Consider the following 60,403-nt stretch of genomic DNA (forward strand, 5'->3'; position numbering starts at 1 on the left):
CCGAAAATCAAATAATAAAAATAGGATTTTTGATTATTTTAAAAGATAAAACATTTTGCAATTAAAATCAAAAATCTATAATAAAGAAACTACTATAAATTACACAAATATTTTGTAAATTTCAACTTTTAATTAAGTATAAATACTTATGACTTTAACTTTAATTCAAAAAGATGAATTAACTTAAAATCAAATATTTATGCTTAATTAATTTTGAAAAATACAAAATAATTACAAATAATTAACTAAATGCTTAGAGAATATTACAGGGGAGTGTATGAGCACTTAGAAAATTACTTACAAATGTACAAGCAAGCATAATTACTTAGAATATTATCAGATAATATACAGGAAATCATATAAAATCTAATAATATAGATATAATTACACAGAAAATTCACAAAAAGTATACAAACACATATAATACATATGAAAAGTATATACAAGAGAACTATGCCATATTTAACATCCCTAACTCACAAACCAGCTTAGAGAAAGTGGATTCATCCAGTGGTTTCGTGAAGATGTCAGCAATTTGCTCAGTCGTGGGTACAAAATGTAACACCACTGTACCATTCATGACATGTTCTCGTATGAAATGATACCTGATATCAATGTGCTTGGTTCTTGAGTGTTGAACCGGATTGTTGGAAATGGCTATGGCACTTGTATTATCACAAAATATAGGAATTTTGTTTACTACAACACCATAATCATTCAGTTGATTCTTGATCCACAAGATCTGAGCACAGCAGCTACCAGCAGCTATATACTCAGCTTCAGCAGTAGAGGTAGACACTGAGTGCTGCTTCTTGCTATACCAGGAAACCAACCGACGTCCTAGAAATTGACAGCTTCCAGACGTACTCTTCCTATCAATCCTGCATCCTGCATAATCAGAATATGTATAGCCGGTTAAGTCAAAACCAGTATTCTTAGGGTACCAAATACCTAATCCAGGTGTACCCTTAAGATATCTAAAGATTCTTTTGACGGCTATAAGATGTGATTCTTTAGGATCAGCTTGGAACCTAGCACACAAACATGTTGCAAACATGATATCTGGTCTACTTGCAGTAAGATAAAGTAAAGAGCCAATCATACCACGATAGCTTGTGATATCAACTTTCTTACCAGATTTATCCTGGTCAAGTTTTGTGGCAGTGGCCATGGGTGTCTTTGCCGGTGAAGAGTCTTCTAGATTAAATTTTCGAAGAAGATCTCTGACATACTTGGATTGGCAAATGAATATTCCATCTTCCTTTTGGCTTACTTGAAGACCAAGGAAGTAGGACAGCTCACCCATCATACTCATCTCATAGTTACTCTGCATTAACTTAGCAAATCTCTTGCACAAGTTATCGTTAGTAGAACCAAATATAATATCATCAACATATATTTGTACAAATATCATATCCTTATCATGCAATTTGTAAAAGAGAATTTTGTCTATGACACCTCTAGTAAAGTTGTTTTCTATTAAAAACTCAGAGAGAGTGTCATACCATGTCCTTGGTGACTGCTTGAGTCCATAGACAGCTTTGAATAGGAAGTATACAAAATCAGCAAACTCTGGATTTTCAAAGCCAGGGGCTGTTCCAGATATACTTCTTCTTCTAGCTTTCCATTCAGAAATGCACTTTTCACATCCATTTGATATACCTTGAAGTTGGAGTGTGCAGCAAATGCAAGAAATATTCTGATGGCTTCAAGGCGAGCAACTGGAGCATAGGTTTCATCGTAATCAATTCCTTCTTCTTGTGAATAACCTTTTGCAACCAGTCTGGCTTTGTTTCTTACAACAATGCCATCACCATCTAACTTGTTACGGAAGACCCATCTAGCTCCAATGGTAGATTTTCCTTTTGGTCTTGGAACCAGGGCCCAGACTTCTTGTCTCTCAAATTGATTGAGTTCTTCTTGCATGGCAAGAACCCAATCAGGATCAGCAAGTGCTTCTTCTATTTTCTTTGGTTCTAGTTGAGATAGAAACCCAGAGAATAGGCATTCATTTGTCGTAGCACTTCTAGTCCTGACACCAACATCAGGATCACCAATTATTAAATCAAAGGGATGATCTCTGCTCCAAATCCTTTCCCTTGGAAGATGTGTCCTTGATGATTCAGCAGTATTATCATTAAGCTGAAATGTGTGACTAGTTGATCCATCAGCTCCCCCTGAGTTGTTGCCAGGTTGACTTGATGATCCACCACTGGCATCAGTGGAATCTCCAGCATTATTGCCATTTCCTCCACCATTGCCTGGATCATTATCATTGTTGTCATCACCTGTTGCAACCTCAGGTGGCACATCATCATCTGAATCAGAATCTGGATAGTTGTCAAACTTCAGAGATTCAGATGGATCAGCAGATTGTATACTTGGAAGTTTAGTGTCATCAAATGTAACATTGACACTAACTTTCACTGACAGAGTATCAATTATAAAAACTCTATAAGCATTATTTGTATAACCAACAAAAATTGCTTCATAAGCCTTTGGCTCAAACTTGTTCAAGTTCTCTTCACCATCCTTGAGAACATAACACTTGGCTCCAAAGACATGAAGATGTTTGACATAAGGTTTCTTGTTGTTATACAGATGAAATGGAGTTTTCATATGATCCTTGTTGATCAAAGTTCTATTCTGGGTATAGCAGGCAGTAGACACAGCTTCAGCCCAAAAGTACAGAGGAAGCTTTGCTTCAGCAATCATAGTCCTTGCAGCTTCGATCAGTGTACGATTCTTTCTTTCGACGACTCCATTCTGCTGAGGAGTTCTTGGTGCTGAATACTGCCTTCTAATTCCCTTTTCAAAGTAAAAGTTGATTAGAGTTTGATTTTTAAACTCAGTTCCATTGTCTGATCTTACAGCTTTTACAGGAACACCTTTTTCCAACTCAACCAACTTGATATGATCAATTACTGTCAGGGGAGTTTCATCCTTAGAAGACAGGAAGTAAACCCAAGTAAATTTCGAGAAGTCATCCACAATGACTAAGGCATATCTTCCTCCATCAATAGATGCAACATTCACGGGGCCAAACAAATCCATATGCAACAAATGAAGTGGATCTGTAATGGTATTGATGGTTTTGCCTTTGTGAGATGCTCTCTTCGCTTTTCCTTTCTGACAAGCTTCACAGAGATCATCAGATGAGAATTCCAGGGAAGGCAAACCTCTCACCAGATCTCTCTTGACTAGAGAGTTCATTGTTTTGAAGTTGAGGTGTGAGAGCTTCTTATGCCATAACCAACTATCTTCAGCTGACGCTTTGGCGTAGAAACAGTGAACTTCGTTTCCTGGTCCTGAAGACAAATCAGCTACGAATATATTGCCTTTCCTTATGCCACATAGTGAAGGACGCTTATCCTTGATATGTTTAATGATACATATCTCCTTTTCAAAATGAACATAATAACCTTTGTCACAGAATTGACTGACACTCAGGAGATTATGTTGAAGTCCTTCAACTATTGCAATATCTTCTATGATGATCCTTCCAATTTTGTACTTGCCATATCCCACAGTACGACCTTTGCTATTATCAGCAAAACTGACTGTAGGGCCAGCTCCTTCTCTTATGTCCTCCAGCAGGGATTTATTGCCAGTCATGTGCATTGACGCTCCACTGTCAAGCACCCAGGTAACACGAACAACTCCACTGGCACCCTGCAAAAGACAACTTGATTAGACAGTCTTTGGGACCCACACTTGATTGGGTCCGGCAGTCTTAAAGAACTGATTTCTATTAGGTAATACAACAGAGCCTCTTGGACTGATACTTGGTTCAGACTTGACTGAACTTACTTCCTTAACAACAGCCTTATAAACCTTAGTTTTAGGCTTTGGAACATAAGTCTCCTTCCTAACCTGAGTAGGACTAGCAGTCTTTGATCTAGCATGCTTTTTGTTTGTGTGTTGTCTAGGTGATGTGTTTTCATTTTTAGCATGCAAATTTTTAAAATAAGCAGACATCAAATTGAAAGCACAAGTCATACAATTATCAACACTACAAAATTTATGACATGCATCAAAAGCAGGAACAACAGGAGTATCAGTCACAATAATAGGAACATCAACAGATTCTACTCTACTATCGTTAACAGTTTTAAAATTCTCAGTAGAATGACATCTATTGTTTCTGTTCTTACTATTCACAAAGTTATTAGGCTTGTTGAACTTAGTTCTTTCAGAGTTGACACCTAAACCAGCTTTAGGCAACCTAACATTGCCTTTCACTTTAATTGGTTTCAGGTTTGTCAGAATCTCATCTCTCATCTCATTACTCTCTTTCATTTTAAGGTCTTCCTGTTTTAGTTCATATCTAATGACAACAGGAGTCTCTAAAAGAGGTTCAGCTTCTGAGGCTTTAAACAAAGGTTTAAGGGAATCTTTCAAAACAAAAGGAATCCCTCTCTCTTCAGCACTCTTCTTAAAAGGAGTAATGTTACTAGCCTTACCTACAGATTTGTTATAGTCAAAGCCTATTCCAACAGTTCTCTTGATCTCTTGTTTATCATTAAGTTCTTTGACTATCAAGGAGGCATCCTTAAAGGCTTTACATTTCACTTTCTCTTCGTCTAGCTGAAGTCTTAAAGCAATCTCACCTTTCTCTAGAACTTTGACTTTAGCACATTGTAATCCTAAGTCCATAGTCAATTGTTCTATTTTAGGTTTTAATACTTTCATCTCATTCATTTTATAAGCATGAATTTCTAAGACTAAAGTATCAATTTTAAGATTAGCAGCTTTCATCCTTTTAATAGCATCATCTCTTTCAAGTCCTAATTGCATAAACAGTTTAGGGCATGTAGGATCTACCTGAAAGCTTCCAGCAGGAGGAGGTGAAGATGATCCAGTAGTAGCCATGAAAGCAACATTCCCTAGCTGCTCCTCTTCATCACTATCTGTATCATCCCAGCTTTTGCCTTCTGCCAGATAAGATTTGCTTTTGAAACTTTGACTTTCAGAAGTACCATGATGCTTTCTAACCAGTGCATCATACTTCTGCTTCAGCTCATCATACGAATCTTTTCTTTTTCCTTGAACCTTGGGCTGTTTGCATTCAGTTGCAAAGTGTCCAGGTTCACCACAATTGAAGCATTTGAACTTGCTTCTGTCCACCATCCCAGTCTTGTATCCTCCTTTGCTTGTAGAAGATGAATAGCCTCCCTTCTGAAACTTACTAACAGTAGGTTTGTATTTATAGGAAGGGTTCTTCCGGAATCTCATGTTTCCAAACTTCTTGGCAAACAGTGATAGAGATTGATCTTCTAACTGTTCAAGCTCTTCCATTGTATAGAACTCTTCGTCACCACTGGTAGAAGCAGTCTGACCCATCTCAGGTACAACAAATTCCTGAGTAGTCTTAGAAGGAACAACAACATCCTTCTTCTTTTCTTCCAGTACAGGTGACTCAACAACTAGAGCTCTCGAATGATTCTGTGTTTTACCCCAGCCATATCTCTGTTTACTCTGAACTTGCTCCAGTTCATAAGTTTTCAAAACTCCGTAGAGTCTTTCCAGAGAAATCTCATTCAGATCTCTGCTTTCCCTGATGGCAGTGATTCTGTGTTCCAGATGTTCAGGAAGGGTTAAGAGAAACTTCATGTTGACCTCTTTCTTGTCGTAGAATTTCCCATTCAGATTTAAATTATTTATCAAATTATTAAGTCTGATAAATACTTCTGAAATTCCTTCACCGGGATGGGAACCAAACTGTTCATACTGAGCCATCAGTATCTCTTTCTTGTTTTCCCTAACTTCCTCTGAGCCTTCATTGATAATCTCTAATGTATCCCAGATTTGCTTGGCGTTCGTACAATTTACAACAGCATTGTACATCACTGGATTTAGAGATTCAACCAAGATTAGTTGAAGAGCATCATCTAAGTTCATCTGTTCACTCTCTTCATCTGTGTACTCAGAAAGTTCTTTCGGAATGACCTGATGAGGTATCAACACACCATCCTCTTCGTGTGCTAATATGACCTTCATCGGAGTAGTAACACCTTTGTCTAAAATCCCGATGTATTTTCTGTTCGCAGTTCGGAGGAATAGGAACATGTGCCTTTTCCATAGGCCAAAGTGTTCCTGGCTGAACGGTGGGATTTTAATGCTACTGATCTTTTGCGTACTCATTTTTTAGGAATTTAAAGTGAATAGTGTTTGGAGAGATTTAGATTTTTGAAAGAAAAATATTTTTAATCAAAATTAATTTTTGGAATAAAATTAATTCGAATAAAAAATATTTGGACGTTACAGAGTGTGTATAGGATCTGATACAGAAAAATGGTATCAACCGCTCTGATGCCAATTGTTAGGTCCAGATATGATTGTAGAAGGGGGGGGTTGAATACAATCAGTACCAAATCGTCGCGGAAGTGAATCTGATTGAATATGATTTTTTAATCAGATTATAATTAATTAATATAACAATGTTTGACGTCGTTATATAATTAAAATGGTTCAGTTTTAATGTCCACTAAAGTTCGTAGAATAAATTCGACAGGGTATATTCTAGATTTAGTGATTAAAACAACCGGGTTATCAAAGCACAGAAAACTGTGGATATAACGAACAAGCAAGTTACAAACAACTTGAAAGCTTTACAAATGCTTTGAATACAAAGTGAATGAACACTTGAAAATGAAGAATGGATGCCATATTTATAGGCAAAGCATTGTACATGCAAGACAATCACTAGACAAGACAATTACAAGCTAGCAAAGACAATTACAAGAAGGGTAAGACAATCTAGGCTTGGGCAAGACAAAAAGGGGCAAGGGAAGACAATCACAGATTGTCTACCAAGCTTTAACCAAGTCAGAAAGACAATCAAAGGGAAGGGAAGACAATTGCACTGCCAGTAAGACAATTGCAAGAATCGGCAAGACAATCCAGGATTGTCTTGCACACCATCCACTTGACTCGGCAAGACAAGACAAAGAGTTTGTCTTGCTGTCTTACTCAAACCTTCGGCAAGACAATTCACAAGAATTGTCTTGCACACCACTGAATCACTGAAATGAATCGGCAAGACAATTAGAAATTGTCTTGCTGATTCAACCAAGATCCTAGGCAGACAATGAAGAATTGTCTTGGAAGCAAAGTGAATCCACTCGGCAAGACAATCCAGAATTGTCTTGCTGAGGTGGTTTTTGTGATTAAATAAAGAAATAAAATAGTATATTAAAATAGAAAATTATTCACTTAATTAATTTAATCATATAAATTCATAAATTAAATTAATTCGAGAGTGAATTAATTTAATAAATAAATTACATAATTAATATAATTATTTGAGAAGTGAAATAATAGTCTATTAAAATATTTAATCACACACTCTTCAGTAGAACAGCTTCCGGTCTTCTTTAAACTTGAAAAATTTCTTCTTGATTTGTCGAACGAACGAACTACCACTTCTGCTTGACTTCAAATATTTAATTTGGATAACTGATACACAGATGTACTGTCTGGTTCATCTGTATCTAGTTAAATCAAATATTCTTCGTCAAATAAACAATAAGAATTTGGTTAGTTCGTCGAGTCTTCGTCTTGTACGTACATCTTCATTAAATGGAATCTTCTGATGAAATAAAGTATAGAAACTTTATGTCTTCTGAATTCCTGGACGTGCCACAAAAGATTATTTGTGCACTGAGGCTTGAACATATTAATGAACTTCTTTCAGTGGCGTGCAGCAGCATCCTGGAATTTATCTGACATATGATTTCTACAAATCACTTGACGTTCTTCGTACTGATTCCGATGACTTGCTATTTACTGAGCTTTCTGATCTGAGTTGAGTTGTACCTCTTTAAATACAAATAGGCTGAACATATGCCTTTCACAAAGCACATAGACATCGGTCAAAAACCGATGTCTATTAACCTTTTTCTTGTAGTGTCAATTGTGAACCTAGTAAAATCGCGATTGACTTTCACACATAAGTACCATCTGTAGCCCAATTTTCAGAATTATCAGTTACATCAACTGATAATGGAGTAACAAATGCTCCCAAAATATATATAATGTTTTGTTTGAAAGGTGAGCTCTTACGGTATTCACCACCGTCTCATATTTCATACGAGTCTTGCAGATCAGCAAAAATACCATATAAGTCCTTAGAAAATTTACTGAAACCCATAACAAGTCACACAAAAACATAAAAGCATAAAACAGAAACATCCCAAAAAATAGACACGACTAACAACCTTGATAACAATGTACTCAACGAGAACTCACCCAGAAAGGATCGGATTTTGATTTTATTAAAAAACTGATAAATATGAGAGAGGATGAGAGAACGAAGGGGGCTTAATGAGTGGATGAGATGAAGGTGTAAGAATGGAGAAGTGGTGGTTAGAAACGAAGCTTTGAAAGTCGACTCTCAAAACCGTAGTTTTGACAATTGCTTAAATATAAATAGAAAGAAACTACACCCTTTATATCAGGCATTCCCGTGTTACATAACACGTCTAGGACTCATGTTTTTTCTCACTCAATCGATCCTCAACTCACCAGAGCCTCCCCGAAATTATAGGTCTCGGATAATAAACAGTGTATTTGGTTTCCAAGAAACAGTTTATAATTATGGCTGCTACCATGTGTTTACAAATAGTACTATAATTGCGGGTAATAATATCGAACATTGACTGTGAGGACCCCTTGTGTGAGAACATTATTTGTTGCCTCGCTGGTACATGAAAACCTTTCAAAGTCTCTCCTTTTCTTTGTCTTTAATTTTATATAAACTATTCTGACTGAAGAATAGATCGTTCATTTGATTGAACTTTGTAACCTACAGTAGTTAGCTATTAGCCGGAAAGAAGTGGAACACCGTGCTGCCTATTCTGCCATGAACCATATTATCACACATACTCTCTCTTTGAATTCACCGGTTCTTTTTTCCACAATGATCAGTCAGGTTATTTATTAATGCGGTGTTAGGAATTTCGCATAAAAAGAATCTTCTGTGTACTAGTATTAATCACTGTGTGTAAAAGCTAAGATACACATACAGTTTTAGCTATCCTAACAAATCTTTGAGATGTCACCCCTTACATCACCCTCACAGTTCATCACATACTACTTTAAAACTGGTGCAGACAATGAAATGTGTCCTCTTAAATACTACAATTATGTCTCTTCAATGTCATTTTTTTCCAAATTTCTTCTATTTTCTTGGCACTAAAAATACTTGTAGGATGATATTTGGACAATTGTTGCTACTTGATGAGCAATCTGTGTGGTCAGTTATCGATATACAGACCGATCAGTACAGTAGGCATCTATACACAGGCGCCTGTATGATTCATTTTTCTCCTTTAGAACTCTCTCCATTTTCAAATAAATGACGTTTGACTTTTTGACACACAATTCCAAGAATGTTGATTCCAAATTTTAGATTATTATATATAGCTTTTTCATTTATAAAAGAAAAAATAAAAAAATAAATTCCGGAAGTAGACGGTCAATGCACCTAAAGTTACGTGCCCAAAGTCAACGGGGACATCTAATTTGGGATGAAGTAGTAATTCACAAAAAATAATCTAACTACGAGGTCATCAATGCACTTAATAAATTGTGCTAAAAATTCAAACACAGTTTATTTGAAAACACAGGGATAATACTGGGAGCTATTGCAATTTGGTACATGTTCTGAAGCTCTGCAGCTCCCAAAATTGTCATCGTTCAAATTGTACCACTGGAGTCTGCATGAAGGATGGTTTGTAGATTGTTTTGGACATATGTTGAAAAGTTTAGTATCCATCTATTCCAAGTTTTGTTCGAAGCAGCAATATTATAAATTAATTTTCCCGATGAAAAGTATTTGCCACGCATTACAACGCCAGAACTCTAAAATCTAGCCTGACGATTTACGGTATGATCCAAGGAGCACAAGCATATTAACTGCCAGCTGATCTCCTAATTTGTCGTCATCGATCAAGTATGCATCAATTATACTCGTTTCATCTATAGCAGAATTAATCTGTATGCTCCAAATCTATCTCTTTAACTCTTTTTGAAGAAAAATACGCAAGATGGTGACATGCAAGGAAGAAGCACAAAGCATGGGACAACTTATAGGCACGGAGTCTCCCAACGGTAAATCCAGTAGAGGTTCGATACTACCATGTCCACCTATTGTATCAAAGTTAGTAAGATTATATTAATTAGTTCTACTTGTGATTTGCATGAGAGTATAATCTAATGCAGTGCGATTTAATCTCTAACGCGTGTTTCGATCAAGTTTACATATCCGAAGGTTGATGTGTAATTAAGCATATTCACAAACATGTGACAAAAAAAAACATATTCTCAAACATGCAATCATGGACGGAGCTGCAAAGATGGTGGGGTATTTGTTCCCGCTGATTTCTATACATATACACATTTCTTCTTTAATTTTATAAATAATTAGGTGTTGCGTTCATTGTCAAATCTCTCCTATTTCTTGTCAGTTCTGTTAGTCTAAGTTTTTCCCAGTTCCACTTCTTTGATTCTTTCTACTTCTAGTTGGGTTGGACTGGGTTGCCTATGCTTTTGGTTTTATCGTGGCCCCAATCCCCCCTCTGAAATAAACATTCTACTATTTTCATCCATTTTTTTAGAAGGCTTTCCGCCAACATTCTAACCTAACAGGCTCTTTATTTAGGCTCTTTATTTAAGCTCTTAACTTGAAATTTGAGGAGGATGAAAAAAAAATTGCTCCAAAGTCTCTTAGTGACTCCTTAAATCACTAAGGTTGTGTTCACTTGGAGTGAATGGAATGGAAGGAGAATGGAATGAATTTTATACTCAAAAATGGTGTTGATCAAAGAAAATGTATACAATTTTCATTCCTTCAATCATTCCATTCCTACTATTTTAACTAGAAATCTATCACACATGTTTTGAAAGGAATGCTCATTCCATCTCTACATCATATATCTTTACAATCTTTATCACAAAAAAATTGAACTCATTCATATCTAATCACTATTAGCTCATACTTTCTTCTTTCTCCATAAAATTTCTATATAATTTTTCATTCCATTCTCCCCTCATTCCATTCCATCCAAGTGAACACAGCCTAAGAGCCTCTTATTTCTCTCTCCTCTCTCCTCAGAGTTAGAAGCCACCACATAGCTCTTAACTTAATTTTACACAATAAAAAATTCCTTCACTCCAATTCACCTCCACCTTTATCTCCCCTTTTTGTTTTATAGTAGAGCCCAATATATATAAAATATGAAATAGAGAAGAGATATAGAGAGTATTGTTGGAGTTTACACTCTTAAATTTGTACTAAATTGCTAAGAGCCACATTGTTTATATTATATTTAGGAGCCAACTAAGAGGCTCTTGAAGATGCTGTAACAATTATGTTTTTTGTGTTTCATAAGGCAACAAAACCTCTCAGCCAAAGTTAGTTATTACAGTAGAGCAAGTACACTAGCAGCGGATTGAATGAGATGTTTTGACTAGCTAATTGAAACAAAATATTTTGATACTAACGCATTCGAATTATCAGTTCTGTGTAAAATTGTTTGGTAAATAGCTGTTTCATTAGCTTTTTATGATACATCCCATAACCTCTAACTCAAAAAGCTCCTCAAAATAGCTTTTTGAAAATTATAGCTTTTTGAACTCATACCTCTATTTCAATCCGCTAACTATCAAACACTAATTAAAATGGTTAAACCTCTAAATCACTCAAACCTCTAATTTTTCCCCAAATTTCTAACTTCCAAACACGGCCAAAGAAAGAAGGAGGGAGATGATTATTTTATTCACAAATATTAAATAGATAATGGCTAGGGGTTACTTAAAAATAGGTAACGGCTAGGAGATTTGAGGTTGTGCTACTGATTTATGTAATTACAAGAATAGTGTTGGAGTGCCTCTTTTTGTGTCATCACCTAAATATGATTTTAGGAACTCATTTAAGTAACTTATTAGACTTGCTCTAACCCCTGCAAAATGCTTAACACACCAAAGTAATTAGAAGAACACTTTTTTGTTTGATTCTTTCTCACAAGTATAAAATGTATGGGATGGTAATTTTTTATTTTTCTAAACTTTTAATATAAAAGTGATATTTTTGTGTTGGTTGTGCAGGATTTTCGTTCACGTTGGAGTGCAGCTGATGAACTAGAACAATTATTTGTATTGTTACATCTCTGTTGTATAATGATTTTATTTGTGTAATTAGTGATTTTTATTAAATAGAATGAGTGATTTATTTTTTGTTTTATGGAAGTTGATATTATGATTTGTTTCTATTATATGAGAGTAATCTAAATTGTGCATTTGCATTTTGTCTATTTTTATTGTATTTATGAAAATATTAAAAATTTTACAAATAAAAATAAAATTTAGAAAAATTATAAAATTATTAATTCATTAATGCATCACTTTGCAAACGCTATTTTAAAATAACTTCAATAGCACTTCTAAAAATGTTATCTGAGTAATATTTTTAATACACATCCAACTTATATAGCGTTTATTGAAGTGCTATGTAAATGTTGTGTTGCACTCCTATATAGCCTTTATTGAAGTGCTATGTAAGTGTTTTGCACTTGGAAAACGCTTAATTTTATAACACCTGTGAGAACGCTACTGGGGTATGCTATTAATACAGCACTTACATAAGCGTTGTCTAAGTAAATTCTACTTGCATAGCGCTGGCTTAGATAGCGCTGTCACGGGTTTAGAGTTTCGACCCTTTCAAAACTCACTGTGCCGGCGTCTAGCACTTGTCGCCCACCTTGTCGGGGCGTGACAGCTGGCTTAGATAGCGCTTAAAAACGCTATGTAAGTTAAAAAATGACCGCTATGTAAGTTAAAATTTGTAGTAGTGCAACTTTGATTTCGTTACAACTAAAACAAAAGAGATTGTGACCAAAATAAATAAAGGAGATGTTTTGCTATATATGATAACTGTGTCTTTTGATTAATTTTAAATTATATATTTCATATTTCTACATTTGTAAAAATAATATATTATTAATATTGTATTGACTTCCTATTTGTCTCGTAATAGACGATGTTAGAGCTAAAAAGAGTTGCCCGATAGCTTGTGTTTGTCTTTAACGAAACATGTCAGAGTTTAGAATTAAAAGGAGTTACACGACAGCTCGTGTTTACTTTGAGTTTGTTTTTCTAAAATATAGAAAAACATTAACTCAGAAATTATCAAAAAAATGTGATTGAACTCTGCTATTCATATTATCCCTATATTTGCTTATTATAATATAATATTGATTATTTTTTAAATAGTACTTTGTTAAAATTATTTATATTTTTTATTTTTAATTATATAATTAAATAAGATATAATAAATTCGTATGATTTGATTCAAGTGATCATGGTTAGGTTTGGTTCAGGTCTGTAGTTAAACCGGAACTCACCCTCAATTAGATTATTCAAAATTTCAAATCAATCAACAACTCATAATGATTTGGATAGGGAATTTTGCGGTTCATAATGCTATTATAATTCAATGAACAAAATTTTATAAGAAAATTAATTTAGAATTTCATTCTTTTATTACTTATAATTAAGAGTAAAATTATTCATTCGTAAATATATTAAATTAGTACACTGAAAATTATTGATGAAGATTGTCTGATGATCGTAAAACGTTAGTTTATGTAAATGAAAAGATAATAATTTTTAATATTATTATAGAAATATATAAATATTGATACGTCTAGTTGATGATTTATTATAATGCTTTTAATATTATTTTATGACTTCGACTTCCCAATAAAATATTTTTTTTCTTTAGTTTTTTTGTATTAAAACTTTCAGGTCGATGAATTTTACCAAAATATATTCATGGGTTTTTTTATACATCAAAATTTTTTATCTAAGTAGAAGATATGCCGAGAGGTGCCACGAAAATTTTGATAAAAATCTTCATACTTGGAAAGAAAACTCGCCTAGCTAAGAAAATGTAAAATCTGCGGATCTAAAGGAATTAACAAGTTTCACTGGCTGGGAGCCAACATTTGATTATTGATCTATGAAAATTTGTAATTCCACCAGGAGCGATACTTCTAAACAAAAAACAGGACTTCAGGAAATTGGAACGGTACACTAGCACAGTCTTTGATGGCCAAACAGAAGTCCACTCCGGGAAAACAAAAGTTACTCATTTCTAAGTTCAATTTTTCTAGTATTATACTTCCTCCCTCTCAAATTAGATGAGCTGGTTGACTTTGGATACGCATTTTAAAATTCATTGACCGCATAGCTACATTACTTATTTTTACAATTTTATTTTTGCAAATAAAAATTCAAATATGAAATTTTCGTTTACAAAAAAAAGTTAAAAATAAATTTCGGAGCTAGTCAGTCAATGCATCTTAAGTTACGTGCCTAAAGTCAACTAGCTCATCTAATTTGGGATGGAGGGAGTAATTTGTGAAGGAATTTTACTAGTACTACTATAATTTGTGAAGGAATTTTGTATGGCCAAAATAACTAGAAAATGAAAATGATATATACGATATATGATATTAGTATTATATTTGATGGCGCATCTCTATGGGAATGCATCGAGATTTATTTTACTTAAACTATATCAAAGTAAATGTTGTAGATTAACTCCATATCTTTAGAGTTTAATACAGAGAGATAACGCATGGCTCCTAATGTAGTCGAAAGAAGAAGTAAGGATTACACTTTTGATATGCCAGTAAATAACTGGTTTTAAATAGAAAATATTTCTCGCACAAAATTGAGTATAAAATGTTGTGTTTATATCGATAACGGTGATTGTTCTTAAAAAAAATATTCAAAATGGTGATAGGATGTGACCCAAAACTTGTGAAAGAAACCAATTGCATGTGTAGTAATAGTACTCCTTCTCCAATATGACCTGAATTTTCAACATATTCATTCATACATAACACATACTTACTATAATATTAATATTGATAATGGGTATGATGTCAATTTCCAGTCCCCTCTCTTCTCTTCTCATCTGTTTTATCTAGAAAATTGTAAGACAAGATGAAAACATCAAACACAGACCCCTGACCTGACTCATCATTCTCCAAATCTTTCTTATTGACTAACACAACATACCATGCAATCTCTTCTTGTTTATAGATACTATACTACAAACAAGACTCTAAGCAACCTTCATTTCTTTTTACTTGGTCGTTCCCAGGTAACTGTCTTCCCCTGTTTTAGCTATCAAATCTTTTACTATCTCCTATAATTACTCTCTTTTATTACTTTTATTTTTTCTTCTTTTCAGGTGCAGAGTCCATTCTTCTTGTAAATATTCAAAGCAGCTATGAGTTTTATGATTTGCTTCTATCCTGCTCATTCTCCAGCTCTGTTTTCCTCTGTTTCTTGCTTCGAATCAAATTTACATTTCGAATAAACTAATGAGCGTCAGAAGGCTGTTTATTTCTTGTAGTTGTTTTAGTTCTCGAAACACAGGTTTGGTTAATGAGTGCTTGCATTACAAGATGAGTTCTTTCTTGGCCATTGGCTGGTTCTCCCTCTCCACTCTTTTGCTTCCTCTGTTTGGCATCGTGTTTTCGTATATTTTCAGGTATTTAAAGAGCTGTTCTTTTTTGAATTCTGCTTCTCGTGTTGATGCGTGCTTTTATGATGAATATGAACATTATATTGTTGTGTTTTACAGGTTAACAAGGAAGCATAGCTCTATGAATTATAGTTCTAGCTTTAATTATGTGAAAGAAGAGAATAATATTGATGATTCGGAAAATGATGGGCTTTTTAAGGATGGGAATTCTGATTTCTGTTTACGATTTAAATTCCCTACTTATGAAGAATTTAGTAGGAGTGAGTATGACAGCTGCAATCTTATAAGTTTTGAGGAGAAACCCTCTTTGAGTTCTCGTAAGTATGAATTTACGCCTACAGAAAGTGTTAGCGGTTTTGTTGATGAGATGGAGCCTAGTAGATATAAAGTTGAAAGGGTAAACGCAGAGATGAAAAGTTGTTCTTTTGGAAATGGTGAAGTGAAAGAAGATGAGTTATGGTTGGATAGGGTTATTAGTTCGCTTTATGTAGAAGCTGAGTCTGATCATAAAGAAGGATACAAGGTGAAAGGAGATGAGTTGCTGTTGGACAGGGTAATTAGTCCACTTCATGTAGAAGCAGATTCTGATGAAAAGGAAATACACAAGGGTTCAACTGATGGTTTGAGTGTGGAACATGTAATTAAGGATAATGATGCCCCGGAAGTCATGGGAGATGAGGAGAACCTGATTAGTGAAAAAGATAAGTCTGATGCATGTGATGAGGAGGAGGAACCTTCATCCATGGATAATGGGTTCTTGGAGGCATTTAGTTCGAATGATGTGCATACATTTAAAAGTCATTTAGTTGATTCGTGTAATAATGGTTTTTTATCTGATGGAGAATTTGGAGGAACTTTTGTACTTGATCATATGATGGACTTGGATGAGCACAAGGAAGAATCAGACATGAAAATGAAAGAGTTGGATAAAGAAAATCAAGAATCCGAGGATTTGGGTGAGGAAGATAGTGATATTGTTAAAGAGCTCAGAATTTTTGAAGAAGAAAGTTTGCAACCTTCACATAAGTTCAAATATAATTTTCTTTCTGAGAAACATTTTGGTGAACAACTGGAAAGTAGTGGCAGAAGAGATCATAACTACATCAAGGGCTCAGGTAAATTGGCTAGTCCTGGATTGAAGAATGACTCGGTTATGGATTCTGATCAGGATACCAATAAACTTGAAACATTGTGGGAACATCAAGATTTGATTGAGCAGTTGAAAATGGAGCTTAAAAAGGTGAGAGCTACAGGGCTTCCCACTATACTAGAAGAATCAGAATCACCAAAGATAATAGAGGATTTGAAGCCATGGAAATTCGATGACAAGTTCCACCATGACAATCCAATGGGGGAACTTCACAAATTCTACAAGAGCTTCAGAGAAAGGATGCGAAAATTTGATATCTTGAATTACCAGAAGATGTATGCAATAGGTCAGTCACTTGTCATCTTCCAACCATATGTTTAGTCTACATTTTGCTTTAAAAATTTATCTACTATTTCTTCATTTACTTTCAATAGCTATTTCTAATCTACAATGAACAACACATTCCACCATTCTTGATGTAGATGAAAAGGTAAGGACCCACTAAATCTGGTTAGTTGGGATCAGCATAAACACAACATACACATTCCTTGATCAGGTAGAAAACGTTTAGATGTTGAGATCATATAAGCACAAAACAACTGTGGCCTACTTCACTTTTAAAATCTCCGCTTTCATGCTCAACCATATTAGCAAGTAAAATCTTCACCTACCTGCTATTCGTTTTGTAGCGCTAAATTATTCAAAACAAAATTGTCTCGTGTGCCTGATAGTCAATGGTTCATCTTTGTGAACAATTAATAGTCTTTCATTTAGAAATAGTCGCTATCTTACTGAAAGGTACCTGTGATTTTAATCAGTGGTTAATTAGCTGTTAATTACCATCTCTGTTCATCTTCATTTGTTTAATTGTCGTCCCTTCATGCAAGCTGGCCACAGGTTTTTTGCAGCTTAAAGATCCACATCAATCAATTTCAGTGGAAAAAAGTTCCGCTGTGGACATTACAACGTCGCTTTGGGAAAATTTATACATGTACAAAAGCAAAAAACATGAAACTGACCCGACAAAGAAATTCATAAAAGAACTGCAGAGTGATTTGGAACTGGTTTATGTTGGCCAAATGTGTCTTTCATGGGAAATTCTACATTGGCAATATGAGGTGGCTTTGGATCTTTGGGAATCTGATCCTCGTGGTATACATCGCTACAATGAAGTGGCTGGAGAGTTTCAACAGTTCCAAGTGCTTATTCAACGGTTTTTAGAGGATGAATCCATTGAAGGATCGCGAGTCCAAAACTATGTTAAGCATCGCTGTGTTCTGCGTAACCTGCTTCAAGTTCCTATCATAAGAGGCAAGTGCAATCTTGACAACATAACAGTCTTATATATCTATACTCGAATATCATTCACATGAAATTCTCTTCTTAGTTGCAATTTTCTAACTCCTACATCTGGTTGGCACATTGACTTCTTTCATTTCGTTTTTTTTCTTTTTAAAAATAGGTATAGACCATTTTTCAAAGTTTTGATTCTTCTGTCAATAATGTAACTTATTTTCTTTGCAGAGGACATCTCAAAGGACAAAAAGAAATCAAGAACGAGCAAAAGAGATGAATATTCCATTACCAGTGATATGCTAGTGGAGATCGTTGAAGAATCAATACGAATCTATTGGCGTTTCATTCGTGCTGACAAGAACTGCAGTACTGCCATATTGAAAAGCCGGAAGGGACAGACTGAACTTCAAGACCCTGCAGACTCTCAAACATTCAGAGAGGTCCAAAAAGATTTCAAGAAGGTGCGCTCTTATAACATGATCATCATACTTTTGACAGTACTTGTCAATTTTATTAGTAAAATCATATGTAACTTTAAAATGTTCAATTTATAATTATTTTTGCTTGCAGAAAGATAGGATGCTAAAGGATCAGATTAGAAGCGGTAACTGCATACTAAAGAAATTAAAGAAATGTAGAGAAGATGATGCTGAAGATCAAGTACTCATTTTCTTCTCTCAAGTAGATATGAAGTTGGTGTCGAGGGTGTTAAACATGCAGAGACTAACAGCAGATCAACTGGCCTGGTGCAGAAATAAATTGAACACAATCAGTTTTGTAAATAGGAAGATACATGTAGAACCCTCATTTTGTCTTTTTCCATGTTAAGTTTGATAGATATGTATAAACATTATGAGTTGATCATAAAAGTTTGGAATAGTCTAAGAGGTACCATTGTTATTAACTCTGTGGAGGAAAAAAGAGGCTGAAACTGTGTTACAGACTTAAAAAAGCAGGTATGTGAGAAAAATGGAGGGCTGTTTAACGAACCGAGCGAGCGAACAAGTTCGGCTCGTTAAGAGCTCGTTCGGCTCGGCTCGTTAAGGTAACAAGCTCGAACTCGAACAAAAATAATTGTTCGTTAAGTAAACGAGGTCGAGCCGAGCTTTTAGTAAGTTCAGCTGGAGCTCGGCTCGAACTCGTTCGGCTTGTTAAAACTCGAAAAAATGTAATATTTTCGGTTTTTTTATAATTTATATATATGTTATTGAACTCAGAATTCAACATATAATATATAGATAGATAGATTTTAGTGATGTAACCAAAATTTCGGGAAATAATAATTTTATTTGGTTTGCTATTTTAACAGTCAAATAGAAGTTTGACTTGTACCGCTAAGGCGCTAACTAGTGTTTAATCCTAATTTAGTGTTTCGATATTTTAAAAAATATTTTTTACCGATCCAACCGTATGGATGTTAACATATATACATTTTAGTGAAATAACCAAAATTTCAAAAAAATAAATAAGTTATTTGCTATTTTAAGAGTCAACTAGCGGTTTGTCTTTATTTTTTTGGCTCGGCTCGGCTGGGCTTGTATTTGTTCGCGAACAAGCTCGTGTTCGGCTTGTTAGTTAACGAGCTCAAGCTTGAACATAATTTTTGTTCGATAAAAAAGCTCGGCTCGGCTCGGCTCGTCAGAAAAAAAAAATTATAGCTCGGCTCGGTTCGGTCAAAACTCGACTCGGCTCGGTTCATGAACAGCCCTAAAAATGGTATTCACTTGAATCACTTCGAGATATATTAGGGTCGCGGTGGTGAAAGTGGCTCAGCAGGGATAGGGTATATAACTTGCTCCCTCGGTCTCAATATACATGTCTTTTTTTAAAAAAATAAGTTTGTTAAACAAAAAGGTTAGCTAGATATGATTTTCACTCATGGATCATAAAAAATCATAATAAATATAAAAATAAATTTGTGTTAAAAAAAAGGCGTACATATAATTTAGGACAAATTATTTTCTAAAAAACATGTAAAAGGAATATGTATATTGAGACGGAAGGAGAATTGATTTATGCTTGTTGGATGAATATTCACTCACCCCATCTATCGCGCACCCGATATTCACCGAGGTCTGTTAAAACTTAAAACCTTACTATGGGGGTGGTATTGTATCATGATTTTTAATGACTTTTATTAATTTTAAAAATCTAGGTGTATTCAATTAAGATTTTTAAATACTCTTTAAAAGTAAAAGTAAGGAGGTATTGTATCATGATTTTTAAAAAGTCTTTCAAAATTTGGGGTATTGAATTACAACTTTTAAAGAGTTGTCAAAAGTCAGTGGTTATTCAATATATCAATGACTTTGATGGAAATATATAATTGATGACTTTTAATGACTTTTTATAGAAAATTGCATGTGTTTTTTTTCAGAAAATTGTCATGCCATTATTGATAAGATTTGACATGACTTTATCTCCCCAATTAACCGGTCGCTCAAAAATATTACACCCAAATCACAACTATAGCAACTCAAATCCTTACAACAATTAGTGCATGCCACATAACTACTTGTGCCTTCAGTACAACATAGCTATAGGAAAAAATGTAAATGAAAAACCGAGCAGAGGCAGGAGGGGACTACTTGTACCTTCAGTACAACATAGCTATAGGAAAAAATGTAAATGAAAAACCGAGCAGAGGCAGGAGGGGTTCCAAAGGCAGTTTATCCCTAAAGCCATGTTGCTTACTGGATACAAAAACCAAAAAATATCCTAATCAATTCGACAACATGTTTCTGCTATTGGGTATGCAAGCAGCCCAATAGCACAGGGTCTTAAAATTTTGAGGACCCCCGGTTTAAAAATTCCAGCATATAAAATTTCTTCATGACATAAAGACATAAAGAAAATCCATTTTGTTGATATTCAACACCCGCTCCAACTACATTACTCGTCTCTTATATTTCTGTTTTACTAGTAATAATTATTTAATATTTTTATTAGGTCAATACACTTAATTATTTAATTCTCAAATAAATTTTTTTACTTTTATTGCAATCAAGAATGTTATTATTATTATTATTTTTAGATTTTGGGTTCATTTTATTAATAGTTAAAGGAAATTATTGATTTTAGATTAGAGAGTTTATTTATGATTATAATAAAAGTCTATTAAAGTATTTGAAAGTTATGAATTTGTAATAAAAAAATCTGTTAAATTTTTTAAAAGTCATTGTCTAGGAGTCATGATTTTTTTTTTTGAAATTTTAAGAAGTCAACAAGAGTCATTAAAAGTCTATAAAATCCATTAAAGTCATCCACCCAAAATTTGTCATTAAAAGTCACGATACAATACCACCCCCTAAAACAGTGAAACTCCTGACAATTTTCAGAATGACTCTTGAACTTCAAGAGTTCATACTTAGACAACACCCACAGGTCACAACTAACAGCATCTTCAATGGTTGAATGGGATTGCTAACTAAAGTTGCTTAAATGACAAATCATCAAAAATATTATTATTTTATTTTCTCTCTCTTCATTTATATTATCGCAACTTTTACATAAAAATTTGCTCCAACGGTTGGCACTCCAAATTGCCACATGTTTGTATAAGTATAATTATAAGATAAGAAATTATATATTATATGTTGATATATACATTTTTTTTCTATTTAGAAGGATGCCAAAAGTTGGCTATTTACTTGGCACTCTTTTCACTCCAATGGAAAGCCAACAAAAATATCATACCACATTATATGTTAGCACTTATTTTTGCACCCCATTAGAATTGCTCTAACTAGACCCCTTCCCCTCCACTGGGATTCACTTCACTTAGATCTTAATAAGGCTCTTTCTCAGGACCATAAATCTTTATATACTTTTTTGAAGTTTTGGTTTGTATTTTAGTCCGTACCAAGGACTCTATATATATGCCACTATGTTGACATAGGAGATCTAATACTAACCCTACTTTTTAATATTAAAATTAAATCATAGTAACACAAATAATATTTCTATTTTAATTTTTACTCACCTCCGTATGATTTTATTCGATTTTCTCCAAAACCTTCCTTTCAAATAACAATAAAATATAAATAGAAAAGAAGTATAAACAACATGGTTGTCGTTCTTACGATACTTAATATATTAACTTCTTAGAAGTTTTCTTTGAAGATGCGTTAAATCTAGAAACTTAAAGTTATTTTTAATTTTAATTCAAAAGTATTATAAATCAGAAATTTACTTAAAATTAAAATTAAAATTTTTTCAGAAACTGATTTAAAATAAAAAAAATAGTAAGAATTACTTTTATGGACAATTTATTTTATTTTATAATTTTATATGATAAAAATTAATATCATCTTTCATGTAATATATCTACTTTATTATTATTATGACAGTTTTTAAGTCAATTATAATATAAACTTATCCAAATAAACATTATCATTTTTATTTTTTCCATCTTGTATTTTTTTTCCTTTTACTTTGTACAAGATGATATAAATTTCGAACTTGCTAATTGATAGATTTGAATTCCAACAAAAAATATTCATCAATGACATGGATGAGAGACATTCTTAGTTATTCCGTTTTAAGTGTGTTTTTTACGCGTAATTTGAGACGCTAAATTTACAGTATTATGTATTCCAGGTCTTGTTTCCGATTTTTCATTAATTACGTGGCACATAGATGACAAATTTTAGTTAGATGGTTAATATGGTTAATATGCATACGGGAGCCTGTTATTATTAATGTGAGTTAATGAATCACACATTGTCAATTAGATTTGGAAAAAAAATTGAAAACATATTTTGGGTACTTATCTCTTCTTCGTAATATTTTTTGCAAAATTTATATCAAAAAAATATTTTGAAATCTAAACTATAACTTAAATAAAATATAAATTTTTATGACCAGTAAAATAATAACCTTTTTAGGCCTTAGTATCAATATACCTATGAAAAAACATCCCGTTGTTGAAAAAGTTAGTTAAATCCGGACTGAACCGGGTATTTAAGTCATGACTAATAGAAATATGATAAATATTTATTTTGAAAATGTTTCTATTTAAGTTCAAGGATAAATAAGTGGTACTTAAAACCAGTGTTGCAGAAATCGAGAATCGGATCAAATTGATTTTGTTACCAATTCAAAATTAATTGAAAATCGGGGATTAATCAGAGTGAAAATCGGATGTATTTTAATATTAAAATATTATTTAATATTTAGTTATTATTAAAATATTTATTTATTAATAAATATATATATTTACTATATCACACGTTCTTTAATTGTTCATGGTTACAGTAATATAGTGTTTTAATTTTAATAAATTATCATATATACTTCGACTAAGATAAATTTATAAAAATTAATCGGATTTCAAAATTCAAATCGTCCAATCACATGATTGAAGATTAATTGGTTAAATCGGGAATTTTTAGAACTCTAGACGAACCAAGAGAACAGAGTAAGCAATTTATCTTATGAACAAAGAAAAAAATCAAGAAAAGGGAAAGAACTATGAATCACGTGTATAATTGGGTTAATCCCGTCCGTTAAAAAGAAAAATGAGAGTGAATAATATCCACAGGATGTAGGGTTTTAAACAGGAGAGGACATATATATAGACCTCGTAATAGCCTAAAAACACTCTTTTGCTTCGCTATCTCATCAGAGTCGCCGTTAGAGAGAAAAAGAAAAGATGGTTCAGCGTCTTACTTATCGCAAAAGGCACAGCTATGCCACCAAATCCAACCAGCACAGGGTTGTCAAAACCCCCGGTACTCTATCAAAACCCCCTTTTTCTTTTTCTATTTTATATATTGTTGATTATTAGTTATTGATTGTTTTGTATTAGATTAGTGAATGGATATTATGTTTGTTTTCTGATTCTTTAATTAATTGATTTTTTTAATAAGTTGCAAGTTTGTTTGATTAGATTTGGGAAATGTGATGGCTTGTGTAAATGTTATTGATTTCTATTCGGTTATTTGATGATTTTAGGAGGTAGGCTGGTTTACCAGACAACTAAGAAGAGAGCTAGTGGACCTAAGTGCCCTGTTACTGGAAAGCGAATCCAGGGGGTATGTTTTCGATGTTTCGGCTTTCTGATTATAGCTATTCGGGTTATATGATTGTTGTATTTTGACTTTGATTATCGAGATTGTAGGTTTGATGAATGTTTTAAGTTATGTGCTTAATCCTATGGGTTACTAGTTTTAAATTGTATGTTGTTCTTGGTTGTCTTCTATGAAGAGGATAAAATAATGGCATTGCCTAAATCTTGTGATTATTTTATGCTTTGAAGTTGATAGATTTTATAATTTATATCTAGAATCAATGCTAGTGTTTCAGTTCTTTGTATGTAAAACTAGAACACAAGTTCTGCTTGATCTATTAGTACTAAGGGCGATGTAGGTCATGTTTTGATTGTTGATGGGAATGGGATCAGGAATGATATGGAATCTCTACGAGTATGTAGGAAATGATTGGCCCATATAGAGGGAATGAAGTTCTCATTTCAAACAACCTAATAGTTAATCAGAACACTAACACATGAGATTGAGTTTATGATTCCCTTGTTCGCATAAACTGGATCCCTCATTGCATTAACTAGGTCCATTAACAATGAACCCAAGGCCCCTTAGTTTATTCTATTGTATGACTCTGTTCGAGTTTACCTGGTCTTAGTTTGGTTTCGAAGTCACTTCACATATCTCTTTGCAAAAGATAATGATTATAATTGCCCTGATCCATAGTTGTAAGTTCTTAACAAATCAATGTTCCTCCTTTGCTATTAGTAGACCTTGGTGGAAATGCTGTGATTGACAATATTGGGCTATTTAGTGTAATGATCTGGTCCATATACAGATAGATTGCAAGAAAAGTGTATAGCCTGTAAATTTCTATTATGTTGAATCTGTTGGGTACATATAAATCAACAAAGAACAACAGCGAAAAATTAAATTGGATACAGTGACATGTTGCAATTAACATTCATGATCGGCACTTCATTCCAACTCGATAACTGTTGCTTTTATTAGACGTAATAGAAATTTTCTTAGTACTAAAATGTAAAGGAAACCCAGTGTCCACATTGATTTGTATCATTTGTGGTCTTGCGGTGATGTAATGAACTGATGAGCTTTTGTGGCAGTAAATTTAAATAGTATCAAATAGTATAGACTGTAGCTTTTGTCTACAAGCAAATGTGGTAATTGTTGGGTATATTGCAGATTCCTCATTTGAGACCTGCTGAATACAAGAGATCTAGATTGTCTAGAAACCGAAGAACTGTCAACCGTGCATATGGTGGAGTGTTGTCCGGAGGTGCTGTCAGGGAGAGGTATGTGATATTGTAAAGCTATACATTACTTGCAAGATTCTGGACAATTTCTATTTCTGGAATTTTTTTATTTTGGGTAGATTCTGATATTACTATAATTTCTTCAATAGGATTATCCGAGCCTTTTTGGTCGAAGAGCAAAAGATTGTAAAGAAGGTTCTGAAGATTCAGAAGTTAAAGGAGAAAGTTACAAAGACTTAAACAAGGGAGGCAAAATATAATTCCTTACGAATGTTTACAAGCTTGAATCCAATTTTGATTTTGGTAATTACTTAGGAAGAGATATGGGAATGGTCATTTAGCTTACCTTCAATCGAAATGAATGTTTCTAGCTTAAATTGCTTAAGACTTCTTGGGTACTTTATCTTTGTCGACAAATCAACTTCTAGAATTTTAATTTGTATTATTGTGTGCTTTTGACATTGCAGTCCTGTCTGACGGTTGATATTTTGGTTGATGCTTTTTTCTTTTCCTATATAATATTGTACTTCTTTGTTAATTGTTTTGGCACAACTTGTTGCATTATAATTGAGATGTTGATTCATTTTACCAATTATTCATGAAAGATGTTAATAACGCATTGTTGTACATAACAGTGGGGGTTGAGGGTTCAGTTCTCCGAAGAAATGTTATGGTGGTCTGAGAGTGGTCCTGTGGGGTGTCAGTGTGGATGTGTAAAGGCTAAGACCTGCCTCTCTCGGAAATATGAAGTGGGGAATAATAACACGAGTCCATATACAACATTTTGTTGTCTGTAAACAATTTTTTTGCTAAATTATTATGGTACTTTGTGCCTAAATTGGCTCAATCTGCCTAACCTAACAGGTTATAATTGCCTGCCGTAGGTAATGAAAATCTTCTGTGAGCTGAAGTATCTTAGTATAGGGGTTTCTATATTGGTTAAGAAATAAATCACACCAAATGTACCAACTATACAAATTTAATAATTTATAACGTCGCTATTGATTTTGAATTATTAAGTCCGGAAAAACGAAAACTGGAACCAAAAGTGCGACAGAAAATAATAAGTCAGATTTAGATATCAATAATTGTGAACAAAATTAGTTAAAACAATCAGGGCGCAAGTCTAAACTTTTTTAAGGGTCTGGAATCCTCAGATCATTTTTGCCTGAATCTAACCGCGATTTTTTTTACCGTTAAATAACATGATGCTTGATTTTTTTTTATCTCTTTATGTAAATGAAAGGTTCTATATAACCTACTATGAATTAGACACGTATTTCAGGATTATTATTTTTTTTAATCTTTCCACTACTAGAACTTACAAAAAATTGTCAAACATCAAATATCAGGGATCATCTCCTACTTTTGGACGGGATAATTTGAATTTGGACAGGTCTACTCATGGGTAATCAGTACTGATCAGAGATTAGGAAAGGCACAAAGATAAATGTATATACACAGATAAAGCTATATGTACAATACACCAGAACAAGCTCACCTGCTATACACCTGTAAACCTTCTGGTAGATAATGTTTGTCAAGCCAGTTACACTTTGGTCTAGTTCAAAGCTAAGTAGAATCAATCCATATATAGGTACTGTTAAGTATAAATATAATGCTAATTTTCAGAATAGTTAGCTGACATTTCACTTGGACAAGTAGGAGAGTCCCATTGCAAATTACGCTTCCATGTATCAGCCAAGCTTGATGACAAACTGAAAGGAAATCCTATGGACTGCATGTTGTCACACTGATTGGCTTCGTGTGCTCGAATTAGATTTTTTGTTGAAGCGGCGTCAAGTGCACATGTGTTTGTGTTCCCCTGCATATCTTCTGGTGAACTTACTGAGAAGTTGTTGAACTGCTGTTGTGGTCCTCCAAAGTTTATACCTTCTGTGGTCTTATCAGGATCTGCAATTATAGTAGGGGACACGTCGAAAAACATGGAAGTAACGTCGACTGCAGATTGAGTGCTTGGAGGAGAGACATCAGGAGGTGAGAGTGCAAAGCCATTGTTATGGTCTCCGTGAGGAACTCCTGACGAATATGGTCTGTAAAAGCTGGCTGAGTTGAGTGGCCTGTATGAAGGGATGTCAAGGGCAGAGAAACCCGCGGTTGAATTCTGTTGCAGTTCATTGCATAATTGAATGACTGAGCCATTTTGAGTCATGCAAGACAGGTTCTCTGGACTGAACTGAGTAGAGTGTGAAAACATGTCTGATGTTGTAGTCCCAGGTAAAGGAGACACCCATGAGTGTGTAAGAGCTCGCTGTGCCATAGAGTTCGCCTTTTTGAAGATCCTGCATATTGCCCAAGAATCCTGCATGACAAAAATAAAATTGAATCTTCAACTTGAAGAATTATCTTGCACAAAGAACTTGATTTTTCAGAACATAGTCTAGTTCTTACATGTGGTGGAAGGCTTTTGTCAAGGAACTTCTTCGGTGCCCCTACCTCGGGTATAGGTGGTAACCTGAACTCATGCATCATCCAGTCAGTCTTTATACCTTTAGCAGCTCTGCCTCTGTAGAAGACTAGGGATTTCTTAAGACCAATACATTTACTGCTGCCATCAGAAGAGTATATTGGCCTGTCAGTACCAGTGGCTTTCCAAAATCCAGCTCCAGTGACACGGTTTGGGCGCGCACTATTCCTGTACTTCCGGTCCCTTGGACAGTAGAAATAGCTCTCTTTCTCCCCAGTAGATGCCAGACCTGGTAGTTATTGGTATTGTATACGTTAGTATAGAGCAAAAAGACCCCGAGAGTGTGTGTGACATATAAGTAAAATTTCTTACTTGGAAGATCCCATGGATCGTACTTGTAGATATCCACTTGCTTAATCAGCTCAATATGAAGCGGTCTCTGCTGAATCTTTCTCCTCAAATAAAACCCTACAAGCTCTTCATCAGTAGGATGAAACCGGAAACCAGGCAACATTACTTCATCAATCTTCGCACTCTCATTCTTGTCCTCCATCTGTCTTTGGCCTAATTACTAATTCAACGAGTTAACAAACGATATAAGGTATGAAGGTTTGAAGCAGTAGCTCTATCTAAACCTTAATAGAAACACTTAAAAGTACAGTTTGCAACTCAGCATAGTTCAAAGGTATCAAATGTTTCCTGAAATCGGTCTCCTTGCGAAACTTAAGCCGCCCTTCAAGGGTGATCAAAACAAGAAAGGTTGTTTTGTGGAATCAAGAACATTAAGTTAAGATACTCTGTCTTATACTCAACCAAGGAACCTGAGTCAAAGCCATAGATTTCTGGTGCAGCTCACTTGTCTCTATGAATCCCATTCCATCTCTACTCTCATATAAATGCAGGTTTATCATCTCAAGAGACTCCAAAATTAGCTCCATCTGGGGATATTAAACTCAACTTATTAGTGGTATTGATTATTATAATAAGCGTATTGCACTCGGTAATCAAGAGAAAATGACAAGTTAATCTTCTAAAATACTTAACGATTATTTGAATTGTTTTCTGTTAATTGGTATCCGATCACTTTAGCACTCCGAGGGAAGTATTATTTATTGTTTGAATTTCAGTAAGAGTTTCTATTCCATTCTTCTTAAACCTTCCATTCCCTCGTACTCCGGGCTAGATAACTTCCAAGCCGATATTTTTTACTGTTGTCCGAACACAGAGGAAAATTACTGATCTATTCATTAATATATTTTTTAATTAAAAAATATATAATATTGAAAAGAAAATCATAATAATATTATTATTATCATCTATAATTTTAGTTTTTAATCAATCTGGTGATATGTGCTATATTTGGTCATTTCCAGAAACTTAGAGTGAGATTTCACATAATCTATCATCATATTAATGTAATAATATATTCTATTTACAACTTAATATAATAACAATATATTAACAATATATTAATTTTAAAATACAATCAATTAATATAGTCAATCTCACTTGAGCATATATTACATGTTCAACAAATTTTAAATAATATTTTATAGTCGATCGATTTTAGAAAATTAAAATCGGATATGAATAAATTCTCTGATATTCGCAACAAGAGGTGGTGTAGCCTCCTTGTTTTGGCAATCAAAAGTCAATAATTAATTTAAATGAAAAATACGGAGAGCAAGTATCCAATTTGTGCAATTTAATTCAATAATAAGTGGAAAACTAAAATATTTTACATTGACCCGCGGCTTTTTTTTTTTCCAGGGGTAAATTTTAAATAGCATTCAAATCTGCTGATTTTGAAGTTTAAATGCAACTCATTTCACACCGGCGTCTCCCATATTTTGGCCTTTATATTTGGCTTTTAGATCACTGTTTAATTAATCTTTCACATAATGGAAAAGTTTTTACAGCTTCTACACTCGTTTAGCTTGGTTTTTTCTTTCCTTGTTTTTTACGGCGAGTCTGTACAAAATATAATCACGAAGTCACACTAAGCAATATTTTGCATTTTTTGTCGGTGATGGTTATACGCGCGTCTGTTTGGGATTGCTATTGAATACTGATGATGTTTCTGTGAGTAAATGAGAACTTGTTTCGGAAAAAATTCATATTTTCATATTTTTTAGTATTGAATATTCAATAATTAATTATATTAGATTATATTTAATAATCTAACAATGATGTATGAGCACACAAATTAAATACAATTATATTTATTCTATTTATTGAATTAATTAAATAGTTTATATAAAGATCGAATAAATCATATTATTTGGTAGAGCTATGTGATGTATAATACTCCCTCCGTCCCATTTTATGTGACCTCATTTACTTTTTGGGACGTCCCAAAAAGAATGAACCTACAATACTTACTATTTTTGAACACTACTTTTCACTATTACACCCACTACCTCTCTATTTTATACTCTCTTTTTATCAAATAAACACTATTACACCCACTACCTTCCTCCATTATCTCATTATTAAATATTGATGGGTCCCACCACTTTACCCACTTTTCAACTACATTTACTACCTTTTTCTTAATCTCCGTGAAAATCAAACCAAGTCACTTAAATTGGGACGGAGGGAGTACTTAACAACGTTAATGAGGTCGGATAGTGCTACTATATAAAAAATAATAATTTTTTTTTTGTTCCCACGACTATTTCAACCTCTATTTTTCTATTTTCATTAATTTGAGCGAGATAGAGACAAATTAAGTTTTCAGAAGATCAAATTCCATAATCAATCCGGGTGTAAGTGTATGATTATACTTCCACTAATTACCTAATATTATTATCATTGTGGTAAAATTGCAATGAAAAGATTTCTACGCTTCAAATCCTTCAATGTTAATGTCCATTGCTAGTTCAAAAATCAGACTAATTCGAATTTTCATCCACATTGTCATCAAAGATAAACTTCTCATTTTTCTCAGTGTCAGTGTCTAGACCAGTTGTTTGCATCTCGATGACAACTATTGTGGTGGTAGATAATGAAAGTGTATTTATCAAGTAAGAGCCTCATTCTCTTACATCAAAATGGAATTTTATTAATTAAGATTTGCTCTCTTTTTTATTTCAAAGGCAAATTCAAAATTGTTCGAGTCATGATTAACTCCAAATCTGTCATTTGCATCTCGATGATATTTGTTGTTATATAATGGAGTGATTAATATTTCATTTTCCTCATTCTCATGTCCAAATTGTTCATTTGCAACTCGAGGCCTTATTTTTCTCATTCTCAATAAATCGGACATTGTATCTCAACGACATTGTATCTCAACGACATGTGTTATAGTCGTTAGAAAGTGAAAGTGACGCAATAAATGGATAGAAAAATTTAAAGACTCTTGCATAATTGGAGAGGAAACAGATAATTCAAATATTGTTTGTTGTTTCACAATAATAATTTATAAACTCTTTTTTAGTTCAAATTAGAATTTGAGACGCGATTTTATGTAAGATCCAGGCATGCACGTGATTTTATTTAATTTATATGAAAAATTTTAAAAATAAAAAATAATTTCATGCGTGCTTGCGATAACTTATAATCTATTTTACATACTAATAGAAAATTTTAAGATATCAATTCATTATGTTCTGTTGTAAAGATTCTTTAAGGTGTAACGTAGTATTTGATTCATATGAAGATTCATTAAGGTGTTCTCAAATATAATTATTAAACTAATATTAATATAATAATTAACTAAGATTAATTACCTTAATAAAAAAATGTATAAGACTTTATATTGTTAACAAAACTCTTATTATAGTTTTAATAAACTCAGTAAATTCTATATTTTGTAATAAAAAATTATATCAAAAAACTTTTGCTAGACGTTGTAATTTGTTAGTTGGACCTTTCACTGATGTAATTTAGTTACAATAATGTATATATTATTAGGATTCTCTTAAGAATTTTATTAATTAAAATAAAATATTTTTTAATTGTCATTATGTAGAATCTTATCGAAGGTATCAATAAATTATTTTAAATTAAATTATACTTTAATTGAAAAGAACACGTAACAAAATCATATGTTATATAAGATCGACTAACGAAACATATAATAAAGATTTTAGTAGAATGATAATGTATCTATTAATTAATAAAACACTTAAAAGAATCTTAAGTGTAATATTCATTACTAATCAACTAATATTAGTAAATCACAATGAAATACTTTAGATTCTTCTATGTGTTCGGTACTCAGTTTAAAATTAATACTTATAATTTCATTTATTTATTCTCCGATGTGTTTTAGATATTCTATTTTGTAGATCTTTTAAGGTGTTACATAATCAAATAACAAATTTACGTGTTTTTTTTTTTAAATTTTCAGATTGATTTTTTTGATTAACATGGAGATTCATTAAGGTGTTCTCAAATTTATAATAGAAGTAAAAATTATTTACTTAAATATTTATATGCATGGTGTTCGACTAATATTAAAATCTTTGTGAGAACATTCGGGAGAAATAAACAAGCTTATTATCAAAAAAATTAAAAAATCCTACCGTATAACCAATGTTGCATGCTCTATTCTTGAGAACTTATAACAGAACTTAATTGATAATAAGAGAATTATAAACTATTTTGGCCCCTTGAATGAGTACTTCAGGATGATCTTTTGATTTTAATAGTTGGACATGATGCGATTTTGTATCACATTTGATTTCTCTACAGAAAATGACTTTGTTTAGGAGAATGATGTATCCAAAATATAAACCACTTAAAGATGATAATATATAAACTGTAACGTATGTTATGCACACAAGATTTATTACAATCTTGTTAAATATGGTAATAGAAGATTTGTGTTTAATGTGTATGTAGAAATTGAATTATTTTCTTTCCACATACTACCCTTATATTGTATGTCATCTATTAATTACCATATACCAGAACAATCATGGCCACAAGATTAACAAGCATCCGATGGTTAGATATATGGTCTCTCGAGTCTCCCCTTATGCACCGGTCTCTTTTGAACTTCTCCCTATATATATATATATTTAAGTTATATTCTTATTCAGAAAAATATCAAATTTTGCTATATGATCAAAGCACTCAAAGTTACATGCAAATAATCAAATGACATACAAAAGAAAGTAATGCTATGTATCCAAAAAAAAAAATTAAATGTTTTTCTCAAATAACATGACAAATATGATTCATGTGTATACAATGGGTATCTTATATTTTCCTGTAAAATACAAAAGAGAGTATATTATTTTAAAAAATACGATAAATATAGATAGAGATGAAAAGAGCCACAATTATTTAATACTCCTTGATATACATAAAATTAGTAAAACAATCATCTGAATTGGCAGAGAGTTATGTTCAAAAAATCAGCAACTAATCCCGATTAATCACCGAGTAATCCTTATTTCGTAATTTCATCGATTAAGTCTGTTTTTCCCGCTTTTTATAACACCGCCAGAGAGGAGTAATTACTTCGTGTATGTTAGGAGACAATTATATTATATATTTATATATAATAAGCGCATGGTCATGTTACTTAACATTGTTTAGACCATATACAGAACGAATAAATATAAGTCAACTGATATTCACTTGACAAAAGACTGAGTGCCTGTTTGGGAATGCAGTATAAGTGCTTCTTTTCCCCGACTTCTGCTTTTCTTGACCCGTTTGTGTAAAGAAGCAAAAGCACTTTTAAAAAGTTAGGAATGCTAGTTTCTGTTTCAGAACTTCTGCTTCTTTCTCAAACAGTGTGATCACTTATAAGTTTTTTTTTTGTCAGGAATCACTTATAAATTTTAATTTACTTCTTATTTCTATTTCACTTTTTTATTTTAAGTAAGAAGCATTTTTTTTAAGTTTACCCAAACGGCCCCCGAGTCGGTATCTGGCCTGGGCGGAATACATGGTTCATAATGCCTTCCACCTAAAGCCATCGCTCCTCTTTTTATGTGACCATTTAATCTCTCTCTATGGGACGATTCACCAAGTTCGCGGTTCATGACTTATGTTGTCCATCTTAAAAAGATTATTTATTTGGGAAAATATAAAGTATTTAACGTCCTCTAAATATTAAATTCTAGAGAATAATATATGGATATAAAACAACTTTTTGGTATGTTTTTTACTTTTACAATATAATAGCAGACAAACACCTCTAGTATTGAATATCAGCCTAGATAATTGAAAGAATTATGTAGTTTCATATTTCTAATGTGATTTACACTTTACAATTCCTAACTGACGAATAATTTTTTTTACATAATTACAAAGTTTTTTTTTCTCATTTTAAGTTTATATTTTGAACTTTTAGATATAAATGATAATGGGCCTGTATTGAAAGAACCAAAAGGTTTTAAAATCATATAACAACCGATTATCAACGCAAGTCATTTTCCTCTAACGTAATTGATCATCTTAATAGTGTTGGTACACCCCAATAGCGACAGCATTTAAATAATGCAGTGGGAACTCCGATATGCAAATTCACATTAGAGATATGCATCGTCATCCTTCAGACTTGTACATCAAATTGTTTATTGCGATTTATTTTACAATTTTCACGCACACACGTATAACCCAAGATGATGCGCTGATCTGCTAGATTTATACAGAAATGTCTTACTCCAATTGATATGATACTTTAAGATTACTTCATACGAAATTAATTGATATTTGCCTATATATATAGTTGATCTTTGATAAAAAGTTGAAAGAAAATTATACTTCATATATTTTTTAAGGTTGTTGTATGAAACACCAAAAAAAGAAATATTTTAGGATGTTGTTATCAAAGAGGTAAATCCACAGAAGTAAATCCAAATTCATGAAAAAGATGGAATGAAATACACTGCATTGTTTAATGCTGGGATTGATATAGATTACGGAATGCTTAAGTGTTAAGATTGCTCCCACAGAAAATTAGTTGGTAAAACAAGATTATAACACTCGATAATTACTTAATTTAGAGATAATAAAGAAAAAAGACCAGAATCTGTATCTCCTCAACACTTAATTTACAGTACTTCTCAAATTCATAGTCCTTGTGCCACAAAACCATCACTCATGTAGACCTGCCTTGACACACAACTTTCTAGTTTTGAGTGATTCTCACATAATTATATGGTGCACAAGTATCACAACCATCTAAAGCAAGACTTACATATAGCTTGATAAGTACAGGTTACCCAGGTTATTTCCAATAAAGCATCATAACATACGAATCTTCAGATTTTAAAATACAAAAACACCCAACACTTAAGTGGTATATTTATCTATATAAAATGTAGTCAATCATAGTCATGAACCATTTTGATGGAATCTTGGAGACAAATTATGTCAACATCATATAATATAAAGCTAATTATATAAAATATAACTAATCAATTGAAATTATAATAAGTGGATCTGGTTCACATTTCCTAGATCCATCTAAATTTCAATGCAAGAGCTTCTAACAAGACGTGTGTGTGTGTGTGTATACATGGCTCCTTCATTGAAAACTGAGGTAAAAACCAAACATGTATATATGATAATGTGAACAGCATATTCCTAAAACCTTCCATATAGACATTCAATTTATTAATCCAAGAGGGAATAAGCTAAAGAGAATAAAACCATATAAGATATTTACTAACATTTTGTGAGTAACAAATAATGGTTGATAGTAACTACATCCACTAAAATTTATTAGTAATCTTATTTTGTTTTGTCAGGCCCCGTTTCAAGAGGAGTGCTGGTTTCAAATTCTCATTTCATGAGAGAAGTAAAGGGCAAGACCACCTAGTCGGAGGCCACTTTACACTTGTGATGGCTTTCATATAAAAGAATCTGCAATTATTCCTTCACTTGAGGCAGATATTTTCCATAAAACTCAGGGTCCATATTTATATTAAAATTTATATCATGCACAATCAAATGTTTTGAGCTATTAACATCGTAAATAAGAAAAGAAGATGATACAACCCAATGTTTGAGAGCTGATTTCTTAAGAGCTCTGTGTTAGTAGTAATGGGTACAAATAGTGTCACTCCATTTAGACTAGCTCTTGATACAGAACAGTCTTCCACACGAAACACATGCATGCCTACTTAGACTTGGACACACAAAATTTTACTTAAGACATTCTTAAGTTTTCAATTCTTAGAAATATAATTAATATATCTATTTTTTGAGACAGCTTGATCCGTTGCATTGTATCCTGGTGGATATCATGATAAAAGAGGTAGACTATTCGAACTTACAGTTATGATTTGTGAGTGAATATATATTGTTATTGACCATGATTATGAAATTAAGTCTTATTTGGGGTATGAACTTGTTTTTCCTTCTACACTTGGGTCTTTCTTACCACTGAAAAATATTAGAATATCTTTAGAATCCAGTATCTGGTTTACTCTTTGAAGAAGCAAAGTTTTACAATTGTTAACTACTAGCTTAAGTTCCTTTATGAGTGGAGGTTGCTCTAATGGTGATTGGTGACAGATTTCTACAGAGGAAACTCTCTTCTACTGTTCCTTCTAGTCTTCCACATAGGGGAGTTCTCTTTCTTTCTTCTTCTTCTTATTTTCTTTTTGCTGAAGCTTGGATGACACAAGCACCATTGAATTTCATACATTTGTTTAGATTGCAATGGAAATCATGAGGGGGTTACTATGACTGTCTTTCCTATTCGCTTGTTCACTAAAAATTAGTATGAGATGTAAAGTGTAAACAATACTAAAACAAACTATGTATGCATCCGATAAATAAATATACAAAAAAAGGGACATATCTTTCAAGAACTTTTTTCCTCTAAAACTATAGGTACCTCCAAGTTTTCACTGCCTCTTTGGATCTTTAAAGTGATAATATTACCTACACTATAGTCATCCAGCACTTTGTACAATTCTGCTTTACTTCTAACCTGTCATAAACAATATAATGAAAGCACATATCAGTAGACTGTAAAGGAAGTTTTCATTCTCATTTCACTGATGCTAAAACATAAGAATCCCTTGAGATTCATAAACTCTCCACAGATAGCCAACACATCTTTGACTGCTTTCTACAGCATTGCGTTATGCATTATTTGGAATATATTCTAGCAGTTTATTTAAGTGGTAGTTTAAAACTTCTGAGGTTTTCTTGCTAAATTAAATCTTCTGACTTACTGACACGAGTAATTTTTGGGTACATCCTAAAGAAAAAGAAGAATTAGCTTACAGGTTTATCGTCAACTGCTGTAATAATATCTCCAAGTACAATATTCCCCGCAAAACCCCTTGTAGTTGGAAGAAGCCCAGCCTTGGCTGCAAGACTGTTTTCGGGAACCTAAATAGCCAAGCAGAAACGTGATAAAGATTATCTTCAAAAAATGATAATAGTACTCCACTATTTTTATATGATGGCGTTATGGCAAATTAATTTAGCAATGGATAAACAACCTGTAGAACTAGAGCTCCATTTCGTACATTCAATTGATTTGCAACTAAATCTGGAGCAAAATCAACATCTAAACCAGCTCGAACAGCCTAACACAAAGAAAAATTTAGTTAGAGAATATGTTACTAATTACTACTTGGCTGAGCAATATCCACATGTAGAGTTTTGGCGATCTGTGGAATAAACCTAATGACAACCAAACAAAAATTTAAAAGGAAAGCATAGGACATTAAAGGATCTGACAGAAAAGGGGTGAGCAAAGAAGAATGGGTTGCCACTGAACATACTTTGCCATACTGAATCAACTGAGGCACAATCCTTGTCACAGTGGAGGATGGGATGGCAAAACCTACACCTGCTGATGTCCCTATTACCCCAAAAATTATATTGTCAGCATAGGTACAAAGGTACAGACTTACATAGAACATTATGAAAGGACAATGACAAACTATTATCAATGAAAAGGTACTCTCTTGCACCATTTTACAACTAGCAAGTAGCAAGGCACAATAGACATTCGTAAAAATTTTACCTGTCTGTGTATATATTGCTGTGTTTATCCCAATTAAATTCCCTTTAGAATCAAGTAAAGGGCCTCCGCTGCCACATCATAAGAAACAAATCACAAGTGTTCACATGGTTCAAACTAGATCAAGACCCTATTAAAATTGTTTTAGCAGATAAGATAATAATATACGATGACATAAAACAATCTCAGGAAACCTGTTTCCTGGATTGATGGCTGCATCTGTTTGAATTCCCCCACCAATAGTCACTCCAGTCTGGCTGAATATATCCCGGTTGAGTCCACTAATCACACCGACCGTAAGTGTGTGATCAAAACCAAATGGATTTCCAATGGCTAAACACTGCTGGCCAACTTTTAAAGAAGATGATCCCCCCACCTTAATCGGCCTTAACAGATCTTCAGAGGCATCTACCTATTTCACAGAAAAATAACAAGCTCAAAAACTTGGTAGTTGTAGTCGATAAATGGACAGTTAGACACTTAGACTGCCATAGAGTAGAATATATGATGATCAATAATGAAGAGATTGGAAATTATAAGGGCTTAACAAGAGAATTGTAAATATAATTTGATATGGATGTTGCAGATTCAACCATAGCAGCTAGATACACAGAAACTTATTAACAAGAACTTAAAAGGCTGACTATATCGGTCTTGATATTGATACAGCTACAAAATCAGCTGAAATTTCCTCAAATTTTGCTATCCATCAGAACTAGAACCCAATAAATTTTCTAACGCATAGTAGGAGCATACTACTTCTTAAGGGCAACTTCAAAGAAAATGATTGAACACGATATATTTGTCATAATCCATGTTGCTCGCTAAATTTGAGATATCTATAGAATAGACAGTAGTGATATACATTATCCTTTTCTATAGCATGACGACAGTAGGAGTGATGCATAGAGCTAGTGTGTCTGTTTGCACACCTATATTTTAAGGTATAAGTAATAATTTACCTTCAGGACAGCAAGATCCTTGGCCCGATCTGCCCCAATTAGTTTCCCTTCAAAGTTCTTTAGTACCCTTCAAGGAAAATTTACGAGATGATATACAGTTGAGTAATTTCGATCTTAAATCTGATATAAAGGATGGAGTCCTTTGTCTTACCCGTCTGCTGCGAGAATATTCACCCGTGCAACAACTTGCCCAGAACTTGGATTTCTTGATAGAGAATTAGCAATTACTAGTGACCACACCATAGAAATAAATTAGTACAGCATATCAGAGTGCATATTGTAATCAGAAATTCAGACACAAATCATAGTCATGATGATTCATTCTAGTTATATATTTAGCTTAGGGGCGCCTGTATTCTGACCAATTGATAGCATCAAACAATTGATAATTTAAGGATAACAGTCCAAAATGAAAAGGCAAGGAAACGTCCTGAAAATTAAGAGTGGCCATGAAGAGCATCTGGTGCATATATAGTGACTTAATAAATATCTAGGTGAAAACCAGATATATACAATAAGAAATCCCTTCCATAGAAGAGTCTTGTGAAGGAATCATAAGTCTTGGCTAACTAAAAACAAGCAGGATTTTAAAGTATGACCAAGCATATTGAGACATCATTGCTTATGTTAGTTTGGTGTAATATTACAGGAAGCTCATTCATCTACTGAACCCATAAAAGCATCTAGTATAATTGCATAATATATTTAGTCAAAATCATGCAAGCTCTTACCGTGGTAATTTGTCACAATGTGCCCTTGCTCATCCCAGACAACTCCAGAACCATTTCCCTCGGGAATCTGTCTCACATTAATATCATTAGAAGTAGACCTAAAATACAGGCTCTAATCATATATATATAGCAACTGTGAACAAATTACCTCAACCACACCTGTAACATTAAGCTGAGGCCGTAATGTAACATCAAATATGTTGACAACTGAGTAAGTGTTCTTCTCAAAGAGTTGTACAATCCTTTGCTACCAAAGTATACAAATAACAAACAGACCGTAAACTTGAGGTACTGACTGTAAAATCTGAACAAGAAAACTAAACAATCTAGTAATTCACCTCGGGAGGGAAAAGTGTGCCAGAAGGAAAGACAGGGGGTGTCACTTGTTCAATTGTGACAGAAGGATCTCCTAACGCATATGCTACATTTTCAAAGTTCATCAAGTTAGTAGACTGAAAATGCAGCCTAAACAAACTGAAATCGTTAAAAAAACAGAACAAATGCACAAACCTGATGAATAGCTCGAACTGTGAAGACAAGACGAGTAAATGAATAAACTAGTAAACAATTTCCGCCTCGGAATACTATGCATCAAAATTTCACCAACACTACATTCATCAAATACCTTGATTAGCACACTTAAAAAAACCGCAGCTCAAAATTACAATCTACAGTCCATCATGACAGGATAAAAACAATATCAGACTGATTTATTAACAAGTATTTATAATTTCCTTTTCATTCCTAATTTTTACTCATTTTCTTAGCAAATCGAAAAATCATACTCGTGTTCTTCCGGCTTTAATTTTATTCGCAATTTTCGCTACATTCCTCCCTCATTTCAACTAATCATAGCTAATAAATATAATAATTAACGTTGAAGTAAATAGTAGTATTGTGTTGAACTACAATGAAATGTACAACTGAATAGGAGAGATTGTTTATACCTTTGCGTGTCGTGATTGGAGCAAATAGAGTAGAAGCAGAGTTGGCGACGGCCTATTAAACGGCGTCGTTGCGGTGGAAACGCGTAGGGGAGATGAAGAGTATGTGCTAGTGAAGAAGGGGTAGCCATGACTACCTGCATAATTTTATGGACCAAAATGAAGTAATGCTTTTAACTACAAGTAATAATTTTATTTTCATTTATATTCCTCGAATAAAGATCTAATATGTATTAACAAGTATAACTTCTTTCAAAAAAAAATATTAATAAGTATAACCAGTTGTTTTTTGTTTTTTTTGAAAAAAAAGAACTAGTTGAAATATCATATATATAAAAAAATAAAGAAAATATTGAAGTGTAAAACTTTTTGTATGAAACTTTATAAATTAGATTTCAGTTGTTGCATGATGTTTAGTTCAAATAGGATGAGCCTTAATGGGATGATTTTTTTTTGGGCAATATGTTTTGCATTCCTTTTGTTTTAAAAACAGGGAGAACACTGCAAACACTTTATTTACATAATCACCTCGAGAATTTCTGAAAATGGATACCCAGCTATAAGGTTATAAGTCATATTAGTTAGAAAAAAAAATACAAAAACAATAATAATGTCTAAATGATGTTTTTTTCGTTGTAATTTGAGTAAAAGCTACTGGGGAAATGGTTGAACAATTGGAGTGAAAAAAACACTACTATTGTTACGGCACTTCATTTTTTTTTTTTTAAATATACCTGTCAAAGAAAACAAGTGAGTTTGTACAGAGAACGTGTATGGCACAAATGAAATGTATGATGGCCAAGTTCCCATAAAATAGAACCCAAAAATCAAAAGATGGCAGGAGAAGATATATGGCCCAAGAGTTGGGAACGAGTACGGACTCATTACTAGTGTCTCCATGACTCCTTATGATGATAAAAATCAACCCACGCAACACTCAGATGGAGGACTGGTGATCATAATCAGAAAAAACAAAACACATACCAAACACGAGAAGATAACAATCTTCTGTACAGAACTCAGAAACTAAGAAAAACATCCCAGAATCTGCTGTACAGAACTCAGAAACTAAGAAAAACATCCCAGAACAACTGTTTTGATATCCACCTGAGTCTCAATAGTTTAAACATCATTCCATTTTAACTTTCACCAACCACAAGTTTACAAAACAAATGTAAAACATTAAGAGAAGAGCTTCTCAAGCAAGGTAACGATATAACTTCCTATCTTCTTTGTCCCTCTCCAAAAACTCCCGCTCAATCAGAGATTCGATTCTTTTCTTGATAATTATTGGATTAGGGAGAAACCGCGATTGTAGCTGCTTAGTGACCTCTGTCACAATATTATTGTGATCCAGGACACGCCGAGCTTTCATAATCCTCACTATTGCTGCCTCAATTTGGGGCTTCCTATCTTCCTCCACTCTCTGGCGTGTCTCCAGCTTCTCTGGCTCAGACTCCTTTTGCGCAACAACAGTACCTATCTTTACCTTGTAAAACTTACTTGTAAATTTGTCATTAAAGAAAAAGATATCATCCTCTCCAATATCCTTGCTCATGGGCTCTTTGCGAAGGACATTCCTCCCTTTAGCACAGGCTAGTGACTGCAGACATCTCTTCAAGTCTGGGGTTGGTATCTCAGTTGCTTGTTCTATTTCCTTATAGCTTTGTTGATCAGCATTGTTGAAGAGCATCAAAATACACATCTGGTATGTAGACACATTCAGCTCATGCTTCTGGCCCTTTCCAAATGTTACTTTCAAATCAGCATTTCCCATATTTGTCTGCCAAGATAGCCTCCGACCACTGTGGGTGCCAAGATAATAATTCTTGAACTTTTCACACACACCCAGGATTTCTGGTGGAAGGTTACAAGGGGTACTTGACTGAGTTGGCCAAGATCCGGTAGTCAGGACTTGGACAACAAGTGTAGGTCCATCGGCCAACTCTCCACCCATTGCAGCGTAAAACCCTTGCATTGTGTCTTGGGACGTTTTCATATCAGTAAACATACCTTCCAATTTTGAAGTAAATTGATAACCACACTCAGTTTTCAGCTTAACTATCAAGCTTCTTTCTGCATCATCAGAAACAGTCTTGCCAGAAAGAAGCCTTTTTGCCAAATGTTGCTTGTAATACTTCTCAAACACATCTTTCTCTTGTAAGTAGCGGAAAAGCATCATTACCTTGTCCAGTACAGTCTCTACATCCTCTTCACTAACCCCTTTGAGTCCTTTACGAAGCTTATCATCAACAAACAAAGAAATGAATTCCGGGGAGCGAGGATTCAAATTAATAAAATATTCAAAAGAGGAATTAAGAGCATTCTGGAAAGTCTTGTCGTTGTTGAATGCCACACTAATGATCTTATCATGCTTATCCTTTTCATCCAAAAGTCGTTGCACAAAGTCCACCGGATCCTTCAACCTTTCAGGGTCAGTTACTAATTGTTTACCTGCCTCTCGAATGTGAGAGGTCATAACATCCCTAACTAATGTGAGCCCTGTTTGCACCCTGCGGAACAAGCTATACATCCTTCCCAAATCATCAAATTTATCATCCACAAGCATTTTTACTAAACCCGAGTTCTCCATGTGGACAAGTCTCTGCATATGACTTTCAATCATTTCCTTCTCCACCACATTTGTTATTTTGGCTTCAGTTTTCAAGTCCAGGTAATGGGAAACTCTCTCAATCTCCTCATTAAGACGTTTTTCTGCTTTCTTTAGATATTCCCCACAATCACAACAATCAATGTACTGTTGAGACTCGCCACGATAAAAATCAGCAGAAACCTCGATAAAAGGCTTCTCAAAGTCTTCTTGATAAACAACATAACCCACATCTGCTAGCATCTTTGTTATATTCCTCATAAGACCACGGTTTATTACTTCACCAGATCTTTCTCTCTGCACAAGTTCAAGAAGTGTAGACTGAAGCCTTGTCTGGATTTTGCTTGAGTGAATGATGTTGTCCCTCCACAAATTCAGGCCAAGCTCATTAACCGGGGTCTTGTGTGTACTAGGTATAAAAGTTCTGTCCATGTACATCAATATGTCTCGGATCATTTGCAACGCCTTGTTATGGTCTGTCCATTTCCTTTCAAGTTCTTCCAGAAATGAAGGCCCTTGAGCAGCCTCAACTGATTTTGCTATTTCTTTTAGATGTGATGTCAGCGTCGCTACAAGTCCAGAGTATAGCTTCTCGCCATATTTGTGCAGAACCATGTTGTAGGCATTCCTGTATGAGGACAGTAAGCATAAAAGATCAGAAGTGTAAAGTATGTGTACAACTGTATTATCTATACTCACAAAACAAAGATCCATGCCATATGGTGTAAAAATATACAAATGAAATGACAACTCCATCCTACACACAATAGTATATATGCACAAATGGAAGATGACAATGACTGATATAGCCACCAACCTATTACATCAATGTTTTATAACTGATATATTATATTAATGTTTCAACATTGCAAGATCATAAAAAAGCAAGGTCAGCATCGGTAAGGTGATTCTAGCTTTTTAAAATAACGCAGATATTAATAATCATATATTACTATTAAACATTAGTACGAGGTACTATTAACAATGATCATGAAGTTACATTAGTACATTAAAACATTTAATACGTAAAACGCAATATTTAATCCTACTAATTGCCCAAGGCATAAACGACATATCTGAAATATATTTGTAACTACCGACTGGATCAACTTCAGACAACTAGATTGGCATTGCTACACATATTCAGAAAAGAATTGTACAGCACTGCCAGCTAAGTAGGGACAAGGAAAAATGAGAGAAACAATATCAACAGAAGGACAACAATAATAATGAGGACTTGCTAAAGTACCATATTTGCATTCCTAAACAGAATTCTATACATTGGCAGGAAACTTCTACTTGATTTAAGAAAGCAGAACATAAACAAAATTCTCAGACTTTGAAGACAAGACACTATTTTTTATACATGGAAAGGTCTAGCTGTAACAATTGTTTTTAGAAAACAAATGAATGTATTTGTATCATGCTAAGAAGCAAGGATACGAGTGCGGGGATGCGAATGCATAGTTTGGGGATACATAAATTTGAAAAATACGAAAACATAGGGATGGCTGCGCATATATAGTAACATACTAACATCATACATATATATTTGAAGTTAAGAATGATAAAATCCATCGAGAATACTAAGAGCTTTATGCAAACAAAACTAAATACATGATAAAAGCATCTAAACATAAGAATTTAAGTCAAATCATTCTTTTTGGTAGTGAAAATTTTGAACATAAAGATTTAAGTCAAACCATTAATTATTGTAGTACAACATATTTAAAAGAAAGAATTTAGTTGAAATTTTGTACGTATCCGAGTATTTAATAAAGGTGTGTGGAATTACGAGTATTAGATGACCCACATATACCCGATCCCCAGGTAACATGTAATATGTAACATAAGTTCGGGTAACATGCTATAGGAACAGCAGACCGTGATACACAAATCTCAAAATTTGGTAACAGAACTAGACAATGAGTCAATGACACGCAACATATATAGAAGAAATAAAAATGTTCCTGTAATAAAAAGATTTATATTGCATGAGTAATTGTTAGGTGAATCTATACGCACGTGCATAACATAGAAAATATATTATTTAATGTAAGAACATATACCTAATCCGACACACAACTTAAAGAAAACACCAAATAAGGACTAGGTCAAAAACATTCATCGCAACGTCACACATTCACAGCAGACAAAAACTTAACAACAAATCACCCCAGTGATATCTCCAACATCCCATAACAGCAAATTTTCAGATACACGTATGTGATAAACCAAAACAGAAAATTCCAAATGATTGAAGTCTAAAAGACTCTTACCATGCTTCTCAATAATTCTATCCAACAAAACAGACGATACCTACTCACCAAATGCAAACTCAGCATGTATCAGAATTCACTAATTCACATATTTCTCCATTTGTGAAAGCGACCACAGAAACGAAATACTGAAGCTCAACAGCAAATCATAAGCATATACACAACTATATCCACACAGTTCCACTTCAACTAAACCTAAAAACTTAGAAACAATATCCACAAACTACGTCACAAACCAACACAACACATCCCACATATTTAGGTCAAAAATATTCATGGATGCTTAACACATTCGCAACAAATTGGAACTTGAAAACAATCCACTCTGGCAATATCTCCAACTTCCATAACAGCAAATTCAAAAGATAAGTGAATCATGAACCCACACAGCACATTCAAAATATATTTGGAGTCTGAAAGCATCTTACTGTGCTGCTAAACCCATTCTATCCACCAAAACAAGAGAAAACTAATCAACAAATGCTAACTCAGCATGCATTACAATTCACATATTTCACAATTTCCGAAAGCAACCACAGAAGCATAATACCAAACCTCAACAGCAAAACACAAGCATATACACAACTATACCCCTCAAACTATTCCTAAAACTAAATCTAAAACTTAAAAACAGTGCCCACAAACTAAGTCACTAACCAAAACAACACATTTCACAAATTAACCAAGTCAACAAGCATCTTACCGTGCTGCTCAATCCATCCTATCCACAAAACTGGAAAAAACTAATCACAAAACGCAAACCTATCACACAATTCACAATTTCCAAACACAACCACATAAAACATATCCAAGCTCAACAGCAAATCAACAAAAACATACGTACACACCTAAATCCACATCATTCCACTCAACTTAAACCTAACAACATCATCCAAAACACCTAACAACATCATCTAAAACCACAAAATTCATCAATCAAACTCCCAAAACCTCGAAAAACATCGAAAACAAAACCGAAAGAGAAGTATACCGATAAAGCTCCTCGAAGCTAAGACCACTAGCGTTGTGATTATAAATCTCATGAATCGCATGCTCCAGAATCTTCCAAGTCTTCTCAGCATACTTAGGATCCACCACAACCCGATGCTTAAACGCCTCAATCTGAAAATTCCTCTTCTTCTGAGCGCTCATCCTTCTCCAATTCAATCCGATTCAATCTTCAACTGCTCCGATTCAACCACAAACAAAAAAAAAACTATTTTAGCTTAGTTTTTCAAATTAAACAAATAAAACAGTTCAATCATCATATATATAAGCGTACATACACAGATTATTAACCAAATGAAAAAGTTGAAGATTATAAGAAGAGATACAAACCAGAGATATATATGTATGTATGATATATAGTAGAGAAGACGAGGCTCCACCGCTCCAGGCTAAATGAGGATACTTGCAAGTCTTATTTTTCTTTACAATTATTGTTTTTTATTTTGCTTGTATATCTTTTCAGATTTTTTTTTTTTATTTGACTGACGTATATTTCTCTTTCTTTTTTTAATTAATATATTTTTCATATTTATTTTTTTCAATAAAAATATGTTTCTTCGTGATATAATGGAAGGAAAAAAGGATAAATGGTTTAGGGGCCAAATTGCCCAGAACAGATAAGGGCAAATGGATTGACTACATAGAGGTACGCGAATTTTCTTCAATATGTTCTCCGTTTTGCAATGTAACATCTTTTTGACAGATATATATATTCATTTTTATTGATATCAATATTCAGTATATTTCTCATTAAAAAATATTCAATATATTCGAACATCATCTTTGGTGGTATCTCATTTTACTTTTTGAAATAATATTAAGGCTAATGTTGACTTTGGGTATATTCAACTAGGATTTTAAAAGGGCTGAGTTGATATGCTCGATAACTGCTCACTGTTCGGTTCGAGCTCGGTTCGATTAATAAACGAGTCGATATTGAGTACAATTTTAAGATTCGTTTTATAAACGAGCTGAACTTGAGCACAGTAGAGTTCAACTCGATAGTTTGCGAACAAGTTCAAATTATGAGTTCGTAAACATGGTTCGTGAACTTGGCTCGTGAGCGTAATTCGTGAACTAGCTCGTGAACATGGTTCGTGAACTCGGCCCGTGAACATGGTTAGAATTTACGATTCATTAGAGCATAAATTAAAATATTGTTAGAATTTTAATTTATTTTTTTAAATTAAATTAAATAACAAACAAGCTCGTAATTAAATTTATGAGCATAAGCTAGCTCGTTAGCAAAGTTTATTAAACAAGCTCGTGAACAAAATTAATGAGCGGTTGGTGAGCAAAAATTCGTGAGACATGTTCGTGAGCGTAAGTTAATGAGCGGTTCGTGAGCAAAAGCTCGTGAGACATGTTCGTGAGCAGTTCGCGAGCCGTTCGTGAATAGAGTTATTCCTTAATGAGTCGATCCTCAAATAATATTTTTGGCTCGATTCAAGCTCGAGCTAGAGTTCGTGTTCGCTAATTTTTTAACAAACGATACACAAGCACTCCAGATTTCGGCTAGGCTCATTGACACCCCTATTTTAATACATTTTATATAGTATAGATTTTAATGAATTGTATCCGACTTTGATTTTATATGGATTTCAGATAAAATGCCGCAGAGTTGATGAGTGTTTTTATGATCTAAACACAATACTTTAAATTTTCATGGATTTTGGTGGGATTTTAATATCTTATGAATTTTGGTGGGATTTCAAATATCCTAAAATATAATGAACAATCTCACAAAATTCATCATTTTATGAAGTCAAAAAGAAAACCATCAACATTTGAATATCGTCATATTTTAATGGATTTTAAATAATTTCAAATAAATTTCATCGTAATTTAAAGTATAATTTAAAATTGCGATTGAATATCACAAGATTCTAGAATCCGAGTTACTCGAATTTCATGAATGAAGAAAATCTTTTAAAGTCTTAATTGAATACACCCCCTAAGAAACAAGTAAGATCATATCAGATTTCAGTTTTTTATTGGATCTAAATATATAATTCGATTTTTAATTATTATAATTATTGACAGCTTTTTGTCGCTAAATTTTTTGAATTATTAATATATTTACTTACAAAATTTATTTCAAATTATTCATAAAGTTGCTTATAAACTTTGTTTTACAAATAAGTAAGGAATTGGAATTATTAACGTATGTTTTTCATATATATATATATATATTGGATGTGTTTAATTACAAGAATACTATTATTTGTTATTTTCTTTTATTTTTAAACCAAAATTTGTCAATAAATACATACTACTATTTACGGGGGTGTATTCGATTGGGATTTTAATGGATTGTTTTTAGTCTATGGATTTTAATGGATTGTGTGTGATTTTGATTTTGTGCGAATTCTTGATAAAATATCGCAAAGTTTATAGGATTTAAGCACAATGCTTCAAAATCCCATTGATTTTGGTTGGATTTTAAAAAACTTAAAATACACTGAAGAATGCCACAAAATCCATCATTTTATGAAATGCAAAAATATTCATTAACATTTGAATACCATCAGATTTTAATGAATTTTAAAGATACCCAATTGAATACCATCGGATTTTAGAGCATGATTTCAAATCCCAATTGAATACCACCGGATTTTGTAGCATAATTTAAAATCCCAATTGAATACTTCAAGATTTTAATAGATTTCAAACAATCCCAATCGAATACCCTCGGATTTTTTTTATTTTTTTCAACGTAAAAAAAAGAAAAGAATACCCTCGGATTTCATGAATGTAAAAAAATGCTTTAAAATCTCAATCCAATACAGCCCTCTTAATCAATTAAATTTATAATCATCTTTCGTTCGGATTGAAATACTTTTTATCCGGTATAATATATTCAACTCACATACACTCTTTTTATTTTCTCTAATATTTTGCATCTTTTAATCACATCTCATCTAAATAATTATAAAAATATCACACTACTGAATATCATACCACGAATATTGATACACCTTTAATTTCTTATCATTTCATTACTGCAACTTCCACATAATCATCATGATATTATTATCAATCTAATATAACATCAATTTTAAGTATTGTCTTGTATGATGACAGATGAATTTTTAGTTAATTTATTAATTACAATTAATTTTAGAAAATTGGTCATTTTAACAAAAAAAAAGGTTATAATTTTTTATTGAAATTTTTTGTCACTAATATAAAATTTTAATGGTTATTGACAATTTGTATATAGTATTGTAAAGTGATGATGGAAGTTTACATATTGGTAATCTTATTATGATTATTGTGATTCTGGTTTTGACAATGTTGTGATGATATTGTAGAAGGGTGTATTTTGATTTTAATGATTTTTTTCATCACGGTGATATATTTATAAATCATGTGTTTCTGATAATATGTCTGTGATTTATAAATGACGGACAAATATAACCACTAAATACAATAATGTTGTATCGGTTTAATTACGATGATTTATATTTTATTGTGATGGTATTTGTATAAATAGAAAGATTTTGAGATGATTAAGATGATTTACACGTTAATATAATATATGTAAAGTTCTATTTATTTATTATGCATGTGAAGATCATTTCCTAACATCATCTGTTAGCTTAGTTTATTAATGTTTCCTCATTAATATGAATATCGAATAAATGCACATCATGTTTTATGCTATTTCGGCGACTTTAACAATAATGTCATGTTTGGTATGCCGGTTAATGAGTCAAATTGAATCAAATATTATCTCACGGTGTAACTTATTTGTTTAACTTTTACGTTATTAGAGTTATAGACAAAAATTAATGAATTTAGGTTATTTATTATGCATGTCAATATTCACAATTCACTACATTTAGTGATTCATTTATAAAATTTAAAAAAAAAAATCAAGACATTTAAACAACCTAGAGCCTTAGTGTATTCAAATAAGATGAATACAAGTCAGCAACTAAATTTTAAAAATAAAACTAAAATGGAATCTCATCTAAACTAAATTATACATTCGATTACATCTCACATACATGTTAAACTCTTAACATTTACAAATCAAACGAGTAAAAATAAGTGATACCGACTCTTTAACACTCTCAATTCAGTCAAACCTATAAATTTCTATATAAAGGAGGAACTTAAGATATTGAAGTGGCATATTCTCAAAAGCATGATTATATACTTTCTAATTTTTATAGTTACTCGTTACTTTGCTTTTTAATGCAAAGAATATATTCATAAAACATTCTCAAACTACCAAGTATACTACACTTCTTAACAGGTTTAGTTTCTTCATTAATCATAACAAACATTTCATAAATCTTAGTTTTTTGGATAAAAAGCCTCGTTATATAGCGAGGTGCAACATCTACACTTTCCAATTTCCATGTATAAATAAATTTTGTTCAGCAAGAGTCATTACGTCGAAAAAAATTGTTTAACTATAATTCACCCAATAAGACGTCTTTCGTACAATAATTTGATATAGATTATGTAATCATTCAGACTAACTATTATTTATGAGTTTGAAACATATTAGAGCAGCCTTTCATTGCAAATTGGTGCATTAATAATTTGAAAAAATCATAACTAATGTGCTTGAATGAATCGCTACCAAACATGTTTGACCTTCTATTTAGATACAGCTTTCATCACAATTTAGATTCTTTATTTTTATTTTTTTTTTAGATTTACACAAATTCTTGTTAACAATTTGTTATTCTCAGCATCGACAGCTGGGGAACCACCGGCATTGTCGCCGGCCAGTCTTTGATTCATCTCGAGGAACAGGTTCGCGCGAAGAACAAATCTGAGGCTTATGATGGAAGATGAGATGAGTCATGAAAGCGCCGCGACTAACGATGCTCCATTCGGGTTTTGGTTTGACATGAGGAAGGTGGAGAAAGTGGAGGCGCTTGGTGGAGGTGAGAGGCAAGAAATAAATGAAAGAATTCACCTCGAAATCAATTGCAGGGAGTTTGACCAGGACGAAAGTGATGGAGATCTGATCATCACTTATCCAATGATGTTAGTGGTATTAGAGGTGAATTAGAGAAGTTAGTATATGTGCAAATAAGATCCAAACAATAGTATATTTGTAAAAGATTTTAGAGATTATATATTTACAAATAATATCTTAAATTTAATATATTTGGTAAATTCCCATTTAGAATACAATTTTTTGTACCTACAAAATTTGAATTAATGTATATTTAAAGTAAGTTTCAAGTCCCTAACATATGTATGCTGAGGACGTGTTAAATAACATACAGGTTCCTAGCCGTCGGATAAATATCCAGTAGCTAGGATTAAAACTGTTTTTTAATACATATAGCGTTAAAGTGCTGTATGGGAAAAATCCATTTTTAATGCATACAACGCTTTTTAACCGTTGTACCGGATTATGCTTGTACACAAGGTCGTGCCTGAGGGTGTGCGGGGTGTTCGACGGAACATGGCCCATAATTTTGAGGGGCACATTATATATGTATGCATGTATTGTTTGAAAAAAAATATTATCTTAGCAAAATTAAAAAATGTTATATTAGTCTTAATAATAAAGTAATTTATAATTGTTTTAAAATAAAATTAATAAAAAATATGTAATAAGAATATTAATCTATTTGATTAGTAATTTAGACTACTAATTTTAGTAATTAAATACAACGGTTAACACTAGTTTTCTTTTAGACAACTTGTAAATTATATTATTTTTAATAATTCAATTTTTTGATATCTAATTTATTTTAAATTAGGTTCCTATTAAATGTTTATATATTCAATGAAAAAGTTAAATTAGAATTAATTAATCAGTTAGTTAAAGTTTTATATCAAAATTTAATAAATTTTACATTTAAATTAGTTTTTGTATGATTATATTTTTTATAATTATTATATCTTACTATTTTCATACTTGTTTTTTTGGTTTTTTAATTTTTTTAATTATGTCAAAATAATAATAAAAAAATGGTTAATTTTATTATTTTATGTAATTACTATTATTTTTTTGTTGTTGGGGCACATATTTTTAATTTTACACAGGGCACCCAGAACCTCAGGCACGGCCCTGCTGTACAACGCTTAAAAAGCGCTGTATGTATTAAAAATCTGTTTTAATCTCAGCCGCCAACGACGAGGTGGACCTTTAAAGTATTGTAATCTGAACACATGTGTTAATATAGTTGTGTTTTAAACCTATTTTAACGTGTATTATTAAGAATATATGAATATGTTAATATTAATACACTAACTATTTAAATATATTATAAAGGTCATTTTTGAAATTAATTTTAAAATTTTTACAGTATTAATTACTCTGAAATTCAGATTAAATTTTAATACCTATATAATTATATTTAAAATAACAAAATGTTTAAAATAACATGATAACAAATTAAATGAGAAAACTTTTTACGTCCAAGACTATTAGACGGAAGCCTAGGTTCACATTATTAGCCACGTGGCAAATAACACAAGCCCAAAGTGTGCTTGCTTCCCGACAAGCATGTCCCTCTTGACGATAACACCCTCATCCTCATCCACCCTTACTCTCCCCATCTCAAGTTGTGTGCGCACGCTCATTTATGGACAGACAGGGGCATCATAGTCATTTCACCCCCATCTCCCACGCGAAATGCTCACGTGGAACCTTAACCAGCTCGTACAGAGCAGCTGCGTTCCACACGCCTGTGCGTGCTTCTCAACTCCACACGCCACTCATTAAATATACACACAAACATGTTTTTATTTATTTATATATCACCCTATCAAAATCTTTCATCTTCTCTCGTTCTTGAATTCGTTCAGGTATGCTCTTTTATTATCTCTCTATTCTATTCTCTATGTGTGTCTCTGTTTTCAGGTTCTATGTATGTTGGTTACGATTTAGTTTTGTGGCAAATGGAAATTTCGATTGTCATGGGTTTTGCATTTGCTTGGGCTTTAGGAATTAATGTTTTAAGTTAGATACTTGAGGTTTGACAATTTCAACAGTTAAATTGAATATATGGGTAACTTGTTTCTTGCAGCTTAGATTTATATTAGCTTCCAATGTGTCAAATTTTGTTTGTTGTTATGGAGTTGGATAATTTTTCACTCATTGGGTTTTATTTTTGGTGGAACATGAATGTAGTGGATTCATACAAGTGAGGATGGTTTCGGAGGATCCTGTTTCAAGAAGGAATCAAATCGATGTGGCTGCAAAGAAATCAAACAAGGGGTATGTATACTTGTTATGTTAAGGAAATGGTCTTGTGTTTTATGGTGATTATGAAAGTGTGGATTTATGTTGTGTTTGGTTGAGGTGAATGAAAATGGAGGGAATGGAATGAGATTTGAACTATAATTTAGTTAAATGTATAATAATTTCATTCCTTCAACCATTCCATTCCTATCATCCTTAACTACAACTCAAACCCTCCATTTTGTGAAGGAATGCTCCATTCCTTATCATACCTATTTTCTACCCAAATCTTATCATACAAAATTTGAACTCACTCATTTTTTTTCAAAATCCTCCCTCCTCCACTCTATTATTTTCTATTATTTATACTCATTACATTCCATTCCATTCACCCCAACCAAACACAAAGTTAATGTGGTTGTAGAATGTAATGGATGGATAATTTCGCATTTTGTGCGAAGAATTTAGGGCAGCTCGAGCTAAATTAGGTGGAATGCGTCTAGCAGAAGGTTGCGAGAACTTCAAGCAAAACTAATGTCTGGCAGTGTATAGCAGTAATCACAATTTTAATTGAAAATCACTAGTAATGTTAATTAATAGAAGCTGGAATTAGAGGGCGTAAATAGTGTTCTCGGAATTTTTTGGGGAATTAGATAGTTTCAGTTAAAGATTGAATTGGTTTTTAAGCAAATGAAAGGATAGAGGCAAAATAGAAGTGTCAATAATCAGAATTAATGTAAGGTTTCAGGGAGTTGACTTGAGATATTTACAGGAGCTATATGGTTTCTTTGCTCAGGCAGCACTGACTGTAGGCAGACTCCTCACCACCTTGGTCAAATAGTCCATGTTTGTTCTACATGTATGGTAGGATTATGGTGATAGAAATCCATATATAAACTCTGTCTCTTTATATGTGCCGACAACTTTTCTGGATTCAAACAAGTTAAACTTTATCAAAACCTCACTGGTAGGATTGAATTTTATGCTTTCCAAATTTACAATTATTGTTTGAGAGATATTTATCCAGTGATCCTAGGATAAGGGAATAAAATATTAATATGGACATAAAAGATACTGAATGATGCAGCCAGATTCCTTGTTTGTGAATCATTTTCTGATGGTTATGTTTTTTCAGGTCTTTACCCAGTAAAAAGAACATCCTGAAAGCTCCTAAAAGAGTGCATAAAGCTGAAAGGGAGAGGTCGAAACGTGACCACATGAACACTCTATTTTTTGAGCTTGGAAAAAGTCTTGGTATATTGCCTTTTTCATTTTAATTTTATTTCGTAGATGAGTTCTGTAGTCTGTTCATATCCGATGTTTCCAAGTGTTGACATTAAACATATATGGCTGGCTGTTTACTCTGTAGCAACAACTTTACACCTGATATATTTTGCACAGAACCAGATCATCATGACAAGGGAAAGGCTTCGACATTAAACCATTGCATTAGGCTTCTTCATGACCTCCTTGCTCAGGTGGACTGCCTCAGGAAGGAAAATTCAGCTCTATTATCTGAATCTCATTATGTAAGATTTATGAATTCATTGCTGGCGTTGCTAGCTTTTGTATAATTCTTGCAAGTAGATTAATTATATATTACTTGCTACGTTTAACGTTTTACTTTTATTGCTTGAAGATTACCTTATATTGTATTTTACTTGCAACTAGCAACTTGTGTAATAAACATTTTAACTAGTCAACTGCCGAAAAAAACACATTGTAACTTTTCAAGGAACTAAATTTAGTTGCCATGTAGAAGTTTTAGTATTGTAACTGTAATTGTTTAATTTTATGTATTTTAATTTATTAATTAAATTATATAATGGACAGGTGTCTATTGAAAAAGATGAACTAGTAGAAGACAATTCTGCGCTTAAGGCACAGATTGGAAAGCTGCAAACTGAGATCGATGAGAAAATACAGCCTCCATCTTTGTGGGGATTCAATCAACCCCAATCACAAATTGAGGGAAACCTCGAGCAACAGCTGGAAGGTCCTCACATTGTTGTGCCACTGGCTGATCATGCAACACCGACCGCACCAATTGTGAGTCCAATTTTTGTCATGCCCTTGCAGGATGATAGTCAAGTGCATCCAGAGACTGATACTGTGAAGGCTACACTGCGGCATCCTCCACATATAAGCAGACCACATGCTCGCTATCCATCTCCCTCAGATTCCTGGCCATCTCAAATTCTTTCCGAAAAGCCAAAAGGCACAGAACACATTACCCAGCATAGTAGCTGCTAAAATTATCTTCAGCCTTGAAGACAAAATTCAAGTAGTGTAATCAGTACCAGAGGTGATAGATATAGAGCACTGGTTTGTAAAGTACAAGGGTTTTTTTAAGTTTGACTGTTTGAGTAATATTCCCGATTCTTTAGTGCATTTTATATTGGTCGGTAAATGATATTACAACCGTCCATCTCATTTCATTTTTTTTTATTGTTTGACACGCATTTTAGGGTGTATATAAAATATAATTTCATAAATTCATATATTTTATTATTTTATGAAATTTATATATTTCATGTTCTAAATTCATAAAAAGAGGTAAAAGTGTTGTATGAATAATAGAGAATAATTTTTTTATTATTAAAAATAAGTTAAAAGCCATGTAAAAGCTCACAAAAGAAAGAAGAAGAAAAATCTTAAATTTATAAAAAAAAACTTTAAGACTCTCTTGGAGCTCTATTTCATTCAAGGCTCTTTATTATTCTACTTCAAAACTCATATAGAGAGGCTCTCATAAATCTGGTCATCCTTGCTAATGAAGAAAGTAGAAACATATCAAGTGGATAGTACTGATCATATATGCTAATCCATAAAAGCCAAGTGATAAGAACAAAGCAGATTTGAAAGCATATCATTGAGTTAACTAGCAACAACCAGAATAAAGCATGATAATGTAACAAACATTCTCAGTTCTGACCAATAAGCCCATTGGCACTACAATTCCAAAAGAACAGCTAAAGGTAAAAGACAACTGCTAGATTCACAACCAAACCTAGTATTCCTCACCATCATCTTCATCATCCCCGTCACCAGATTCCAGCCCAACTTCCTCATAGTCCTTCTCCAGGGCAGCCAAGTCCTCCCTAGCCTCTGAAAACTCTCCTTCCTCCATACCCTCCCCAACATACCAATGCACAAATGCCCTCTTTGCATACATCAAATCGAACTTGTGATCAATCCTGGAGAACACTTCAGCCACGCTAGTGGAATTTGAGATCATACACACAGCTCTTTGAACCTTAGCCAAGTCTCCACCAGGCACAACAGTTGGAGCCTGATAGTTGATTCCACACTTGAACCCAGTAGGACACCAATCCACAAACTGAATAGTCCTCTTGGTCTTGATCGTGCCAACAGCTGCATTCACATCCTTAGGAACAACATCACCCCTGTACATCAAACAGCAAGCCATGTATTTGCCATGGCGTGGGTCACATTTTGCCATCATAGAAGATGGCTCAAAGGCGCTGTTAGTTATCTCCGCAACAGAGAGCTGTTCATGGTAGGCCTTTTCAGCAGAAATCACAGGTGCATAGGATGAAAGCATGAAATGGATTCTGGGGTATGGAACCAAATTGGTCTGAAATTCAGTAACATCAACATTGAGAGCTCCATCAAAACGAAGTGAAGCAGTCAGGGAAGAAATAACCTGCACAAAACATCAACAAAAAACATAAGCAATCATAATATCAACAATCAAAACTATAAAAACTAGTGAATTATTACCTGAGACACAAGCCTGTTCAAGTTGGTATAGGTAGGCCTTTCAATATCAAGTGATCTACGACAGATATCATAGATAGCTTCATTATCGAGAAGGACAGACACATCAGTGTGCTCAAGTAGCGAGTGAGTTGACAGAACAGAATTGTAAGGCTCAACAACTGAAGTAGAAATCTGCGGAGATGGGTAAACAGTGAAACCAAGCTTTGATTTCTTCCCATAGTCAACTGACAACCTCTCCAAAAGCAATGACCCAAGGCCCGAACCAGTCCCACCCCCCACAGCATGGAACACCAAAAAGCCTTGTAGGCCAGTGCAATTATCAGCTAACTTCCTGATCCTATCCAGGCACAAATCCACAATTTCTTTTCCAACTGTCGCAAAACAATAAAAAAAAAATTAAAAGTTCAGTACAGCTATTACAAATAAGAAAAATGTAGTCATCAATCATTCAAGATCAAAATAAAAAGTCTGTATGTGTTTTAAACATTAAACAATTCAATTAATCTTATAACATATAAACTACACAGTATCAAACGATTTTGTGCAGCTATTACGAATAAGAACGGAAAATTAAGTCTACATATAACACAGTTGAGTATCAATCATTCAAAATCAGAACAGAATGTATGTCTCTGTCAGTATGGGTGTCAATTGACTATACATAGTAAATGAAGTAAATCAAATACTCCTACTTCAGTTCATCTATCACAAATAAAAATACACAAGGATACAAGTGTGTGTGTGCGTGTGTGTATAACAGTGCGCATTAAATCATTGACAACAAACATTCAAACTCGAAAGCCTATCAAACAGAATCTCAATCATACAATACACTTGTGAATATGTATATCAAACAATTAAGTACAGGTATCACGAATATAACCGATTACATAAACAGAACCGTATCAATCATTCATAACAATTAGCATCAGTCATTAAAATTAAACAGAAACAGCGAAAAAAGGAGATGAGATAATACTTGTGTAGTGACCACGAGCGAAATTGTTAGCAGCGTCCTCTTTTCCACTGATGAGTTGTTCAGGATGGAACAGTTGCCGATACGTACCGGTACGAACCTCATCGATGACAGTTGGCTCCAGATCTACAAATATAGCCCGCGGAACGTGCTTTCCGGCACCTGTTTCGCTGAAAAACGTGTTGAACGCGTCGTCTCCGCCGCCGACCGTTTTGTCACCCGGCATTTGTCCATCAGGCTACAAAATCAATTAAAACTCGGATCAGTAAAAAGTGTAATATACATATACACACAAACACACATCGGAGATTAAGAGAATGAAAAGACCTTGATGCCGTGTTCGAGACAGTAGAGTTCCCAACAGGCGTTGCCGACTTGGATTCCGGCTTGACCGATGTGAATTGAAATGCACTCTCTCATGGTTGCTCTCGGGTTTCTAGGGTTTGGTATGACAAAGTTGAGAGAAAAGTGAAGACGAGTTTGTGTTTGTGTGTTTTTAAATTTGGCTAAGAGTCATTTTGAATTTTCAATGGGATGTGAATTCAAGAATTTTCACCTCGGGAAGCGGGAAAACGAAAATTTTGAATGAAGGATTATTCTTTTGCTCATCCCTTTCTAATTTTATTCCTCATCCGGTTGGTCCAAAATAAAATGAAATAGGCCCTTGAATGGTTGTCTGATAAAAGTTTATAGGATGCTTCTTGCTTCATGACCATGGTCCTTAGCCGAGACATTGAGTTATCAAAGCTACACCTGGGAATTAAGGGTGATTGAATTGTTTTGATATCTTATAATTTGAATGTAGTAAATTAAAGATACTACAAGGAGATTAGAGCAATGTGAAGGATCGATTGTGAAGAGTCTATGTGTAGTGCTTAGTTGAACATATGTACTCCAGAGTTATAGCCTTCTCAAAAATATGATGGTGATAATAGTTAAGCATTTAAAACTGCATCAGAATCACCATATTGGATTCTTATATAATGAACACGTCACACCATCAACTTACAATTCCTTTTTCTTCTTCGTGATACAATTATAGGATCATATTTAGTTAGCTACTCAAATTTATCTAACTGGAATACTGGATATAATTGAGGCCATTCACCCTACTACATGAAGTTCACTCATACTAGCTCAAGAGTCAAGACATAAGAAAGACTGCCATAGTTTTGTTACAACATCGATATACAACTAAATTTCTATAAAAACAAAAACAATTGCTCAAGTAAGGAATGACCCAGTAGCAGCTCAACTGATTTTCCATTAAGCTCAGTAACAAGCCTTTCTAATATTACAGGACTTCATAAAAACAACTGTCATTTACTGAGGCTGCTGGCCATGTGGTGGAGGATCAGGTGGAAGTGGGGGATGCATTCCAGATGGCATACCAAAATTAGGAGGCAATGCTCCCATTGCCTTAATATTTTGATTCCCAGACTGCATTAAAAGAAATATAAAAAAAATTAAGAAACCTTCTCAACAGACGATGGTTCTCCAAACAAATATTAATGCGATGAGCATTATCTGACTACACGGTAGTTTTCAATTTAATCTAAGCTACATTTCTATCTCTTATGTCTAACCCTCTGCTTTGTGCATGAATATTTAATTCTCTATCACTAATTTTAGGATTGTGAGGTCAGGTGTGAATTTTTCCCATTTTAAAATATTGATAAACCTTATTTACACTTCTGGTATCTTCAGTTATGGGCCAAAATTTTATAAATGGGCAACTCTTAAATGTACTATGTATGTACTGTAGAGGTCCAGAGGGGTCAGGTAACCAAGGGAAGAATGATCATCAAAAGAATTTCAACCATAACTGTAGTCCTAATAACTTAACAGATAATTGTCGGCATCCTTCATAATATGATCATGATATATAATTTTAAACATGCAGTGTTGAGTAGGATTTAATAGCAAATAACCTGGAACGGGTTATGCCCTGGCATAACCTGGAACATCCTTTTTTTCTTTATTTTGCTCCTCTATCTCCACCCTCATCCTATAAATTTGAGTAGCCAACTAAATATGATCCTATAACTGTGTTCATTATATAAGAATCCAATATATTAGGAAGTTTTCAGAAATATGATGGTGATAATTCTCAAGCATTTGTGGCTTGATGGTCTATATATTAGGTATGTTTCTTCCTTTTTTAAGTCAGTATTCTTATTTCAGAATAATATCTGTTATGAGTATTCTTGCAGCATGATTTCATATTCCTATACAAATGATCCACACACAACAAACTTTATTGGCAAAGGAAAGATATTTGGAGATAGAGTGAAGAAGTGGATAACATTGAGCCAACCTAGAGTCATAGCTGCTCTTAGATATGATTCTGGATTTTTTACACCGGGAAGATGTTCTAAAACATGCAAAATCTACACT

The 60,403-nt window shown here is 33.3% G+C and overlaps 7 protein-coding genes across 10 annotated transcripts; 3 read left to right on the forward strand and 4 right to left on the reverse strand.

Annotated features, from left to right (window-relative positions):
- Nucleotides 1-14,923: 14,923 nt before the first annotated feature.
- On the forward strand, nt 14,924-18,849 carry LOC108211813 (uncharacterized). Its single transcript, XM_017383507.2, has 6 exons — nt 14,924-15,172; nt 15,263-15,565; nt 15,659-16,995; nt 17,547-17,960; nt 18,174-18,406; nt 18,516-18,849. Exons 2-6 carry the CDS (start codon nt 15,396-15,398, stop codon nt 18,771-18,773), a joined length of 2,412 nt encoding a protein of 803 aa, XP_017238996.1. The 5' UTR covers nt 14,924-15,172; nt 15,263-15,395; the 3' UTR covers nt 18,774-18,849.
- A 4,639-nt stretch (nt 18,850-23,488) lies between these two features.
- On the forward strand, nt 23,489-25,741 carry LOC108210987 (large ribosomal subunit protein eL34). Its single transcript, XM_017382458.2, has 4 exons — nt 23,489-23,677; nt 23,901-23,980; nt 25,133-25,242; nt 25,353-25,741. The coding sequence occupies exons 1-4, from the start codon at nt 23,599-23,601 to the stop codon at nt 25,441-25,443; spliced, it is 360 nt and encodes a 119-aa protein (XP_017237947.1). The 5' UTR covers nt 23,489-23,598; the 3' UTR covers nt 25,444-25,741.
- Nucleotides 25,742-26,632: 891 nt separating this feature from the next.
- On the reverse strand, nt 26,633-28,783 carry LOC108212577 (protein FEZ). 2 transcript variants are annotated; one of them, XM_064089152.1, is made up of 4 exons: nt 28,676-28,783; nt 28,004-28,569; nt 27,616-27,920; nt 26,633-27,526 (listed from the first exon to the last, which is right to left on the reverse strand). In XM_064089152.1, the coding sequence occupies exons 2-4, from the start codon at nt 28,182-28,184 to the stop codon at nt 26,825-26,827; spliced, it is 1,188 nt and encodes a 395-aa protein (XP_063945222.1). In that variant the 5' UTR covers nt 28,185-28,569; nt 28,676-28,783; the 3' UTR covers nt 26,633-26,824. The 2 variants fall into 2 exon arrangements, with proteins under 2 accessions (XP_063945222.1, XP_017239791.1); XM_017384302.2 differs by lacking the exon at nt 28,676-28,783 and having other exon boundaries at nt 28,004-28,656.
- Nucleotides 28,784-36,336: 7,553 nt separating this feature from the next.
- LOC108211387 (protease Do-like 8, chloroplastic) lies at nt 36,337-40,399 on the reverse strand. The gene is made up of 13 exons (XM_017382976.2): nt 40,227-40,399; nt 39,790-39,887; nt 39,618-39,700; nt 39,428-39,526; nt 39,280-39,346; nt 38,700-38,775; nt 38,549-38,615; nt 37,781-37,998; nt 37,590-37,657; nt 37,345-37,424; nt 37,060-37,146; nt 36,839-36,946; nt 36,337-36,539 (listed from the first exon to the last, which is right to left on the reverse strand). The coding sequence occupies exons 1-13, from the start codon at nt 40,364-40,366 to the stop codon at nt 36,411-36,413; spliced, it is 1,320 nt and encodes a 439-aa protein (XP_017238465.1). The 5' UTR covers nt 40,367-40,399; the 3' UTR covers nt 36,337-36,410.
- Nucleotides 40,400-41,292: 893 nt separating this feature from the next.
- Nucleotides 41,293-46,601, reverse strand: LOC108214631 (cullin-3A). Of its 2 annotated transcripts, none has more exons than XM_017386752.2 (3): nt 46,452-46,601; nt 46,105-46,297; nt 41,293-43,462 (listed from the first exon to the last, which is right to left on the reverse strand). In XM_017386752.2, the coding sequence occupies exons 2-3, from the start codon at nt 46,263-46,265 to the stop codon at nt 41,422-41,424; spliced, it is 2,202 nt and encodes a 733-aa protein (XP_017242241.1). In that variant the 5' UTR covers nt 46,266-46,297; nt 46,452-46,601; the 3' UTR covers nt 41,293-41,421. The 2 variants fall into 2 exon arrangements, with proteins under 2 accessions (XP_017242241.1, XP_017242242.1); XM_017386753.2 differs by having other exon boundaries at nt 46,400-46,479.
- Nucleotides 46,602-52,775: 6,174 nt separating this feature from the next.
- On the forward strand, nt 52,776-55,656 carry LOC108211459 (transcription factor bHLH47). 2 transcript variants are annotated; one of them, XM_017383064.2, is made up of 5 exons: nt 52,776-52,910; nt 53,236-53,322; nt 54,422-54,540; nt 54,688-54,815; nt 55,120-55,656. In XM_017383064.2, exons 2-5 carry the CDS (start codon nt 53,255-53,257, stop codon nt 55,537-55,539), a joined length of 735 nt encoding a protein of 244 aa, XP_017238553.1. In that variant the 5' UTR covers nt 52,776-52,910; nt 53,236-53,254; the 3' UTR covers nt 55,540-55,656. The 2 variants fall into 2 exon arrangements, with proteins under 2 accessions (XP_017238553.1, XP_063945223.1); XM_064089153.1 differs by lacking the exon at nt 52,776-52,910 and adding an exon at nt 53,006-53,113.
- Nucleotides 55,657-56,125: 469 nt separating this feature from the next.
- LOC108214930 (tubulin alpha chain) lies at nt 56,126-58,664 on the reverse strand. The gene is made up of 4 exons (XM_017387184.2): nt 58,334-58,664; nt 58,010-58,244; nt 57,031-57,401; nt 56,126-56,953 (listed from the first exon to the last, which is right to left on the reverse strand). The coding sequence occupies exons 1-4, from the start codon at nt 58,424-58,426 to the stop codon at nt 56,297-56,299; spliced, it is 1,356 nt and encodes a 451-aa protein (XP_017242673.1). The 5' UTR covers nt 58,427-58,664; the 3' UTR covers nt 56,126-56,296.
- Between the last annotated feature and the right edge of the window lie 1,739 nt (nt 58,665-60,403).

This window comes from Daucus carota, chromosome 3 (assembly GCF_001625215.2).
Source record: "Daucus carota subsp. sativus chromosome 3, DH1 v3.0, whole genome shotgun sequence".
Classification (NCBI taxonomy): Eukaryota; Viridiplantae; Streptophyta; class Magnoliopsida; order Apiales; family Apiaceae; genus Daucus; species Daucus carota.

Excerpts from the sequence above, each read along its gene's own strand:
- LOC108211813 (XM_017383507.2), top strand. The coding sequence starts at position 15,396 with ATGAGCGTCAGAAGGCTGTTTATTTCTTGTAGTTGTTTTAGTTCTCGA. Across the intron at positions 15,566-15,658 it reads GTGTTTTCGTATATTTTCAG|GTTAACAAGGAAGCATAGCT; the intron begins GTATTTAAAGAG and ends TGTGTTTTACAG. Across the intron at positions 18,407-18,515 it reads TCCAAAAAGATTTCAAGAAG|AAAGATAGGATGCTAAAGGA; the intron begins GTGCGCTCTTAT and ends TTTTGCTTGCAG.
- LOC108210987 (XM_017382458.2), top strand. The coding sequence starts at position 23,599 with ATGGTTCAGCGTCTTACTTATCGCAAAAGGCACAGCTATGCCACCAAA. Across the intron at positions 23,678-23,900 it reads CAGGGTTGTCAAAACCCCCG|GAGGTAGGCTGGTTTACCAG; the intron begins GTACTCTATCAA and ends TGATGATTTTAG. Across the intron at positions 23,981-25,132 it reads CTGGAAAGCGAATCCAGGGG|ATTCCTCATTTGAGACCTGC; the intron begins GTATGTTTTCGA and ends GGTATATTGCAG.
- LOC108212577 (XM_064089152.1), bottom strand. The coding sequence starts at position 28,184 with ATGGAGGACAAGAATGAGAGTGCGAAGATTGATGAAGTAATGTTGCCT. Across the intron at positions 27,921-28,003 it reads CGATCCATGGGATCTTCCAA|GTCTGGCATCTACTGGGGAG; the intron begins GTAAGAAATTTT and ends AATAACTACCAG. Across the intron at positions 27,527-27,615 it reads ACAAAAGCCTTCCACCACAT|GATTCTTGGGCAATATGCAG; the intron begins GTAAGAACTAGA and ends TTTGTCATGCAG.
- LOC108211387 (XM_017382976.2), bottom strand. The coding sequence starts at position 40,366 with ATGCAGGTAGTCATGGCTACCCCTTCTTCACTAGCACATACTCTTCAT. Across the intron at positions 37,999-38,548 it reads AGGATCTTGCTGTCCTGAAG|GTAGATGCCTCTGAAGATCT; the intron begins GTAAATTATTAC and ends TCTGTGAAATAG. Across the intron at positions 37,147-37,344 it reads AGTTGATTCAGTATGGCAAA|GCTGTTCGAGCTGGTTTAGA; the intron begins GTATGTTCAGTG and ends TCTTTGTGTTAG.
- LOC108214631 (XM_017386752.2), bottom strand. The coding sequence starts at position 46,265 with ATGAGCGCTCAGAAGAAGAGGAATTTTCAGATTGAGGCGTTTAAGCAT. Across the intron at positions 43,463-46,104 it reads AGCTTCGAGGAGCTTTATCG|GAATGCCTACAACATGGTTC; the intron begins GTATACTTCTCT and ends GTCCTCATACAG.
- LOC108211459 (XM_017383064.2), top strand. The coding sequence starts at position 53,255 with ATGGTTTCGGAGGATCCTGTTTCAAGAAGGAATCAAATCGATGTGGCT. Across the intron at positions 53,323-54,421 it reads GCAAAGAAATCAAACAAGGG|GTCTTTACCCAGTAAAAAGA; the intron begins GTATGTATACTT and ends ATGTTTTTTCAG. Across the intron at positions 54,816-55,119 it reads TATTATCTGAATCTCATTAT|GTGTCTATTGAAAAAGATGA; the intron begins GTAAGATTTATG and ends TATAATGGACAG.
- LOC108214930 (XM_017387184.2), bottom strand. The coding sequence starts at position 58,426 with ATGAGAGAGTGCATTTCAATTCACATCGGTCAAGCCGGAATCCAAGTC. Across the intron at positions 57,402-58,009 it reads CGCTCGTGGTCACTACACAA|TTGGAAAAGAAATTGTGGAT; the intron begins GTATTATCTCAT and ends GTTTTGCGACAG. Across the intron at positions 56,954-57,030 it reads TGAACAGGCTTGTGTCTCAG|GTTATTTCTTCCCTGACTGC; the intron begins GTAATAATTCAC and ends TGTTTTGTGCAG.